Source organism: Sceloporus occidentalis, unplaced genomic scaffold (genome assembly GCF_023333645.1).
Source record: "Sceloporus occidentalis isolate IW3139 unplaced genomic scaffold, rSceOcc1.0.p SCAF_126, whole genome shotgun sequence".
Taxonomy (NCBI): Eukaryota; Metazoa; Chordata; class Lepidosauria; order Squamata; family Phrynosomatidae; genus Sceloporus; species Sceloporus occidentalis.
The window spans coordinates 542,086-606,884 of NW_028317106.1; the positions used below are offsets into that span (position 1 = coordinate 542,086).

The 64,799-nt window shown below is 53.5% G+C and overlaps 4 protein-coding genes and 2 pseudogenes across 4 annotated transcripts; 2 read left to right on the forward strand and 4 right to left on the reverse strand.

The window, feature by feature from the left end:
* Window positions 1-3,477: 3,477 nt before the first annotated feature.
* LOC149281895 (monocarboxylate transporter 7-like) lies at window positions 3,478-6,889 on the reverse strand. The gene is made up of 5 exons (XM_089498811.1): window positions 6,664-6,889; window positions 6,286-6,429; window positions 5,718-5,846; window positions 4,500-5,312; window positions 3,478-3,752 (listed from the first exon to the last, which is right to left on the reverse strand). Exons 1-5 carry the CDS (start codon window positions 6,887-6,889, stop codon window positions 3,478-3,480), a joined length of 1,587 nt encoding a protein of 528 aa, XP_089354937.1.
* A 7,655-nt stretch (window positions 6,890-14,544) lies between these two features.
* LOC149281896 (arylsulfatase G-like) lies at window positions 14,545-23,030 on the forward strand. Its single transcript, XM_089498812.1, has 12 exons — window positions 14,545-14,671; window positions 15,911-16,199; window positions 16,983-17,170; window positions 17,288-17,335; window positions 17,501-17,615; window positions 17,989-18,123; window positions 18,861-19,042; window positions 19,865-19,945; window positions 20,455-20,563; window positions 22,217-22,337; window positions 22,568-22,658; window positions 22,738-23,030. The coding sequence occupies exons 1-12, from the start codon at window positions 14,545-14,547 to the stop codon at window positions 23,028-23,030; spliced, it is 1,779 nt and encodes a 592-aa protein (XP_089354938.1).
* Window positions 23,031-25,405: 2,375 nt separating this feature from the next.
* Window positions 25,406-30,247, reverse strand: LOC149281897 (WD repeat domain phosphoinositide-interacting protein 1-like). Its single transcript, XM_089498873.1, has 12 exons — window positions 30,207-30,247; window positions 28,782-28,864; window positions 28,487-28,656; window positions 28,224-28,320; window positions 27,999-28,096; window positions 27,537-27,629; window positions 27,340-27,410; window positions 27,064-27,171; window positions 26,203-26,364; window positions 26,020-26,127; window positions 25,634-25,755; window positions 25,406-25,527 (listed from the first exon to the last, which is right to left on the reverse strand). The coding sequence occupies exons 2-12, from the start codon at window positions 28,846-28,848 to the stop codon at window positions 25,406-25,408; spliced, it is 1,218 nt and encodes a 405-aa protein (XP_089354999.1). The 5' UTR covers window positions 28,849-28,864; window positions 30,207-30,247.
* Window positions 30,248-32,025: 1,778 nt separating this feature from the next.
* On the reverse strand, window positions 32,026-35,738 carry LOC149281898 (actin-related protein 2/3 complex subunit 1A-B-like; annotated as a pseudogene).
* A 5,657-nt stretch (window positions 35,739-41,395) lies between these two features.
* LOC149281899 (cAMP-dependent protein kinase type I-alpha regulatory subunit-like) lies at window positions 41,396-44,507 on the forward strand. Its single transcript, XM_089498780.1, has 10 exons — window positions 41,396-41,563; window positions 41,673-41,846; window positions 42,178-42,269; window positions 42,578-42,639; window positions 42,936-42,982; window positions 43,096-43,254; window positions 43,360-43,420; window positions 43,632-43,753; window positions 43,909-43,990; window positions 44,335-44,507. The coding sequence occupies exons 1-10, from the start codon at window positions 41,396-41,398 to the stop codon at window positions 44,505-44,507; spliced, it is 1,140 nt and encodes a 379-aa protein (XP_089354906.1).
* Window positions 44,508-47,303: 2,796 nt separating this feature from the next.
* On the reverse strand, window positions 47,304-56,423 carry LOC149281900 (pseudokinase FAM20A-like; annotated as a pseudogene).
* Between the last annotated feature and the right edge of the window lie 8,376 nt (window positions 56,424-64,799).

Below are 64,799 nucleotides of genomic sequence, written 5' to 3' on the forward strand. Positions count from 1 at the left end.
CTGCACCTATCGGAGCAGGAGGCGCTCGGCCGTCGGCGTGGCGCATTGGTCCGGATGGTGGAAGGACTGGAAAGTTACAGCGAGCGGCTTGTTTACCCGTCTCCCGGCCGGATCACGGTTTAATTACCGTTGCTAGGAATAGCCCCCCCCCCGATTTGGTTTTAATGCCGGGGAGAATGTTAATCTGCTAAACGCTCCTGTCCGGTGAATGTCTAATATACAGAGATTTGGCTTTCTTGCTGGGTGTATATTTCACTTTGATCCAGGTCTGTCCCTCGGCGCAGGGGGATTTAACCCACGGGCCACGTTCTGTGGGCTCCATTTCATCCATCTCGCCGGAGTTTAATCTATAAGAAGATTTGCGGTGCTTACTGAAGTTTAGGTAAATGATCCGTCCATGTTCTGGGGCGGCTGCCCGTTTCTAGAGCCATAAGCCACATGAATTAAGAGATACTCGGTTGTTTGGTGCCAGATGTGGTCTATTGCCCGTGGTGGCTGCCCCTGTAACCCGCTGGGTGCTGCGCATGGATAATTTGGGATTTTGGGACCTCTAATGAAGGGATCAAATGGGTCCCGTGGGCACCTTTTGAAATGATCCTGGCTTTGCCTGACTTTGCTCGGTCCGAGCCGTTAAACCAGCAGAGCTCGTTCTGCTAAACAGCGCGTGGATGCAGGATGGCCGTGTCGCATTAAATGCATATTAAATATTCATGCAGCAGAGCTGCCCTACTTTCCATTCATCTCATCCAATTAATATTTCAGGAGTGTCCTCCTTTTCACCCTCGCCGTAGTAGCCCAGGTTTATGAGCCGCAGAGCTCAGGCCCCCAGGGGCCAGAAGGCTAGCTGAGCATCTAACGGGGTCTCCGGCTCTTACGGGGAGATCAATTCCCCATCAGAAGGTTGACTGTTTTGCGAGGCCTTTGACTTGCGGATCTAGATGTCGACGAGCCCCGGGCCGGCAGGTACAGCTCAGGGTCGTTGTTTGATGTTAGGTCCTGCAGGGTCCGACCCGTCACCCTCCTCAAAGGACTCGGAACTCTCTGACCAAGAAACCCTGTAGCGAACGGCAACCAGCCTGAACCCCGCCGGTCTCCGCAGGCTGGACCGTGACACAGGCTTTGAAGCATTCGGCCCGTCTAGCCCCCTCAGTCCCTGGTCTGGTCCCAGAACATGCGCGGGTTTCAGGGGCTGCTTTTGATCCAGACTTCTCAACGCAGCCGGCGCCTGCCTTTACCGACTGAACGCACCGCCCGGAAGGACGTATGTTCTCCGTTACTCCGGCAGCTGGTTATGCTCCAGGCTGGGACCGGGCATTGGTGGTAAATCCCAGTCCTGCCCTGCATTAGCATCACTCCCATCATCCTCAGCTAGTTACAGACTAGGGATGTAGACCATAACAGCAGTATTGCCCAAGGGGGTTTATTATGAGGGATTGGTTTCCAGGAACAAAAATGGCGTCTGAAGCAGCAAGCAGAGCCCGGATGGAGGCTACTGCCTGAAGCAAAGATGGCTGCCTCCGCAGGGACTCTCCGGCTGTCACCATAGTAACGGCCTGTCTGGGTGGGCGTGCCCCTGTAGCTAGGCCGTAGAGCCAGTTCCCGGGACGAGAGGGTTGTGTGCCGGGGAGAGCGCTGGGAAAGGCCGAGGCCTCGCCACACGGCGGCCCCCGGGGCAGAGCCAGGTAAGAGGCAGCGCTCCTACCTCCCCTGGGTGGGGCAGTAAATTCACTGAGAATGCCTCGGAGCAAAATCACAAACAAAATATACAACTCCCAGTCTGAGGAGAATTTAGGGGGCAAACTGTGGACTTTTAACCAAAAAGTGGGGGGTCTTCCCCAAAGCTGCAGCCATATGGGGGGGGGGCTTTTATTTGTTGATTTTGTTATTTGTATGTATTTTTTTGCTGCTCTTTAATAACTCTGCCCCCACCTTGTTTGCCCCTGCACCCCCCCTTTATGTGCCCCTGCTCCCCTCCTTTATGTGGCCCTATGCCACTTTGCGCCCCCCTTTGTGTGCCTCTGCCCCCCTTTACCTGCCCCTGCTCCCTTTGCATGCCCCTGCTCCCCCCCTCTATGTGGCCCTGTGCCACTTTGCGCCCCCTTTAATGAGCCCCGGCACCCCCCCTTTATGTGTCTCTGTACCCCTTTTGTGCCACCCCTTCCCATTAATTTCCCCCTGCGCTTTTTTTACCTGCCCCAATCCCAGGGCTGAGTTTTAGTCGGGTTTGATCTATGCTTTGTGCTGGGCTGTGTCAATGCTGTTGACAATGTGATTAGCCAATCAGAGCCCATGGCATCCAGTGGCATGTGCAGAAGGTTTACCGCTTGGGGGGCATTTAAAAATAAGGCCGGTGGAAGGGATGTGTATTCCTGGCCGCCACGCTGGCATTAGAACGTGGTTAGTATTATTATTAATGGTTTCCTATAGCGCCATCATATTCCGCAGCGCTGTACATCTGAAGCGTGGGGGGCAGCAGCAACGCGCCACTTATTTTCTGGCGTTGCCCGCGGGCGCGACGTGCCATTCGTTTTTTTCCAGGGGGGGGGGGGGGAATTGGCGTGTACCCCATGCAGAGGGTGCAGGATGCGGGGGGCAGCATGCAGCCGGGTGGTGTTGGTCGCATAAACGCGTGTTTAGAGGGTTTCAGACCAAATGCGGAATAAGAAATATACCCCCGCCCCCCCACGTGTGCCACCTTAGAGCCCAGATACCCCTGCTGTGTTTTAAGCCTGCCAGCGCTGGGGCAGACCCCGCCAAGCCCTTGTTAATCCGGGCCAGCCTCGACACGTACAGTCAGTGGTTTTACACGCGCTCCGTGCGGCCCCTGAACACGGACACGCAGGGCCACGTTTAGATGTCTCAGGAAGTTTATTTCAAGGCATATGTTCCAGAACGGTATCGTTACAGTCATTGCGTTAAAATACTACGTGTATAAAAGAGAAAGACCTGAGGCACTATAGGAATATTGCAACGTTCCTACAGAATGTAAAATAAAAGAGGAGCGGGGCGAGCGTCGCCCGTCCGCTCAGCAGCGTGTCCTAAAATCTCACGTCATAAATATTTGGTCTGCGTTAAAAACAAGGAGCAGGTAATGACTTCAGTGTCTCTGGTTACAGATGCAGCAGCACGTCTCATACTAATAAAATACATGGTAAATAGCAAATTAACCCCGTCGTCTTGCCAACGAGTCCGGCAGGGCTAGCATTGGCCCGGCGTCACGCGTGGTCCTCGTTTGTTACACGGAAGGCATTGCATGCAGACCCCGTCGGGTGGTGGCGGGGCGAGTACTAGACAGACTCTGCACGCAGTGTGAATTAAAAGCCATCATGGTCGGTGAAGTTATTCTCTTTGGAAAGTAAATACCCCGCCGGCATCGGCGTACGTGAGCTGGATGTAGAAACCCGCCACGTTTATAGTCTTCCTTCCCTTTTTTTGAGTGTTCGATTAAATCTTGCGTTTTCGGAGAGAAATTACATTCTAATTTGGCCCGTTTAAGGGCTTAATACTCGAAGGGCTCTCGTTGAGACTCTGGCAGCTTTTGCCGAGCCCCAAGTCCACCTCCAGGAAGTCTTCCGGCGTGTCGAGCGGCTCGTGGCATTTCACGGACTCCATCGGCACGGCCTCGGGCTTCCTCCGGCATAGTCCTTTTTTGCACGGCCTTACCAAAGCCAGGCACGCGGCGGCAAGGACCATCCCGACGGCACAGGAGTAAAATGCCGAGGCGTAGTCTTGTGTCCAGTCGACCAGCATACCTGACGGGAGGGAGAAAGGGGGGGGGGGGGGAATGGTTAATACGCTTAAGGAACCAATGAAACGCATCAGATGCATGACATCCGCGTCCCACCTTTACAAAACGATTCAAGTATTTCACCCCGATCCACCGACCCCAGAAAGATACCCGACGCTCTCTAGCCGGGGCAGCTTCCAGAATGTCTAATAGCACAATGCATCTATCTGGGCATTTATATGGCATGCCTAGGACAGGGCAGCACAGAGAAATTCCTAATTTAACCCCTGGACTGAGGGACATGGCTCTGCTGGGCCCATGTGGCTAACGAGAGGACAATCTGTAAGCAGGAACCCCCGCTAAGGACACACAGCGCGCTTTAAAACCGTATCGACCGGCTCGGCGCTGTGACCGGGGTCGATGACCGATGCGGAAAGACAGTTAATTATTGCATTATCCGAGATTAAAGTCCAGAGCAGGAGGTAACTAACCTCATGCACCAAACGAGCGCCCTCAAAAACTTTATGGGATGCACCCGCTTTATCAGTTACAGAGGTGACCCTTATTGGAGGAAGTATTTTGTACCCCTAAATTTGTAAGGGGGGGTGGGCGCTAACCCTCGCTTCTGATTGAAGGCAGAGACCCCGCTGTCAAGAATAGATGCAGCGAGTGAGAGCAGGTGAAGGGGAGACGCTGAGAAGCTGCAGCAGGAGAGATGCACAGCACTTAAGAGGAATCAGGAAAGCGGTGGCTACGACTTAACGTTTCTTACCTCCCAGCGGTGGTCCTGCCAGTCCAGAAAGGCTCTGAATGAACACATAGACGCCAACCCCAGATGACATCTTCTCAATGCCAACGATGTCCTCTTCAGCAATCAAAGGGATGTGGCTGCCGGCCACGCTGCCCAACATGCAGCCAAAGAACACGCTACATGTCATCAGTCCCCAAAAGTCATAGGCAAACGCGAAGGCAATGAGGGCCAGGCACAGGAGGACGACGAAGATCAGCTCAATGTAAATCTTGTTGATCGGTTTCTTAGTTAGGATCAACCCGGCGCCGATCCTCCCGAAGACCTCGGCGATCGCCATGCCCGACAGCATGTAGGCCGACAGGTCCTTGTCGATGCCCAGACTCAGGCTGAGGGGAATGATGTACAGAGAAGGTGCAAAGAAGCCAAGAGTGGCGAAGAGTCCGAAAAGTGCATAGCATATAAAACTGGGATTTCTCAACACGGAGAAGTCCAGGAGAGGGGCGGCTTTCTCTTTAGGTTCCCGTTTCTCCAGCGTCTCCTTTTTGTTCACTTCTTCTACTGGCTTTTCAGGCTTCGTGTCGGTCGCTTCATTCTTGGGTGAGGTAGATACTTCGACTCCAGAGTCTATGGAATCTAGAGATGTGAGCGTTTGCTCGTTTTCAAGCATGTAGGTAGTCTCTTGGTTGTCGGTGTTTACAGACCCTTTGCGTTCCTCCTGGGGTTTGATGACTATGGGCCGCAGCAGGGCTCCGCAGACCACGATGTTCAGCTGCAGAGCGCCGACGGTCAGCAGGCAGTACCTCCAGCCGATGTGCTCGTTTAGTGCGGTGATGGCTGAGAGGAGCAAACAGGAGGCATTCGAAGATTAAGAATCACATTAATAAGCGAAACTCACAGCTCGACATCCCGATTCCCGACACCAGTTACACATGATCTTTAATAAAAGCCCCCAGCTTTACCCCAACCGCTCCCCACCCAGTGTACCAATGCAGCCCCTCGTAGCGTTTGTAGCGGTGTTAGTGGTTTGGACGGTTTTGTGAATATTACGGTATAAGAACACGGATAATATCTGAACGGCCGGACCACGTCCGAGGACAACGAGGGGTACAAGTATTTCGGAGAGGCCGGCTGCGAATGGCTTCGATCCAACCCGGGGAGGGAAGGTTAGAGGATAAGAGCTACAGGAGGCAGAAAGACCAGTTTCTCAACTGTCGTCACAAACAGAAGCTGGAAAGTTACCTGGCGCAAACGCGAAGACGGCAAAACATTCCCCGGTGGAAGCGATCGCCATGACCAGGGAGCGCCGCTTGTCGAAGTACAGAGACAAGATGGTGACGGTCGGCAGGAAGCTGAGACAGAAACCGAGTCCTGCAGAAGAAAGAGTAATGGCGCATCGTTAGAAGGGAGTCTTTACCAAAGGAGCCTCATTCATCACGTCCTCGCCGGCAGCAGCCCCGAGCTCAGGGACCCGGCGGATTTCAGGCATACCGGTCTGCACTCACACGAGGGGAACCAGCAGACGGACATTCTCAGTGTTTACTCGTTACAGTCGGACGAGGGTCACATCAGGTTAAACACCCAACGCACGGAAGGTCATCAGGTAACAGGCAGCTTCATGGTGGGAGTACCCCCCCCCGGCAATTAAAGGGCCACGATCACTGCCGGATATTACGGTGCTCTACAAACCAAGGAATTATTATCCGGGGCAATTAAATTTTCCTACTTCATGTTTGATCTCCGCAGGAAACAAGGTCATTATTTTTGAGATTAGCAGCCGTGGAATTAGTGAAGGAGGAGGAGAACTCACCAGACACGATCCCGATGGTGATGTACATTTCGACCACGTTGCGTGCAAATGAGCCGAGGATCATTCCCAGGCTGATGAGGAATCCGCCGACCATCACCACTGGCCGGTGCCCGAATCTGTTGCTCAGCACGGTGGAGAGGGGAGCTGCAGCAAAGAGACAACACTCGTCATTCCAGCTCTCCAAACACGGACTGTCGAGTGGGGCAACCGCAAAAGGAATTAGGCTCTTGGGGGCAGATTTTTGGTGGTACTAATAATGGTCACCGTCAGATGGAAGCCCTCACAGAATAGGGGCCAGAGAACATAGCACCCCAAACGAGTCCGGCTCCCCCCCTACGAGGAGAATGAAGACGGCCATAGAGAGGCCGCGGCTCTTACCGGTGAACGTGAGGACGAAGACACAGATGGAGACGATCCACGATATGCGGCTGTTGCTCTCGTCGAAGTAGACCATGAGCTCGTTGAAGAAGACCCCAAACGATTTGATCACTCCGTACGTAAACATTTCCACGAAGAAAAAGGCCGCGGCGACTGCCCACCCCCAGCCGCCGTCAGGCACTTTGGTGTAGACGTTGGCGCCGGCGCACTTCTCCATGGCTCGCATCTTCAGCCTGAGGAGAGGACACAGAAGGACAGTCAGAGCCGGGGGTTCCACCGGGTGACCCGCGTCGCCCGCTAAACTTACACCGCCAACCAGGCGAGCGCCAGGATCTCGCCAACCCAGGACCGCCGGCTAAACGTTAGGAGCCCGAGGCGCGCGCAGGGTTAACACGGAGCGTCTGCTTTTCTTCCACTTAGCGGTGGAACGCGGCGGGATCCTCCGCAGCCGGATTATGTTACTGCGGCAGACTTTCCGAGTTTATACGAGAGGTGCAGCGGGAGTGTGGGGTCCCCGCACCCTTCCCCCAATAATGCAGGGGGGGCACTTTATAGAGTGCGCCAGTACATCACCCCCACCAGCGCAGCGGGGGCAGTGATTGGTGCGCTGCGTCAGGGGCTCATGTACGCGCGGGGAGCGGGGCACGCGGATGATGCGAGCGCTCCGTACAACGGGGGATCAGGACGGCCACCGCGGAGCATCATTTAGGTCACCGTGACTAGGCAGGCAGTTTAACCCTTTCACGGTAAGGACTCGCTATACTCATTCATTAGTAATTAAACTTTACATAAAGCAGCATAAGGGCGACACGGCACGCGCTCAGACAGGCTAACAAGTGCAGGCGCTCTCGCACGAGACCGTCCAGTGACATCATCACTCTGCAGATCTCTCCTGCGCTCCGCTCCTTGCGGGCACAGAGTGCTGCGGGGCACTAGCGGAGCCAGGGCAGCAAAGCACTGTATAAACTACACCGGATGCCAACACTTTCATCCCCAAAAACAACAGTTCATTGACAAGAACAAATGTTTCTTAGATGAGTAGACACTCAGACAGCAAGTACACGAGCAGGCGAGTTACACGCGTGTGCAGCACACAAACATACATTAACTCTCAACACTCCTTCACCAAACCCCCAAAAGTGAACCCCAGATAATGGGTCTGGGGGACCCCGGCCACTCACAGGGCAAGGGGTGTACTCACTCTACTCACACTCTGAGTCACAGGCAGGCAGCCACCAGTGGTCTACTCACACTCCCGGGGCAGGCAGGCACCAGTGGTCTACTCACTCACACTCCCAGGGCAGGCAGGCACCAGTGGTCTACTCACTCACACTCCCAGGGCAGGCAGGCACCAGTGGTCTACTCACTCACACTCCCGGGGCAGGCAGCTGCCGGTGGTGTACTCACTCACACTCCCAGGACAGGTAGGCAGGCAGGCAGCCAGCCACCGGTGGTGTACCCACTCACACTCCCAGGGCAGGCAGCTGCCAGTGGCATACTCACTCGCACTCCCAGGACAGGCAGGCAGGCAGGCACTGGTGGTGTACTCACTAACTCTCACTCCCAGGGCAGGCAGGCACCGGTGGTGTACTCACTTGCACTCCCAGAGCAGGTGTTGTCCTCACTCAGATGGTATCCTCGGGCTGAGTGCTGCTGTCCCCCACCGTGCCCTCTATCTCATGCCAGTGTGCTCCGTCTCGTACTCAGCCTCGGTTTATATACCGGCTGTAGCCGGTCTGTTTCATGAGGACGCGCACCGGGAGCGCGCAATCACTCTACACCCCCCCCCTCACGGGGGCGCGCGGCGGTAAGGGAAGGGTTAACCCGCGGGAACGTGGCAGCCCGGTGCCTCTCGTCGCCGACTGCTATTAGATTGCGAGCTCAGAGGGCATGTGAGGTCAACAAGGGTCACTGCAGGGCCTGGCACAGTGCCACCACGGTGCTGCCCTTACCGGCACCCAGCAGGTGCCGGGGGGGAATAATAACCATGTACGCAACCAGTGCCAGGGTAGTGGGAATAATACCCCGGAGCAGCGCGGCCCGTGTGGCGCAGTCGCCATGGAGACCGGTGATGCTGCTGCCCGGCAGGTACCGCTTCCTCATAATGTTTTCCTCTCCTCGTTTCACTGCGGTCTGCGCGCGCCGCCTGCCATTAACCCCTCCCCTGCCGCGGCGGGGCTAAGGCGCGTCCCGGATAGTTGGTAGCGCGCGAGGCGGGTGCGCGGGGAGATGTTCGTTCAGTCCGGGTAGAACAGGTTCCCGCCGGTCAGGAGAAGGAGGAGGAAGCTGCAGATAACACCGGCTTCCGACACCCGGGGGAGGGGCGGGAACACCAATGCCCAGCGGGTATTATTGGCAGGACATTGTGTAAAGGGTTAATTAGGCTGTGAGGGGTATACAGATGATTGAAGGGGTTAAACGTTTGGGGTGACCCCGGTGTCAGTGGGCCTGAGAATCCCACGAACCCATATTAATTTGTCTTTTATGACATCGTAATCCTGTGTGTTTGCGGCGCGGTGAAGCGTGATGGGCGAGCGAATGGGGGTACAAACACCTCCTGTGGAAGCTATTTGATTGGCCAGAGCAGGAGGTGCGGCCGGCGTCTCACGGTCCGGCGCTCGGTGGTCGCATGTAATTTTGCCAAAAGGAGACTTTTATTCCCCAATGAACTCGCAGCCGGACGCGGGGACCACGAGCTCTGATTCGTGCACCTGGGTGTGCGCCCCCCCCGCTGAAAGTACATGCGAGTGCGCGACACACCAAAGGGTTAATCTGGAATAAAGAGGGGAATACATAGGTGAAACGCGTGGCGGCCGCCGTCTAGACAGTATTTATAAGGAATATATAGGTGAAACACGTGGCGGGGGCCGTATAGACAGTATTTATATGGAATATATAGGTGAAACGCGTGGCGGGGGCCGTATAGACAGTATTTATATGGAATATATAGGTGAAACGCGTGGCGGGGGCCGTATAGACAGTATTTATAAGGAATATATAGGTGAAACGCGTGGCGGTGGCCGTATAGACAGTATTTATAAGGAATATATAGGTGAAACGCATGGCGGCCGCCGTCTAGACAGTATTTATAAGGAATATATAGGTGAAACACGTGGCGGGGGCCGTATAGACAGTATTTATATGGAATATATAGGTGAAACACGTGGCGGGGGCCGTATAGACAGTATTTATAAGGAATATATAGGTGAAACGCGTGGCGGTGGCCGTATAGACAGTATTTATATGGAATATATAGGTGAAACGCGTGGCGGGGGCCGTATAGACAGTATTTATATGGAATATATAGGTGAAACGCGTGGCGGGGGCCGTATAGACAGTATTTATATGGAATATATAGGTGAAACGTGTGGCGACCGCCGTATAGACAGTATTTATAAGGAATATATAGGTGAAACGCGTGGCGGTGGCCGTATAGACAGTATTTATAAGGAATATATAGGTGAAACGCGTGGCGGTGGCCGTATAGACAGTATTTATAAGGAATATATAGGTGAAACGCGTGGCGGTGGCCGTATAGACAGTATTTATATGGAATATATAGGTGAAACGCGTGGCGGCGGCCGTATAGACAGTATTTATATGGAATATATAGGTGAAACGCGTGGCAGCTGCCGTATAGACAGTATTTATATGGAATATATAGGTGAAACGCGTGGCGGGGGCCGTATAGACAGTATTTATATGGAATATATAGGTGAAACGCGTGGCGGCGGCCGTATAGACAGTATTTATATGGGATATATAGGTGAAACGCGTGGCGGCGGCTGTATAGACAGTATTTATATGGGATATATAGGTGAAACGCGTGGCGGGGGCCGTATAGACAGTATTTATAAGGGATATATAGGTGAAGCGCGTGGTGGCGGCCGTATAGACAGTATTTATTTGGAATATATAGGTGAAACGTGTGGCAGCGGCCGTATAGACAGTATTTATATATATATAGGTGAAACGCGTGGCGGCGGCCGTATAGACAGTATTTATATATATGGGTGAAACGCGTGGCGGCGGCCATATAGACAGTATTTATATAGATATATAGGTGAAACGCGTGGCGGCGGCCATATAGACAGTATTTATATAGATATATAGGTGAAACGTGTGGCGCCGTCCGTATAGACAGTATTTATATGGAATATATAGGTGAAACGCGTGGTGGCGGCCGTATAGACAGCATTTATAAAGGATATATAGGTGAAACGCGTGGTGGCGGCCGTATAGACAGCATTTATAAAGGATATATAGGTGAAGCGCGTGGCGGCGGCCGTATAGACAGCTTTTATAAGGAATATATAGGTGAAACGCGTGGCAGCGGCCGTATAGACAGTATTTATAAGGGATATATAGGTGAAACGCGTGGTGGCGGCCGTATAGACGCCGGTAATGAGGAATATATAGGTTTCCTGGTGATGCCGGGGTTTTAGCGCTGGCTCTTGGGCCGCGGGGGCCGGATGGGTCGCCGTCTCGCGTGTTTCCTTGTAAAGGATTTAACGCGTGTGGATCAGTCCAAGGCCGCCCGGCTCCCTGATTCAGGACGGGGCGCATCGGCTCTTTCTAAGAAAGAAACAACCCCCCCCCAGGACTGAGAGGAGAGCTCGGCAGGTGAGGAGGAGACCCACGGGGGTCACCGGGAGACCACGGGGGTCACCAGGGCCGCTCCGGCTACCAAAGGGTTACGATGGATTTCAAAAGAATGGGGAATGAAATCGATTCTAATCAGCTCTGTAGAAACACTTTAAGGAAAGGCCTCCCCACTGAGGTGGTGCAGAGCTGGGGGCAGCTTGGCCGGAGTTACCTCCCCCTCCAAAACTGGCCCGCTTGGGCCGTGTTTTATTTGTAGGCGCGTTTGTGTCACGTTACGTGGCATGTCTCGGGGTTTATAGTGCCCCGCTTGGCTGGCCGCTTGTGCCGTGACCTGCCAGCTGCCGCCGGTGCGTGTTCTCGTGTGTTCTTTATGGCTTCTTGGTTTGGATGAGGTAATCAAGGCTTTTGGCAAAGGGTTAATCTCTTCTCGGGGTATAAACTGGTGCAGGAATCATGCCGCGCCGGCCCTTTAACCGCCGCTGTGTTGTGAGAATAGGTTTCATTACACGGTGGGTCAAAGGTTTAAAAGCAGATAACTCTGGCTGGGTGTGTTGGGATTGTGCACCCGGCCCGGTGTAACGACCGCGCCATCCCACCGCACCCGGCGTAATCCTCCACCTCCTTAATGAATGAATTAGTGTTCCTTGGCTTCGCTGCGTAACACGTTACCCTGCTGGCTACGGCTTCATCCCACCCGGCATATTCCCGAGATAATGACCCAGATGCTGCGCAGAGCCGGTATGGGATCGGTGCTGTTACTGTAGCTGCGACGCACAACCGCGTGTTTGTTGCGTGGATGTGTGAAGCCGTTGATGTGTTGACCCCCCCACACACCAGTGTTGTGGTCTGGCTCTGCGGGTTCTTTGTATTGGAAGGGAGCTTTGGTGCCGCTGGCAGACCCCAGACGCTTGTGTTGGCAGCAATGGCTGCCCATAGAGATCCAAGGCTAGCAGCGACGGCACGTGGCATTCCAGCTCCTTCACATATAAGTCATGTGACGGCAGAAATAATTGGCCGCCTCGAGGCCGTGGCACTCCATTGACTCTTGTGAGCTGTGCCCCCCAGTTTAATCACCCTACTGGTTCCAAAACATGGTACCCTGCCACTTTCATGGACCACGTGGCTGTTGCTCATTTAACATGTAGCTACGTGTGATAATGTATACTTTTTTATATAAACCCGTTCAGATGGATTCAATTATATGGGGAGGGGGGGTTACGTGTTCTGGGCCAGCAAGCTTTGGGTTAAGACCTTTATTGTTAACGGGCCTCCCGGCTGCTGTATATAGCAGTAACGTTGTGCGGCTGATGCGTTTTGTGGAAGGCGTCGGGCAGCGCGTGGGATTCGGAATCAGGAGCTGCGGACGTGGGGCTCGTGGATCCCGTCACATGAGCCCCGTTTAGGAGAAGCGACCCGCTTGCAGGGCTGCAGACCGATATGTGATACCGGGATAGACGCCGTGTTTACCGTGATACAGATCTGTCTGCGCTCTTCTGTAATATCACACGTTAAAGTCCCGGCTGCGTTGGCACGCGCTGTAAAAACGTTAATCCTCCCCGAGATCGTTTTTATTAAAGAAAATCACTAAGTAGGATGTTTACTGCAAAAAAGAAACGTCTTCTAATCCCTTTTAGCAACTTTTTATTAAGTGAAATAAAGTCCAAAGTTTGCGACGTGGCTCGGAGCGTCTGAATATGGCCCATTTCGGTTAAATTGGGATTATTGGTATTTATATGATGGGCCCAAAGAGTCATGTGACATTGTGTGGCCCTCGCAGGTCACCTGTATATTTTGGGATTTAAATCTATAAGGGATCCAATTAGCAATTGGGAGGTCTGGATTAGTTACATGTCGGGAATCGGGGAGGCTTGGTTAGGTACATGTCAGGAATCGGGGAGGCTCGGTTAGGTACATGTTGGGAATCGGGGGACTGGGTTAGGTACATGTCGGGAATCGGGGAGGCTGGGTTAGGTACATGTCGGGAATCGGGGAGGCTGGGTTAGGTACATGTCGGGAATCGGGAGGCTGGGTTAGGTACATGTCGGGAATCGGGAGGCTCGGTTAGGTACATGTCGGGAATCGGGGAGGCTGGGATAGGTACATGTCGGGAATCGGGAGGCTCGGTTAGGTACATGTTGGGAATCGGGGAGGCTGGGTTAGGTACATGTAGGGAATCAGGAGGCTCGGTTAGGTACATGTTGGGAATCGGGGAGGCTGGGTTAGGTACATGTTGGGAATCGGGGAGGCTCGGTTAGGTACATGTCGGGAATCGGGGAGGCTGGGTTAGGTACATGTTGGGAATCGGGGAGGCTGGGTTAGTTGAGACTTTGTAAGGCTGTCCACCCCTTGGACCTCTGGCCGGACCTCTCTTAGAAATCTTGATTTTAGAATTGAACAGAGAATTTGGGATTCGTTTACCCTGAAGTGCCTGAAATTACCATAACTAAAAATAAATCCCTTCCTGGCGGCTGCCATTCCCATCACGGGGGGGGGGTTGTTGGGGGGCAGATGTGAGCTGGAGGGGCAGCCATGGTGATGGATATCGGTTTGGACACATCTGGAAGCTGCAGTTGAGTTATTTATCCAGATGTTTCCTATTCTTATCGCTGCCAGAGACTGATTACCACCCCCGCTGGCCGGCTGGCCCGGTCACACGCATTAGCAGGTTTGGGATCAGGCGTCCAAGAAGCCTCCGGATCCCACATCTGGATTCCCACATCTTGCTCGTGGAGGGATGGTGGCACAGACTAGGCCAGCCATCCAGGTGCTGAGGACTACAACTCCTATCACCATATACCAAATCTGTTTGAATTCCGGACATCCGTCGCCTCCCTGCTGCCATTTGCCTGCGAGGCGTTCCTGGCTGCCAATGAGTTAAATGTTCCTGATATGGAGAAGGGCCCTTGAACATCAACAGCCGTGTGCGTGTAAACACGGTCCCTCCTGGAGCTGCAGACACAGGCGTGACGTGTGGAATTCCTTTCAGGGAAGCGTCCTCTGGATTCGGAGAAGCCGAGTTCTGTACCTGAGGTTAATCCGTCTCTATTAGCAGGAACCGGTTAGTTGTTGTCATGGGGGGGGGGGTCATCGTCTCTTCCGTCACTCTGACAAAGCAACACCAGAAACCAGACAATGGCGCTCCAGCTCCGGCCACCTCACGTCTCAGGACTGTCACAAACCACGGTGTCTCGTGTTCTTCCTCCCCTTATTGTGCTGTAGCCAGCGTGGGGCGCGTTATACGCAGTGTTAATGTATTTCAGGGGATGCTCGCTAAGCATGCGCAGGAGCGCAGCTGTCTCTTATCTCATCTCGCAGGAGCGTTTGGAAAGACAGATGTCTATCTGCCAGCCGCTCTCCACGTTATTCCGGGACGTAAAACACTGCTGGGGGTTTTCTGCCACCGGTAAACCTCACCCTACGTGCCGGCGCGGGCAGGAAAACCTGCGCGGGTCGCCTCCTCCGGGTCGGCTCCCAGGGAACACCGAAGGTTACTTGAAAGCGGTAGCCGCGGCCATTTATTTTAAGGGGATTTTGTTGCTCTGTGGATATGATGTCATACCCCGACTCATTCCATCATCAAGCCCCAAAATGATGGGGAGGGGGGAGTTATGGAGACGTGAACTCGGGCAACTCAACCAGACTTTCTCCAGCCAAACAGCCCCAGTGACCACTTTATTTCTGTCACCAGAGTTACTTTGTAGAAGAAAAGTAAAATGTGATTTCCTCTTCTAGGAGGAGGGAAGAGGATCGACGCGGATCTTCAGGTGTCGGCCGGCTCGGTAAACAGATGCCGCTTATTATTTGGCCAGCCCGCTCCTGTGTTGCTTTTGGCGATTGTGAGACGGTCCTGTAAGTTACCAACAACATCTACAAAAGAAATAAAACAACGCTTTGATGGGGCAGGTATCACCTGCCGTGTATAAACGGCCCGTAATATTTACACAGCTCGGCCAGCTGCCCGTCGGAAATCTTGCACAAGCTCCGGATCAGGTTGGTCTTTGATGTTGGCCGTGGTTACTCAAGCATCGGGTGCTCTTTGCCTTCTTGTTAGTCCCAACTGGGACAGCGGACCTTCTAAGTGCGGACGCAGCAAAATAATCTGGAAAACATCGTTGGTCGTAACCCCGAGTGCCAGAACTCCGTGTTACTTCGGGACGACTCGTCTCGGAACATTAACTTTTATCACCAGCGCTGTCCCGCTTAACGAATCGGCTGCGTCACAGCAATCCCCTCGTTCCATGTATAAGGCCGGTTCCATAATGCGCTGTATATGATAACCGATCGTGAGCGGCCCTCGTTACAGGAAGACGCTGGCTGCCGTACCGAACACCAAAGTAAAGAAGGATATTTATCGGGAGCAGACAGGCTGCCGGGAGCTTCTTCTCGACGATCAGCTCACGGACGGTTCTCTGTCTGTAAGGAGAGTGTAAGCTCCGTGGACTCAATGCCTTTAATCGCTCTCGGCGTTACGTGGCATATATCGCTCGTTTCCGCATATACCGGATCACGCTGGGTTTTTGGCCAAAAATGATTGCTTGCGTCCTTAATGGGTGTAAAGCAAGAAAACCCTTTCCCATCATCTTAGAGTTTAGTGAAATGCCCCGAACATTGAACGCATTGACCCCGGTTCTTTTTCTTTTAGGATCCTGCTTTATTCCCGTCGCTGCGGATTCTCTCGCTTCCGCCAGATCCGAGGCCGCTCGCCCGTCCCCGAACATGCCGCTTGTGCCCGTCCTCGGGAAGCCTTTGCTGGGGATGATCCTTTTCTGCTGCTTTCTCCGCGTTTGGGTTCCAAATTCCAGGCGCGCAGAAAAGCCGAACTTCGTGGTGATTCTAGCAGACGACGTCGGCTGGGGAGATCTCGGTGCAAACGTGGCGGGATCTACGTCGGATACTCCGAACCTGGACAGAATGGCTTCCCAGGGAATGCGGTAATTATGGCTGCTCTTTCATTTCTTCTGTTCTAATCGACGTATATGGAGCTCGGTACGGAGGCAGAGCCCGCTGTCTGGTGCCCCAGGAGAGTTTATGTGAAAACCGAATCTTGTACCAAATCCACTCCGGTTCAGATCTCCGGTCTATAATTCATAAATCTAGCACGTGGCCGACCCTGGTCTTTCTTCTCCCCGGGGTGCCTCCTTTATTCTGTCCTCTCGATCCAGCGAAATGAACGTTTTCACTTCACCGCGTGGTCCTCGGTGGTCGGAAGAGTCCTGATCTAGGAGAAGATATCGTGAGACTTCCTTCTCAAGCCGCCTTGGGTTTGCCTGACTTGTTTCTTGTGTTCGATGTGAACGTCTGAGCCCCGGGGTCTGGGATAACACAGGGACCCCCTGTTAGCGCATATGTGTGGCCCCTTTGTGTGCGGTTCCACTCACTGCGACCAACGTGAAATCGGCGTGTGGGGGAAATGAAGCGCGGTCGCCCCCCCCCCCCCCCGGCGCAGATGCCAAAGACGGCCTGATGCCTCGTTCTCGGCGGTGATACAGAAATCTAAACCAAATGTTATGAAAATGTGTTTAAAAAACATTATTTATTAAGAGGGAATGAGAGAAAGCGAGGATGTAGCAGATAACCAGCAGATAAGAGCTACGGCCCAGGCGGGCCGGATCAGGACAGGTTTAAATTATCCAGGAGTTCTTTGGGTATGAGGTCTTGTCGCCGTCGTGTTTTTACGTAAAGCTGCATTTTTACCAATAATGTTGTATTTTCAGTTTCGTGGATTTCCACGCGGCTGCCTCCACCTGCTCCCCGTCACGCGCCTCCCTGCTTACCGGGAGACTGGGAATTCGGAACGGGGTCACCCACAACTTTGCCGTGACCTCGGTCGGCGGGCTGCCCCTCAATGAGACCACCCTGGCCGACGTTTTAAAGCAAGCTGGCTACAGGACGGGACTTATAGGTAGAGTTTGGGCCGGTACCGAGAGCCGTCTTGGACCCCCTGCGTGATTCCTGCGATGTTTCTTGCGCATGCACGCAGCCCGGGTTATGCGTAGAACCGTGTGCTTTTTATTTTCAGGTAAATGGCACTTGGGGCATCACGGCAGATACCACCCCAACTTCCGCGGTAAGCCTGGAATGAGGTGGGCTCCATACTGAGGGTTTCTATAGGGGAGTCACATGACCCTGTGTACAGTCTTTAGTACTCTGTGCCGGGGTGCTACGTACCCCACCCCCTGGGGCAGGTCTGGGGCTTTTACCTCATTTTTCTGACGTTGTTTCCTTGTTCCAGGTTTTGATTATTTCTACGGGATCCCGTATAGCAATGATATGGGCTGCACGGACCACCCAGGATATGACCTCCCTCCGTGCCCCCCGTGCCCTATGCTCCCAGAGACACGGGGAAGGTATAAAGTGACGTGTTATATATTGTGGGTGCAGGAACTCATAGAAAAACACCAAGATACTTGTTTAACTGGGGTCTTATCACCATAGCAACTGAATGAAATTGGACCACTACACTGGTTGCTACGGAGATAAGACCACCAGCTCTTTGGAACACTTTGTGTTTCCTCTACCCTTGGAGACATCCGTTGACTCCCTTGAGGTTAGTGCGCCATTTAGTAGACCTGTGCCGGTCACTGGTGGCCCTGAGTACCCTGTAGGGGGCTGGAAGGACGTTCTGTGGCCATTAAGCCGCCGCCGGTGGTGTAAGTAACGACCCGTGGGGTTTACCGTCTCACTTTTCATGTAACCTGTAACCCGGCGTTTGTCCTGCAGCCGGCGAGGAGGGTGCTTTACCGACCTGGCGCTCCCTCTCATGGAGAACTCGGCGATCGTGGAGCAGCCGGTCACCCTGAGCAGTCTGCCGGCCACGTACGTGCGCAAAGCCACGGACTTCATGAACGAGGCGACGTGAGTGATTTCTCAAAATCCCAAAACAGGACTTTTCAGACCCGAGGAGATGAGATCCCGTGTCTGGCGGCGCTCTTGGCACGTGCCCAGGGGCGAGTCCCCAAACCCAGGCATTGCTAAACCTTTCCTGCTGGTTTTCTCCGGCCGTGGCCTGTTCCCGTGGGCTGGATGAAGCTGCGTCGTTTGCTGCGCTCAGCAGAAGTTCAGGTGGCGACTCGTGCCAAAGAGCTTCGTCAAACATCTCCCCGTCTCTGACAGATCGGCATCGCGGGATGTCGTGTGAGGACATGATTACAGCCGGAGCCACGAGGGAGCTCGTGGCAGTGAGAGTGTTAATGTGTGCATTGTGTGGATACATCGGCCCCTTCATATTGCAGATTAACCCTTCTTGCTCCCCCTGCTATGGCCCCAGGTCTAGACACCTCTGCTGTACTAATGAGCACCGCTGGCTCGTGGCCACATCCGGTGCAGTATGAGGGTTTTGCGTGTTTGCCGCGCAGGTTCCCATGTGCTGCGTTGTGTCCCCGGGACCTCCACCTGTGGTCTGACCCTGGGACAAGGCACCTAGCCCAGCGTCTGTGGATCCTGCTGGGGGCAGGATGGGCTGAAACCCCCCCCGGGCTGCCGGATTGTGAAATCGATGCCTCTCTGTGGGCTCGTAACCCTTTGGTCGCTGGAGGGCTGTTCTAACGAATGCTTCCCTGCTCGTCATAGCGGTTTTTGTGTTTCACATGCAGTGGCCTCGGTCAGCCGTTCTTCCTGTACGTGGCTCTGGCTCACATGCACGTGCCGCTCTCCGCGGGGCCGGGACCCCCTACGCCGTATTCTGCCGGCCTGCGACAGATGGATCTAATGGTGGAGCAGATAAGAGCGGAGGCGTTCAGCGCCGGGCGCACTAACACCCTGCTCTGGTTCACAGGTAACCGCGGCCGCAGGTGTGTTATCATTTATCGTTTATGTAATTTATCAATAATATCATTACTATCATTATCATTAATATCATTATCATTTATTATCATTAATATCATTATCATTTATTATCATTAATATCATTTATCATTTATAATCATTAATATCATTTATCATTAATATCATTATCATTTATCATTATTATCATTAATATCATTTATCATTTATAATCATTAATATCATTTATCATTATTATCATTAATATCATTATCATTTATTATCATTAATATCATTATCATTTATTATCATTAATATCATTATCATTTATCATTATTATCATTATTATTATCATTATCATTACTATCATTATCATTTATTATCATTAATATCATTTATCATTATTATCATTATTATTATTATCATTATCATTAATATCATTATCATTTATTATCATTAATATCATTTATCATTATCATTAATATCATTATCATTTATCATTATTATCATTATTATTATCATTAATATCTTATCATTTATAATCATTAATATCATTTATCATTATTATCATTAATATAATTTCATTATTATCATTAATATCATTATCATTTATCATTATTATCATTAATATCATTTATCATTATTATCATTATTATTATCATTAATATCATTATCATTAATATCATTATCATTTATCATTATTATCATTATTATTAATATCATTATTATCATTATCATTATTATTAATATCATTATTATCATAATAATCATGGATATTTATAAGAAAATGAAAGCCGTCTGATCAGTGGATATTCAATATTCCCAAATATTGCAGGTGACAACGGACCGTGGGCTCAGAAATGTGACTTTGCGGGAAGCGTGGGGCCGTTTGTGGGCGCGTGGCAGACCAGGCAAGGTGCAAACCCTCTTACTTTATGACTAAAGCCGGGGCTGGGATTCTGTTTCTGTAAACGATGTAAGAAATGCACTGTGCCCGGTTCCTGCCCCCGGTTCCTGCCCCCGGTTCCTGCCCCGGTTCCTACCTCCGGTTCCTGCGCCCGGTTAACACTTGACATGGAATCAGAAAAACGCCACGGTAGCCGCGTGGCATATTTGGTCCCTACATATATCCCAGGGCTGTGGGTCCCTCGGAATGATGTCTCGCGAGGAGGTCTCGGGGCTTGTAGTGAGTTCTAGATGTTCCGTGTCAGAGAACGTTCGCCGGGTTCTGATGATTCCGTCTCTAGAATCTGGAAGATTCTATATGAATAGAGCTGCAGGGATCGGTGTTACGTGGCAGGGCCGTGCACTCCGTCACTAAGCAGTGACCTAGCTTGGGGGGGCACTCTGTGCCGGGGCGCGCATGGCTGCGTGGTTTGGGGGCGATCATACGTGTAACATTTTATCCGCGTCCTGCGTTTCTAGGCGGGAGCTCCGCAAAGCAGACCACGTGGGAGGGCGGCCATCGCGTTCCAGCCGTGGTCTACTGGCCGGAGAGGACTCCGCGGAACGTCACCAGCGCAGCCCTGCTGAGGTACGGGGAGCAGCGCTAACCAGACGAGTACAACCGGGGGCGTCTCTGGGAGCACGAGGGTTAATGCTTTATGCGCCCCGCTCAGGGCGCCGGGTTCTGGCCGTGTCCACGGATTCCCGCGATCTCCGCTTGTTCAGCTGGAACGTGTTACAAGCTCATGTTTGTCTGGCCACATCAGATCACATGTAAGGCATGACCTGTAACACGGACTTACACGTGTCACCGTAACGGGCCCTTCGATGGATTTCTGGGGCCACAGAACCCTGGAAGCCAATAATTGCCTCTTTCCAACCTGGCAAAAAATCCTCCAGCCCCTTATTTGCCCCGGCTTTGTAGACCCCGTGTTCAGAGCACTCTCGGTGCGGGGATGTCTCGCTGCTGTCTCCCGGCAGGGATGTCTGCACTCTCACCCGCTCGGTGCGGGGATATCTCGCTGCCGTCTCTTGGGAGTGATGTCTGCGCTCTCGTTCGGTGCGGGGATGTCTCGCTGCCGTCTCTTGGCAGTGATTTCTGCGCTCTCTTGCTCGGTGCGGGGATGTCTCGCTGCCGTCTCTTGGCAGTGATTTCTGCGCTCTCTTGCTCGGTGCGGGGATGTCTCGCAGTGATTTCTGCGCTCTCGCTCGGTGCAGGGATGCCTCGCTGCCGTCTCCCGGCAGTGATTTCTGCGCTCTCGGTCGGTGCAGGGATGCCTCGCTGCCGTCTCCCGGCAGTGATTTCTGCGCTCTCGCTCGGTGCAGGGATGCCTCGCTGCCGTCTCCCGGCAGTGATTTCTGCGCTCTCGCTCGGTGCAGGGATGCCTCGCTGCCGTCTCCCGGCAGTGATTTCTGCGCTCTCGGTCGGTGCAGGGATGCCTCGCTGCCGTCTCCCGGCAGTGATTTCTGCGCTCTCGCTCGGTGCAGGGATGCCTCGCTGCCGTCTCCCGGCAGTGATTTCTGCGCTCTCGGTCGGTGCAGGGATGCCTCGCTGCCGTCTCCCGGCAGTGATTTCTGCGCTCTCGGTCGGTGCAGGGATGCCTCGCTGCCGTCTCCCGGCAGTGATTTCTGCGCTCTCGCTCGGTGCAGGGATGCCTCGCTGCCGTCTCCCGGCAGTGATTTCTGCGCTCTCGCTCGGTGCAGGGATGCCTCGCTGCCGTCTCCCGGCAGTGATTTCTGCGCTCTCGGTCGGTGCAGGGATGCCTCGCTGCCGTCTCTCGGCAGTGATGTCTGCGCTGAACGCCTCGGCGTGCCGGTTCAGGCGATGTTTGTTTAGCGGGGTCTCTGCGAACACAAAGGCCGAGACTGTTCCCGCGCCCAGACGCTGCCCGTGGCCGCTCACGCCATTGTTTATTGTGCTGGCCTCAGAATAGAGAGATTTAAAGCCACTTACTGCCGTCTGGTTTAGTAGCAGTCCGTCCAGTGCCAAGCCAGTAATAACAACACGGCCCCCAGTAAACCACAGCAGCCACAAATGGGGTTCGGCCATCTTTACGAACATTAACGGCTCCATCACTGCTTACCCGGGGTATAAATCCATGTGTCGGGCCACCTGTTTGCAAGCAGGGATTGTGTTTCTGCATTGCCGGTCCCAGTCCTCGAGGATTCTCACGGGTCACTCGCGTTATATCTGCACTTATAACATCTCTGACGCCCCGGCTAACAGCTGCTTCTCCTTCAGCCTTTTAGACGTATTCCCCACCTTGGCGTCTCTGGCAGACGCGGCTTTACCGACCGGCAGACGCTTTGACGGCAAAGACGTGTCGGACGTTTTGTGTGGCCATTCCCAGGCCGGTCACAGGGTAAGCGAGAGACTCGCGTGACGGCGTGAGACAGCCTCCGCTTTCCAGGAACCGAGGACACGGCCTTCCCCGGACGCGTCAGGGAACTCGCAGGGAGCGGACCTGGCGATTTATTCCTCCCCTTGTTTGTGTGGTCCCCCCGTGTCTCTGTGTGTGGTCCCCCGTGTCTCTCTGTGTTGCCGCTGCATGATACATAACTGCCGCTCTCTCTCCCCCCCCTCTCTCTCCAGATACTTTATCACCCAAACAGCGGGGCGGCCGGCAGATTTGGGCAGATAGCCGCGGTGCGCGTGGACCGGCACAAGGGATTTTATACCACGGGTAACGCCGCGCTACTTGTCTCCGTTTTGAAGTCGTCACGGGCTTTACTGTGACTGAACGCTTTCTTATTTAAATCCAGGGGGAGCATTGTCCTGTGGGGGCCGCCTGGGGCCGGAGCGCCGCCACGACCCGCCACTGGTGTTTAACCTGCAGCGAGACCCGAGGGAAGCCGGCGCGCTCGACCCGAGGAGCGAGGAGTATCTGGCGGTGCTGCCCGAGCTGACGAAAGCCATTGAGAGTCTCTCCGCGGACGTCCTGGCAGACAACGTGTCCGTGGCGGATTACTCTCAGCAAAGCTCCGCCGCTCTGTGCTGCGACCCGGCGCGCGTCGTCTGCCGCTGCAGCCATCACAACGCCTTTTCACCGAACTGAAGCAGAACGCAATGCCTGGTAAGCGACCCTCGCCGCGGGGGGCCGACTCGCTGCCGGCTTTAGACGCTTTCTAGGAAAACGCTTATCTACCGGCAGATAAGGATAGTGTTCTGTACCCAGTGCCTTCACCCCGCCGCACCCACGCCTGCGTTATTATACAGCATCGGTTACGCAACACCTTATAGATCCCTGGGAGATCTCCCCTAGAGTATTGTGGTCAGGTCTATAGAGCAGATCCCAATTTATAGATCCCTGGGAGATCTCCTGTACAGTATTGTGATCCATTCGATAGAGCAGATCCCAGGAGGACCTAGAGAGCGGCCGTCGTCTGCCGGTGCGCTGGCGGCGCTCATTGTGTGCCGAGGACACGGCTTCTAAGCGACGCTTTTCCCAGGCCGGCTCCTTCCACGTTTTCAGCCTTTCCACGGAGAACGGACGCTTTCACCGGGTGAGTAAGAGATTCCTGCCCAGAACGGGCGCTAAATACGGGGAGTTTTGGTAAAAAAAAAGGACAAAAACATTCTTACGACAAAACCGCAGACATCGGCAATAACTACGTGTGACGGTGCACGGCGTTTGATGCAAACCTTTTATTTATCCGCAATGTATTTCTTTTTTTTTGAATTCCATGTAAAATGCATTTTGTGGGGATAAAATACTAGTATTTATATTATAACTAAAATTCATACATTTAGATATATTCTGGGTCTCCTAGATGTACATTTATACAAAGAAAAATAGCATAAATTAAAGAAAACCATTTCTAGAAAAGGATAAATATCAGAATGCGGTTTCTTTGACGCCATAATATAGCCCCCCCCCCGCCCTAAATTGATTGCTCTAGCGGCTGCCTGCGCGACGATCCTCCGCATGTCCCCAATCTTGCAGCGTCGGCCCCCGGCTCCACGTCACGGCCCGTCGTCTCGGACCTTCTGACTTCCGCGGCACAAACTTATCTACCAAAATCAAAACAGAACTGCCTTATTGTCCCCGGCCGCGTTCTACACGGCTCCGTGCGCATGTTAGTACCGGCGAGTACGCGGTGGGTGTAACGGAAGCCCCGGCGGCTCACGGACAGCGGCCCCGGCCCCCTCCTCTACCCCTTTCTGGGAGCCACAAATTTTAAAACACTAGTGGGAACTTAAAAGATGTGCGGCCAGCGCTGTCCTCGCCGGGTCTCCGCTCCGCATGGAATCGCGGGGAGTAAAGCGATTGGGTGATAATGGATCGGGCAGCTTCATACTGGATTCCAGTACCCCCCAGATCCCTCGCCCCCTCTATAATGGCCAAGACCCTCATACAGTGGGCAGACCCTCCCGGACACACCGCTATCTCCTGTCTCTACTCCAGTCACGTGTTTTCCCCACAACACCCCCCCCTGCTGTCGAGCCGGACCCCCTGGGGAATCTGGCTCCTACCCCGGACCAAGGGACAACATGTCAGCCGGACCCCCTGGGGAATCTGGCTCCTACCCCGGACCAAGGGACAATATGTCAACCGGACCCCCGGGGAATCTGGCTCCTACCCCGGACCAAGGGACAATATGTCACCAACATCATCATCTGACCGGGTTCCCTGCCAGCAGCCAGCATTACGTGACCCTCCGCGAGCGCCTGCAGGAGGCCAGCCGATGCGGAGATGAAACGCGCCGGGTTTGTTATTCTCAAAGACACCTTAGTTGCGGGATGTTTGTCCAAAAACATCGCCCCCCCCCACAGTACCTTGTTTTCTCGTCAGCTCACAAAAATAACCCCCGGGGCAGCTTTAATTACCCACAAAGCGCTCTTTGAGATGCTCCGTGCGAAGTAGCTTATTCTTTCCTAAAATAACACAAACAGCCCAATTATCTTCCCCATTTCCCGGTTAACTAATAACACTGAGAGCGGCCCCCGACGGACAGGTGGCGCGCGCATCCTCTGTACATTACAGTACGGTTAACTCTTCCCTCCCCGGTCCGGCCCCCATATCCCAAGGCACATGCAATAAATCCAGGGGCCGTATATTCCGCATTTAAGGCGTTGAACACATCAGCGAAGTGTTAATTCTATTAATAGAAAGGAGTAAAAATTAGTCTTAAAACCGCTTTTCTAACGCGCAGCCGTCCTAACGGTCCGTAAACGTTCACACCGCAGCCGCAGCCACAGCCGCAGCCACAACCGCAACCGCAGCCACAACCGCAACCGCAGCCACAACCGCAGCCACAACCGCAACCGCAGCCACAACCGCAGCCTGCACCAACTTCCTCGCCGTGAAGCCCATCACAATGTCTTTACCGCACCGAAGCGCGGCGGCCGGCACACTGTCACGGAGCCACCGTTCCGGGGTAAATGACTCCCGTGTGTGGGGGGGCATGTGGCCCTTCCGCCGGCTACTGTTTAGGGGCTCTGGATGCTCACAGGGGGGAATTCTCTCTCGTCGTCCAGGCGCACGGGGCCGTCCGCGAACTCGTGTTCCGGAATAAGTTCCCCGCGCAGCGTGCCGCCGTCCTCCGAGTAACCTGCGCAGCGACAGGAAGAGAAGGGTGAGGAGCGAGATACGTTATCTGCGGATACAGCCGGCCGGGGCAAGAGGAAAGGGAATACTGCGCATGTGCGCACATCTACCGGCAACCGTAGATGGGGAGGAAGCGGTGCTCGGCCGGGCCAGGGAGGCAGCGTAGGACACGGGTGCAGGAACCTCCGCTTCACGCCCTCTGTCCGTCTCCGACTTCCCGGAGTCAATTAAACTGGGGAGGAAAAAAGCAGGTTCATTAATTTGGACGATGATCAGACCTTCAGTTAAAGCAACGCTCCGCAGAGTCTTGTCATAAGGCCAGAGAGATCCCCCACCACGATGGATCCACCGGATCTCAAACACGAGAAGCCCGTTCTACTGACGCGGATCTGACCCCCCCCCCCGATGCCGATCCTACTTTGAATCTCATCCCGAAGCGCGCAGGGAAGTTCGGACGGATGCGTCTTCCAGCGGCCGCCGTACATAAAGCACTCACCTACGATCCTTGATTAAAACGCACTCTCCTCCGTCCTGCGGATCCAAGTTGTAGATGTAGAGATGGCCGCTGGCGGACGCCACAAGGAGCCGTGGCAGCTTTTGTATCCTGCAACACAGAAATGGCGATCAGCGGCGGCGCCCGGCAGCAACGCCGACAGACCGAGGCCGTCCCGATACCTACGTGACCAGAGCACACGCGTTCCTCTGTCCGCAGAACGGCAGGCGCACCGTAGCGAAGGCCCGGTCCTGGTTCATCATGTCCGATACTTGGGCCGGGAGGTAGTTGGAAGCCGCCATGAACATTTTCCCGACGTACCCCGTCCAGGACGAGTTATCTTCCGACCTGTGAAGGCGACACGGAGGAGCCGCTGAGATCTCTGCACTTCCTGCTGATTTACTGCCCTTTTCCTTCGGAGCAGGAATTACCCCGTTCTCTGGATAGAAGGTGCCGGCGGCCGGTTAGCTGATGCGTTGGCGCCGCCTAGTGGCAAACGGCACGCCTGTCCCCTTTACTGCGCATGCAGGGCCATCAACACATTCTTCTCATAAAGGAGCCGCCGCCGGGCAGATTTATTTGACTTCAGAGACCAGAAAGATAGGCAGACAACGACAAAAAACTAAAGCCGCGCGGCGAGTGACGATGCCGCCGGGTCCAGACGAGGAGGATCCATCTGCCTCCTCCAAAAAGGACAAACAAATGTTCTGGGTCCCTCGGCGGCACCGCAGCCCATTTATCGACGGAGAGACCGCCGTGCAAACTGCTCCTTTTTTCCCCGTTTGCATTAAGTTAAAGGCTACATTAACCATTTACAAGCCAGGACAGCCCTGCGGCGCCTACGGAAAAAGTTGAATTTCTATGGATTAGGGAGCAGGCGCCAGAGATCGAGGATACGACGTGACGTCCTATGCTGGCGCTTTATGTTACAAGCGGCTCTTTTACGGTAATCGTGGGCTATAATCAGCGGCAACCAAGCCGCTGGTGGGGGTCTGTGAATTACCCCCTCCAGGTGCACCAAGTCTCCGCAGCGGGGCTTTTACCCACCTTTCCGGAAACTGTTCCAGTTTGAAGATGTGGACGGTCTCGGTGTTACTGGAGGCGCAGAGGAACTGGGAGTCCGTGCTGAACAGCAACGAGCCGATGCTCACGTACCTAAAAGGAGACGACGAAAACCGAACGGCTGAGACCCCACAGAACAGCAAGGGAGAGAGACCACCAAGCAGGGGGGAAGAGACCACCAAGCAGGGGGGAAGAGACCACCAAGCAGGGGGGAAGAGACCACCAAGCAGGGGGGAGAGAGGCCGGACCCCTCTCACTCACCTCTTCATTCCTCTTCTGAACTCATACAGTTTCTGCCCCTCTGGAATGGAAAAGACCCGGATCACGGTGCCCTGGAACGGAGAAGCTGTGATCTGTATGACACGTGACAGATGGTGGCACTGGGCGCATGGCTCACCCCTCTCGCATCGGCGGCCCCCGCCTCGCCCCGCGCGCACCGCTCACCCACGAGCCGTTACCTTCTCGGAAGCGCTGGCCAGTTTTGTTCCCGTAGAGTTAAACGCGATGGCAGCCAGCGGACTGTCGTGGGCCGGGATCGTGCATTCGGTTTTCTGTGACAGAAAAAGATTAAAAAAAAAGAGGGAATCGGTCACCCGCCGGGGACCCGCTTTCCACGCGGAGACCCCAATCCGAGGCGCCGGTGACCCATTACGGCTTTTATTAAACGCCGCGACCCCACTTTGCCCGCCGGTGCTCTGCCAGCGGGCGCCCCACGGTGCCCCTGCTTTGCCCGCCGGTGCTCTGCTGGTGAGCGCCCCACGGTGCCCCTGCTTTGCCCGCCGGTGCTCTGCTGGTGAGCGCCCCACGGTGCCCCTGCTTTGCCCGCCGGTGCTCTGCTGGCGAGCGCCCCACGGTGCCCCTGCTTTGCCCGCCGGTGCTCTGCTGGTGAGCGCCCGCGGCGACAGGCTGGTTAGACTTACCAAGCTGTTGGCATCGTACAGCAAGACCTCACCCGCCGAGGAGCTGCCGGGAAACGCAAGGTAGGAGTTGGAATGGTTAATAGAGAGGGCACATAGACCTGAGAGGGGCAGAGAGAGAGGCATTAACGCTGCAGAAGACACCAACCCTCCAGCAGGGCTGAAAAGACAGGCAGGTGCAGACAGGGAACTCCATCCCAGGAGAGGAGATAACGGCTGAGCGCTTACCCGACGAATTCCGCGGGGTGTCCAGCAACGTCTTCAGGAGTTTCATGTCTTTGATGTTATGGATGTAAATGGACTCTTCCAGACAGACCACCAGCCTCTGGGGGCAAACAGAGAAACAGTGAGAAGATCTGCAGCCGAGCGGGGGCGGTAATCAACCAGATATACCCCAGAATGCCTACACCACGGATTCTGTGTTTAGGTGAAGGGGGAGAGCGTTGTATAAGCGGCGGGACCTCCGGCTGCGCGGCGGTGGGCAGCGTTACCTGTCGGTTGAGCCGGATGGAGAGGATGTTCGCCGAGTAGTTGTAGTTGCAGATTTCGGTGCCTTTCTTGAAGTGGAAGACGTTCATCTGGCGCGGTTTGCTGCGACTCACGACCACGACCAGGCTGCTGGAGAACAAACGCTCCACGATGTACACGTCCGAGATCTCATCTACAGACCACAGGAGAGCCGTTACCCCGGGGGTATTATACCGTCACAGATCACTTACCCCGGGGGGCACCGCGCAGCCCCCGGCAGGACACGCACTCTCACTCATACACCGAGACATCACTTACAGCTCTCGTGGACCATGTCCAGCTTGTCCACGGAGCACAGAGAGAAGAGCTTGTATCCCGACTTCATGCCGACAGCCAGGGACCTGCGGTACAAACGGGAATACGGATTAGTCACCATGGCAACTGTTACACCGTCCCCCAAACCGGCCAACGGACGGCTGCCCATCGCACCGGCAAAGCCATGGCCGCTACCGGTCAACCCTGCACTTATCTGCAATGTCCCAGAAGCCCATTCGTATTCCTCCCCGACCTGCATGATACGGGATCGGGCGAAGACGTTACAGCGAGGTGCGTGCTGCTTATTGGGCACATCCGGGGGTCAGTTGGTGGCCACGACTGCTTTAATGGTGCGGTCACGCAGCGAAGGGGACACGCCAGGGGCGCGTGGATTATTCATGGCAGGATCTCAATGAGGTGGCGCTCAACCCGACGTCTTCTAAGCCCGAGCCGTTAAGTTAATTGCACCCCAATCCAAAGAAAACCCCAGCTACGCTACCGGGAATGAGAGCGCTCACTCCGACGTCACGCTCCCCGGGGAGGGCCGAGCTGCGGGTCCGGAAGGTTTGTTTTTAATTTTAACGTCCCGGCACCGTTACCGCGGCGACCTGCCTCACGCTGACGCGGTCTATACATCGTCATGAAGGGTCAGTCACCCGGGTGAAGGGAGGGGGCGAGTGCCGCCACGGATACCCCGGGTGTGAGTCTTCATTGAGTGAGCGCACTCGTCCTCGCACTTTTACCCTGACTCAGCTCGGGGCCACTAATTAGAAACACCCAGTAGTAATTTATCCGCCGTCCCGCAGGGCCGGGAGATGAGTAATCGCCGCCACCCGGCCGGGGAGGACATTCCAGCTCTCTTACTTCACTGAGCGCCGGCCGGACGAGCGGGTCCAACGCGCTCTCGCCACAGAGCGTCAGCTCTTGGCATCCCGAGGCAGCAGACACCATTAACCACGCTGAGCGCTCGGGCTCTTGCCAACGCCGCTCACTTACACTTTTATATCACTTTGGTGGCTGTTTGGCACCTGAGGATGCGGCCCCAACACGCTGATCTGCTGCTGTGGTGACATAAACCCGGGGGCCTAACGTGGCACACGCATCCCGCCCTGCCAGCTGCCCCATACCCAGGGTAAATTCTCTGCCGGCTCAAACTACCCTCATCCAGCCCGGGTGAGAACTGCGCCCCCACTCCAAAAAAAAGCCTGAGACATCCAAGATTGCATACAAAACCCCCGCCCGCCTGCCTGACACAGTCCCCTCCTTCTCTCCCCCTCCTAGCCTGGCACAGTCCCCCAGCCTGGCACAGTCCCCTCTTTCTCCCCCCCCAGCCTGGCACAGTCCCCTCCCTTTCTCCCCCAGCCTGGCACAGTCCCCCCCGTCCCTCCCTTTGTCCCTCCGGCACGGTCCCCTCTCTCTCTCTCTCACGTGCAGTCCTGGTTGTAGCTCAGGCAGCAGATGTTCCCGGCGGCTCCGTCCGCTCCCTCTCCCGCACTGAGTCCGGCCTCCATTCCTGGTTTTGCTCCTCGGGCCGTACTCCAGCCCTCGGCTCCCGGTCACTCAGCATCCGCCACAGCGGACGTAAACAGAAAGCAGCTGAGCGCCCAGCACCGCCCACATCTCTGCTGATTGGCCAGTTCATCAACGGTGCATCTTTCCCGGTACCTATTGGCTGACGGATTCTACTGAGAGCCAATCAGCGCCGCGCTATGGCAATCTGCCCTCTAATACCTGTCACGGGACTGTCAGAGAGAGCACACTATGACCTGCCCCTTTTCCAACAGGGCCACTTCTGATTGGACGAGCCGGCATGAGGTAAGCAAATGATTGGCTGTTTTGGCAAGTCCCTGAAAATAAGTCGGCCCCTGGCATGAAGCCAAGGACTTCCATCTTGGTGCAGGAGAGTAGGATACCTGGCTGTATTGGCCAGAGCAGGATAGCGGCAGCCCCGGGGGCACCGTCTGGGAACATGGGGGGGGGGGGGACTGCAGGATTTCCCTTTATATTTCTGGATGGAAACAAACCCCAGGACTTCCCATAACCCCTTTATTCATAAAACGTGACAAAAAAAGGTAAAGAGCAGGAAAAATGTGTGTTTTGGGGAAACCCCATATGGCGGTTTTAATATGAGAGATGAGGCGCTCTGGGCACTCACCTGTAACTCCTCCTACTTCCTGTTTTCTTCACACGTTATAAAACATTGAAAGCAGGCAATGAGGAGAACTAAGAGAGGTGCATGCTGGGATACCCCATGGCCGCAGCACGGGGCAGACTGCTGTGAGCGTCACAGCGCTTTGCCCCCCAATCCCCCCACCTCTCACTGAAACTCATTCAAGATTTTGGAATAATAACCCCATTTAGGGTGAGCGAGCTGGATTAATACTGTACCCCAGAATATACCCAAGGGTTTGTGTCATTTAGCTGGACCACAAGCTTTACCCCCCCTGGGGTATCTGATGCAGAATCCCCATGGCTGTACATAGAGTAACCCACCCCAGAATCTCTCTTTACGAATACGCCCCAATGAGCTTTGCAGTATGGCGTCTGGGATTGTGTCATGCTTAGCAATCAGTGACATCATCAAGCGGGGACACAGCAGCCTCTGATTGGATGGGCCGGCATATGGGGTAATACACAATACGGGGAATGCCCCCTCTTTGGGTTTCTATCTATGCATCAGACGCTGGATGAACCAAAGCGTCGAGGGACTCTGACACCGTAAGAACCCCAAACGTAAGAAATGTACCCGGTTTTGGCAGCGGTTTGACGTTTAATGTAATGTATGACGCCCTCTGGCGTGCAAAGGGTTACCCAGTTTGTGTCGCGATCACAGAAGCGGGCGATTCTGGCTGTTTATGTACTTTTATATCCATTTACAGCAAAAACAACATCAGAAAACCACGAGACGCGGCTGCGCATGCCGCCGATACCATATTTGAGGAGGAATCCGGCATCAGAGAGCCGCTGGATTTGGGCCCCGTTTAGGATCTTGCGGTTGCTGGACTCTGGCCCCTGTCTGTAAAGCTCCGGAAGTTGGCTGCGGTGAGGAATTCTTATCTCATGTGCGCTTCTGTGTGGCATGCCCCGTCTCCTCTTACTGTCACACGTCCGTCCGGAGGGCCGGAGAGAGAGCCGCTGTTCTGCTGCACATTAGAGCTGTAACACGAGGAGGTCGCGGTTAGGCTCTGAGTATTAACCGTTTCACTGACCGGATACCAGGATGAGGCCGCGCTCCCTCTGCGTGCGTTTAAATCACCTTTGTGTTCCAGATGACCAGAGCGCCGTCCATCCCGGTGCTGCTAACGGTCGTCACGTCGGAGGGCTCTCCGTCCAAGGCCAGTAAGTGGCTGCGAGAAGGCGAGAAAGATCATGGTTAGAAGCTGTAAAGTCATAAAGCGTGTGATCGCTGACTTTAAGCGCCCGGAAGGATTAATCTGGAGCTGCAACTTTTCACCAAAATAAGTATTTTTTGTTCTTATTCCAGGTAAAGGAATTACAGCGTTCGTTAGCCGGGCCCTGACCGGCCCCTTTAATACGCATTCATCGCTGGCGGGGCCCTGACCTGCCCCTTTAATACGCATTCATCGCTGGCGGGGCCCTGACCGGTCCCTTTAATACGCATTCATCGCTGGCGGGGCCCTGACCGGTCCCTTTAATTATTATATGAAAGGATATGGATCCCGATATCAGTATCCTGACTCAATACTGTATTAGCCAGCGTGATATCCAGTCTGTAATGAATATGAAGACAGAGATACGCGGTTCCTAAACGTCCACGCCGGTTACAGAAAATAAATGCCCTGTTTATTATTTCACCCAGAGGCTGGGGCAGTTTTTGCAGTGAGTTTGCTGCATGTCTCCTGACCTGATGCTGTTCTGGTGCAGAGAGTCCACCTCGCTCGCGTCGCTCTCCTGGGCCGCTTTCTTGTCCAGGTTTCGGAAATGCTGCATGGCGGACAGCGAAGATTTTGAACTCTGCTTCTGGGCATCAAATTTACCGCTAAATTCCAGGACTCCGGGGCCGGAGTACGAGAAGAGGAAGGGGGAGCAGTTGTGGCCCTTAAGGGAACAGAAGTTTTTTCTTTTTAGGTACGTGACACACAAGCTTTGTTCTACTGCTATAAGGACGCGGTAACAGCGGTAAAGAGATGATGCCCAACAGATGTCTCCACGTGGCCAAGCATTAGCGGCTCTCGTTCCATTCTGAATGGCTGCCTACAGAGAGCTTCGGGGTCCCGCGTATGACCTGCGGGGAGCTGGGGGTCTCAGGGAGACCCCTATGGAGATCTGCGGGGGTTTAGCGGAACTCTGTAGGAATTCCGAGTTCCTTCGCAATCAGGTTAAATGCTTCGTGCTTGGGACCTTCTGGCACTCGGCATCTCCTCAGGTTTCATCTGAATAAATTGGACATGGTGAACCCCAGAAAAAAAAGTGAAGCCCAAGTCAAAAAAGGGGGGGGGAACATGACAGCTGGGAAAACTACCGGCAAACCCTAATCGTTCCCACCCATCTTACAGCCGGGGATTATTTGAGCTACAGATGGATGCGTGCCATCAAAACAGGTTCCACGCCAGCGGGATCACAGGAAGATAAACTTACAGCGGCGACAAGCTGGGCTTCATTCACAAATAGAACGGTCAGGAAGGGCAGGAACTCGGTCCTCGTTTGAGTCACTCTGAAACAGAGAAGGCAGGAAATGTCCGTGAACAGGTGGACGGAGCACGCACATCGCATCCAGTCCGGGGGGGCCGGAAGCCTCTCCACTCAAAGCACGGCGCAAGGGGGCCGCCGCTCACTTTGCACCTCATTTACCTTCAGGTCACGGCCGTCTATTGAGAGGGGGCAGCTTTTTACCCCCGTCACTCGCCCACAACTACCCTGTGCTTCGGGGGGGGGGGGGGCACTTCCAACCTTAAATTGGCTTAATTTGGAATATAATCACTTTTATATTTTCTTCCCAAAAATGCAACATCTAGCATATTGTGCGGAAAGCTAAATTTTATTTATCTAATATCTATTATATAAAACATAAAGCATTCACCAAACGCTCGCATCGATGTGCGCGGGATCAAGCAGAAGACAACCCCTCACCCAGAACAAAAAATTACAGTATATCTTTCATCCTAAAGGTTTTGACAGCACCCCCCCTCCCCATGCACCAGATTTATTCCTCCTCACTGTCCGAAAAGTGATCTCTTTGTGCTTTACGGTATAATGTGCCCGGGAAAGGGGGCAGCTACGAGGCTGAACCCCCAACCCCAAGTGCCTAGATGCCAAGAGAATGATTTTCTCTTATTATAAAACTTTCGCCGGTGGCCCCAACGGCCCCAACTTCCAGCCCCCTTCTGAGTTACTTACATTTTATCTTGTGTTGAATCTGCGATGCTCACCGAGCTGTTGTGGTCGACCCAGGCGAGGTATTGACCGCTTGGCGAGAAGCAGACGCTGTGCACCCACCCGCCGCTCTCTGCCCGCTCGTACAGGAGCTCTCCAAACGGCATCTTCGCCCCCCACAGGTTGGGACTTCGGCTTGTCTTCGATTTCTTTCACGTACGCCGAGAAAATTCTGTGGGAGAAGCCGATGAACATGCGCGGGGTTAAAAGATCCAAACACAGACTATTCGTAAAAAAAAAAAAAAAAAGCCAAAATATGTTTGAGAATCTCCCCTCATTTGGGCTTTATTTTTATTTACTCAGTCTGTGCTATACGTCGCTCTCCCGGTTTGACTCTCCGTCGATCCCCTTGTGTTACCTGCAGTGGAAATCGCTGCTTCCGGCCGCCAGCAGGACGTTGTTGGGGTGCCACGCCAGGCCGAGGATGGTGGATTTGATTGACTTTTTGATGTGTTTGCTCAGCCACCTGCCAGGAGTGGATAGAACGGTTTGGTGACGCCTTTAGGGACTCTGGGTAACGGCGGTAACGATCTGAAAACATGGCCGGGACTCCCCCCGTTACGCTTTTATTGATGAGGCTATTAGCCTCCGGACTCACCAATCGTTTTCCTTCTCGAAGTAGCAGATGGAGATGGTCTGGGAGCCGCTGCCCACCGCGATCTTGTTCTCCTGCGGCGACCACTTGACGCAGGTGGCGGCCCGGTTAATGCGCAGCAGAACCAAAGTTGGTTTCCAGACGCCATCTTTTAGAGACCACACGTAGGCGTTCCTATCCGCGGCGCACGTCACAATGCGGTTGGAGTTGGCGGCCCAATCAATGCCTGCGAACATTCACAGAAGACAAACTCATGCTTCTCGGCACGTACTCCAGATAACAAGACTTCTTCTGGGTCAACGGCCAAGGACCTGAAGGACTTGTGTTACTATGTAACACAGAACAACAGAGCCAAGGAGGGTTTGTACGCTAATGATGATTCTGCGCAGGTCCGAACAATGCCCAATGAAAGCCGCCGTTACTGGCTCCCCGACGTTTCATTAGCGAGCCCGGGGGAGATCGCTTCCCCTTCTGCCTTACCGCTGCCCCCCCGGCTCTGGGACCCCCATCGGCGTGCGTTCGGTGCCCACCTGTGACCCTCCCGTTGTGCTCGGAGAGTTCGTGGATCTTCCTCCACTCGTTGTCCGCTTTCTGGTAAATTTGCACAAGTTCGTTATTCGGACTGATGGCGATTTCTGTTCAAGAGAAAAAAAAAACGCGGCTTCGGACGTGAAAGTAACAAGAAAACATATTATCTGATTGCCACAGAAACCATCAGAAGGGTCCAGCTGACTGGAACGTTCCATCAGTTGCTATGGTTACTGCACCACTTTTCAATCTGTTCACAGAATCACTTTTTACCTGTAGCCTTCAGTTTCTTGAATGCATTATTTTTTTTAGAATTATTGATTATTTATACGCCTCTCTGTTGGAATTATTGACGATTGTTAGAGCCGTGTTCACTTACGCGAACGGTCTTTGTTCCACGCGTGGCAGGATATGGGGTCCGTCCCAAAACTGTAAAGAGACATCTTGTTCTCTGATAACCATAAAGAAATAATAAAGCCAGTAATTAGTGAATTAATAATACAAATGAACGCGAGACCTGTGTGTCCTTAACACAAAGCAGAGCTGTGATTGGGCGTTAGACGGCCAATCGCAGTTCCTGGAGAGTTAGAACTCGTTATTATTGTTTCCCGACTCTCGTTACATTCAGACAGCTGCATACTGAATGTGTTTATGAAGCCAACGCGGAGACACATCGTTGAGGGGGCCGGGGTCGGACGGGCTCCTTTAACGCGTGTTGAGACATTAAGCGGATCCGGGATCTGTTTGAACGCGACGATGCAGGAATCTTAACAATGTGTGAACGCTGCAGATTACAGCGCAGGACGCTTCCCTGCGATCCTTTCAATTCTAATTGGGAATATATGTATGAATGCAGCGGACGGGGCCCCCGGACCTGCGCCACGGACCCACGCGCCTTCCGGAGCCCGATCGCCACGCGCCAAGAACTCCTCATTCACGTTATTACATATCAGCGGCATGTTATATCATATTTATATAAATCCCCCAAAAGTCAACAAACTGTTCCTTGTAAATACTTTCATCCCCGCAGCCGCAGCGTTCATCCCCGCAGCCGCAGCGTTTATCCCCGCAGCTGCAGCGTCTATCCCCGTAACGTTCATCCCCGCAGCCGCAGCGTTTATCCCCGCAGCTGCAGCGTCTATCCCCGTAACGTTCATCCCCGCAGCCGCAGCGTTTATCCCCGCAGTTGCAGCGTCTATCCCCGTAACGTTCATCGCCGCAGCGTTTATCCCCGCAGCTGCAGCGTCTATCCCCGTAACGTTCATCCCCGCAGCCACAGCGTTTATCCCCGCAGTTGCAGCGTCTATCCCCGTAACGTTCATCCCCGCAGCCGCAGCGTTTATCCCCGCAGCTGCAGCGTCTATCCCCGTAACGTTCATCCCCGCAGCCGCAGCGTTTATCCCCGCAGCTGCAGCGTCTATCCCCGTAACGTTCATCCCCGCAGCCGCAGCGTCTATCCCCGTAACGTTCATCCCCGCAGCCGCAGCGTCTATCCCCGTAACGTTCATCCCCGCAGCTGCAGCGTCTATCCCCGTAACGTTCATCCCCGCAGCTGCAGCGTCTATCCCCGTAACGTTCATCCCCGCAGCCGCAGCGTTTATCCCCGCAGCTGCAGCGTCTATCCCCGTAACGTTCATCCCCGCAGCCGCAGCGTCTATCCCCGTAACGTTCATCCCCGCAGCCGCAGCGTTTATCCCCGCAGCTGCAGCGTCTATCCCCGTAACGTTCATCGCCGCAGCGTTTATCCCCGCAGCTGCAGCGTCTATCCCCGTAACGTTCATCCCCGCAGCCGCAGCGTTTATCCCCGCAGCTGCAGCGTCTATCCCCGTAACGTTTATCCCCGCAGCCGCAGCGTTTATCCCCGCAGCCGCAGCGTCTATCCCCGTAACGTTCATCCCCGCAGCCGCAGCGTCTATCCCCGTAACGTTCATCCCCGCAGCTGCAGCGTCTATCCCCGTAACGTTCATCCCCGCAGCCGCAGCGTTTATCCCCGCAGCTGCAGCGTCTATCCCCGTAACGTTCATCCCCGCAGCCGCAGCGTTTATCCCCGCAGCTGCAGCGTCTATCCCCGTAACGTTCATCCCCGCAGCCGCAGCGTCTATCCCCGTAACGTTCATCCCCGCAGCCGCAGCGTTCATCCCCGCAGCGTTCATCCCCGCAGCGTTCATCCCCGCAGCCGCAGCGTTCATCCCTGCAGCCGCAGCGGTTGGGGTGAGGTTACCCCGTTTGGGATATTTATTGGGTTTATATCTTGCGCCATCACGTGCTGCTGATCCGTATCTCGCGGGCCGTGAACCTGCCTGTTACCCCGGGACCCCTCACCTTGCCTCCGGTGCTTGCTTCTGATAAAGCCTCTGACGTGCCTCTTCTGTGCAGCTGGAACGTCTAATGCCGGGTGAGGCTGATGGGAGTGTGAAGAAACATTCCTGCCGGCTTTTACCTGAGCAAACTATGTGGGGAGGAGGGGTTACCGGGGAGTTATGGCCCCGGGCCCCGCGGACGGGTTACATGTCACACCACTGGGAGTTATGGCCCCGCGGACAGGTTACATGTCACGCCGCTGGGAGTTATGGCCCCGGGCCCCGCGGACGGGTTACATGTCACACCACTGGGAGTTATGGCCCCGCGGACAGGTTACATGTCACGCCGCTGGGAGTTATGGCCCCGGGCCCCGCGGGCGGGTTACATGTCACACCACTGGGAGTTATGGCCCCGGGCCCCGCGGGCGGGTTACATGTCACACCACTGGGAGTTATGGCCCCGGGCCCCGCGGGCGGGTTACATGTCACACCGCTGGGAGTTATGGCCCTGGGCCCCGCGGGTTACATGTCACACTGCTGGGAGTTATGGCCCTGGGCCCCGCGGGTTACATGTCACGCCACTGGGAGTTATGGCCCTGGGCCCCGCGGGTTACATGTCACACTGCTGGGAGTTATGGCCCTGGGCCCCTTGGGCGGGTTACATGTCACGCCACTGGGAGTTATGGCCCTGGGCCCCGCGGGTTACATGTCACACCGCTGGGAGTTATGGCCCTGGGCCCCGCGGGTTACATGTCACGCCGCTGGGAGTTATGGCCCCGCGGGTTACATGTCACACTGCTGGGAGTTATGGCCCTGGGCCCCTTGGGCGGGTTACATGTCACACCACTGGGAGCTATGGCCCTGGGCCCCGCGGGTTACATGTCACACTGCTGGGAGTTATGGCCCTGGGCCCCTTGGGCGGGTTACATGTCACACCGCTGGCTCTCTGTGCTCCTAGCCGCACAGGCTCAGGGGAATCCCAGGGACTCCGTGGGTTATTATATACCCCCAGCCGGGGCTTTTATTACACACTGACAGATTGCACTATTGTAACAGAGCGCCACAGCATTGCCCAGGCAGGGGCTGTTATTATTGTTATTGCCCAGACAGGGGCTGCTATTATTGTTATTGCCCAGACAGGGGCTGCTATTATTGTTATTGCCCAGACAGGGGCTGCTATTATTGTTATTGCCCAGGCAGGGGCTGTTATTATTGTTATTGCCCAGGCAGAGGATCTTGCTATTATTTTTCCTCAGGCAGGGGCTGCTGCTATTATTATTATTGCCCAGGCTGGGGCTGTTATAATTATTATTGCTCCAGGGGCAGTCACTGGCTGCTCTTGTTGTTTTGTCTTACTGAGGCCCGGCAGGGCAAGAGTTACTGTTGTCCGGGCAACCGTTTCCTGCCAGAGCGAGGGCCATTGACGTCACTGGTGGCCGCCGATTGGCTGACGCGGCAGTTTCCGGTGAGAACGAGGAGCAGACACCCGAAGTGGGCGGCCCAAAGTTGCGGGGACTACCGGGGACACACCGAGAGCACGCACCGGGGACACCGAGAGCACATCGCCCGCGGAGAGCCAGGCGGTGAGAGCCGGGGCAGGCTGGGCCCGAGTGGGTGTAATTGAGAGAAAGGAGGCAGAGTGGGCCCGAGGGGGGTCACCGTAGAGCGAGAGAGACCGGGGGGGGGTCACCGTAGACAGAGAGACAGCGAGGGGGTCACCGTAGAGAGAGAGCGAGAGACAGCGAGGGGGTCACCGTAGACAGACAGACAGAGACCGAGGGGGTCACCGTAGACAGACAGAGAAAGAGACCGAGGGAGGTCACCGCAGACAGAGAGAGAGAGACCGAGGGGGGTCAACGTAGACAGAGAGGGAGAGACCGGGGGGGGGGGGACCGTAGACAGAGACCTAGGGGGTCACCGCAGACAGACAGAGAGAGAGACCGAGGGGGTCTCTGTACATAGAGAGACAATGGGGGTGTACACGGAGAGAGACAGACCGAGGGGGTCACCGTACAGCGAGAGAGCACGGAGGGAGAGGGGTTTGAGTGGTCGGAGGCAGTGTTATAGATTGCAGACTCCATCTGAAGAGGAGACCTCTGAGGTCCTGCAGGCTCTGGATTGGCTCCTGTATTGAATGTTTTTCTGTTGGGGCGTTGGGATGCGGCTCGGAGCGCGCTCTGCTTTACACGTCAGGGGCCCCGCGGCTCCTAGGGTTTCCAGTTTGGCTCCTTATTTTTTTATGCTACTTCCTGTCTGGCCCCCGACTTCCGTTTATTTTAGCTCTTGGTATATCTTCCCTGTATTACAGTGCCGCTGACCGCGGGCCCCGCCACCCCCCCATGGAAAGCACTTAATGCCCCCCTTTGCATTGTACTGTTGGGGGGCCCCTGCTTTGCATTGTACTGTTGGGGGGGCCCCCGCTTTGCATTGTACTGTTGGGGGGGCCCCCGCTTTGCATTGTACTGTTGGGGGGGGCCCCGCTTTGCATTGTACTGTTGGGGGGGCCCCCGCTTTGCATTGTACTGTTGGGGGGCCCCCGCTTTGCATTGTACTGTTGGGGGGGGCCCCGCTTTGCATTGTACTGTTGGGGGGGCCCCCGCTTTGCATTGTACTGTTGGGGGCCCCCGCTTTGCATTGTACTGTTGGGGGGGCCCCTGCTTTGCGTTATGTTAACCACGCTTTTTTGATCACCTCCTTTAAATTTTTTGACATTTTGCGCATTTCTCTTGCGCGCGGCGGTAGCGTTATTATTATTTATATATCGCCGTCATACTCCGCAGCGCTGTACAATGTGTTATTATTATTATTTATATATCGCCATCATACTCCCCAGCGCTGTACAATGTGTGTTATTATTATTTATATATCGCCATCATATCCCACAGCGCTGTACAATGTGTGTTATTATTATTTATATATCGCCGTCATACTCCGCAGCGCTGTACAATGTGTGTTATTATTATTTATATATCGCCGTCATACTCCGCAGCGCTGTACAATGTGTGTTATTATTTATTGTACAGCGCTGCGGAATATGATGGTGCTATATAATGTCATTATTATTGATTTATATATCGTCATCATACTCCGCAGCGCTGTACAATGTGTGTTATTATTTATTGTACAGCGCTGCGGAATATGATGGTGCTATATAATGTCATTATTATTGATTTATATATCGTCATCATACTCCGCAGCGCTGTACAATGTGTTATTATTTATATATCGCCGTCATACTCCGCAGCGCTGTACAACGTGTTATTGCTTTTTATAGCGACATCATTCTCCGCAGCGCTGTACAATGTGTTATCACTATATAGCGCCATCATACTCCGCAGCGCTGTACAGTGGGAGCTTTTGGTGCCGGGAACTGAAACGTTTTCTATGTTTTTGTTTTTTTTTGGTGGGGGGCATTGACCGAATTATCTGGAATTCTCTGATGAGGCGGAGCTGGGGAGAAGTGGGTGTGGCTTTTAGCCCCGCCCAGTTAGCACAGCGCCGCAGATAGATCAGCGGAGTTTCCTTCCGTTCTTTTTTATCCGGCTCCAGTCTTTTAATATTTCCTCCCCGATCTGTCTGCGAGGCCGTCGGCAGCCCCCAGATCAGTCGCATTACATCCTCGGCAGGGAATCGATGCATTTTACCCGGCGGGGCCCTCGGAGCGCTCGCTGGTTTCAGGGTTAGGGGGACCTCTGTGTTTGGTCAGTGGGAGCTGTTCGGCGCGGAATGGGTTAAGCGGTTATCAGGTGTTCTGGCCTATAAATAGGCGTCCGTCTGTCTTGTGTCTCAGAGAAGCAGTCATGGCGTCCTGCAGCAGCGAGGAGGACCGCAGCCTCCGGGAGTGCGAGCACTACGTCCAGAAACACAACATCCAGCAGCTCCTCAAAGACTGCATCGTCCAGCTGTGCACGGCCCGGCCGGACAGACCCATGGCCTTCCTCCGGGAGTACTTTGAGCGGCTGGAGAAGGTATGGGGGGGGGGGGTTTGCTGCGCGGGGGTTATGTATACTGTCAGTGCAGGTCAGCTGACCTCCGCCGGCCGGATCTTTCATCTTTTTTGTGTTTTTCTCCCGTTAGGAAGAAGCCAAACAGACCCTGAACCAGCAGAAATCCGGCTCGCGATCGGACTCCCGCGAGGATGAGATCTCCCCTCCCCCTCCCATGAACCCCGTGGTGAAGGGCCGCAGGCGCCGGGGGGCCATCAGCGCGGAGGTGTACACGGAGGAGGATGCTGCGTCGTATGTGCGCAAGGTGACTGCGTGCCTCGGGTCCGTGTGCCAAACCCGGAACCTTATCGGTGTTGCTGGTGCCCCCTGCTGCGCGGTTATTTTACCCCGAATAGTTTATACCCCCTGCTGTGTGCCCCCGCGCTCCCGGAGACGCCCTCGGTTGGGCCACGTGTGCGCCCCCCGCCCAGCGCTCCCGGAGACGCCCTTGGATGGGCCGCTTGTGCCCCCCCCGCGCTCCCGGAGACGCCCTTGGATGGGCCGCTTGTGCCCCCCGCTCCTGTAGATGCCCTCGGTCAGGTGGTTTGTGCCTCCTGGTGCTGTAAACAGTTTTGTGACAATTCTGACTCTTTTAGGTCATCCCTAAAGATTACAAGACGATGGCGGCTCTGGCCAAGGCCATCGAGAAGAACGTCCTGTTCGCTCACCTGGACGACAACGAGAGAAGGTAAATCCCGCGGCGCGTTCCGTGTATTATTCCCTCCCGGTTCTAACACGTGTGGCCCCGGCGGCCCCTGGTTCAAGGTACCCCGGACATGGCAGCGGAGATATTTTTATTATTATTTATTTTGCTTTTATTATTATTATAGTTTATTATTTCTTTTATTTGGCGCCCGCAGTGTACGCAGCGCTTCTATTTAAGGGGTCTGACAGACCGGTACGTTACGCAGAGAGGCTCGGCTCGCAGGCTTACAGTCTAGAGCGTTTGAGCGGCTCCTCACGGCGTCTCGTTAACGTGTTTCCCGTTGGTTTCAGTGACATCTTCGACGCCATGTTTTCCGTCACTTACATAGCGGGAGAGACCGTCATCCAGCAGGGTGAGTTCTAAGGTTTATGACGTGTCCTCATCACCCGCTGTCACGCACCAGCCCGTGTTTATGACGTGTCCTCATCACCCGCTGTCACGCACCAGCCTCGTACTCTGTAACTTCTGCTTTGTGGCGATCGCGACAAACAGCGTTAGCGTCTTCCGTGTTCTGTGTGTTTTCTGCACCGTCTCCTGCGATGGCAATGACCCGCATGCCAGCGAAGGTGTGCGTGTCTCCCACGAGGACGCCGCGTCTTCATATGTGAGCGTGATGCGTGTGTCTGATCTCGAAACCTTTCGTTGCAGGCGATGAAGGCGACAACTTCTACGTGGTGGATCAGGGAGAAATGGACGTAAGTGTCCCGGGGCTTTGGTGTCCGCGTTGTGTTTCCCGTGTAAGCGCTAGACCCGGCTGTCCGGGTGGGCCGGCCCCCGCAGGCCTTGCTGACACGTCTTCTGCTTCCAGGTCTACGTGAGCAATGAATGGATGACCAGTATCGGCGAGGGTGGCAGCTTCGGGGAGCTGGCCCTGATTTATGGGACTCCGCGAGCCGCCACGGTGAAAGCCAAAACCAACGTGAAGCTTTGGGGCATCGACAGAGACAGTTACCGGAGGATCCTCATGGTACGTGCGGCCCGTGTGCCGGTCGGCGAGATGCTCTGCGTGTTCGGGGAGCGAGGAGCTGTGCCCCCCCCCCACGCGATTCCATGACCCTTCTCTCTCTTTCAGGGCAGCACGTTGAGAAAGAGGAAGATGTACGAGGAGTTCTTGAGCAAGGTGTCCATTTTGGGTGCGTTTCTCCTGTCTTTTGACATCATCCCGCTGTGTGAATTTAGCGCTTTGTGCCGGGGGGGGGCTCACTCCAGCAGAGGGCAGACCTTTACAAATGCGCAAGAGCGTCCCGGAACTGCATGAGTGCCACGTACCCCGGCTTAGTCCGGCGCGTGTCCCCTGCCGCGCCCCCGGCGCGTTTTACCTGCCGCTGTGTTTTTCTCCCCCAGAGTCTCTGGATAAGTGGGAGCGCCTGACCGTGGCCGACGCTCTGGAACCCGTGCAGTTTGAGGACGGGCAGAAGATCGTGGTGCAGGGCGAGCCCGGGGACGAGTTCTTCATTATCCTGGAGGTCAGTGCAGCAGATGGACGGCCTCTGTAACAAAGTGCGCTCCGGCTTTTGGGCAACAAGACACACGTGTTTGCGTGGATTAACGTGGCGCTGTGACACGGGTTGCATGTTCTGCGGGCGGACAGTGTCTTATCTGATGTTTTTGTTGTCGGCAGGGTACGGCCGCCGTGCTGCAGCGCCGCTCCGAGAACGAGGAGTTTGTGGAAGTGGGCCGGCTGGGGCCCTCCGACTACTTTGGTGAGTCTTGTGGCAGTTTTCTCCCGCGGCCCGCAGGCGGCCCTCACGCCGATCCCCGAGGGTGTAGCTGGACTGGGACAGACGGGTTCCGATCCGAATCTAGAACTCTAGTCGCTGAGACGTCGCAGTGAATTCTCGGGGCGTCTCTGGAATGCATTTCTTGCGCTCTCGCGTTTATCCGTGAAGCCCTCCTGCCATAAGCGGGTTCATCCTCCTCGCTGTACGGACACCTCGATCGTGGCAGGCGTTTGTATAGCCAGGCAGCGCGTTTATGTCACCGCTGTGACATCACTTCTATTGACTGCTCTTTGGAATTCTGACACGTTTTCTTTCCGCTCTCCCAGGTGAAATAGCCCTTCTAATGAACCGGCCTCGAGCAGCCACTGTGGTGGCCCGTGGCCCTCTGAAGTGCGTCAAGCTCGACCGTCCACGCTTTGAACGGGTCCTGGGGCCCTGCTCCGACATCCTGAAGAGAAACATCCAGCAGTATAACAGCTTCGTGTCGCTGTCCGTCTGAACCTCCGCCACCCTCCTGCTCTCCCCGGCCAGCACACCGCTTCACCCTCGCACATCGCTTCTCCTCCACGCCGTCACGGCCGCGCCACACCACGCCGGCCTTTTTAAAGAGCTCTCTTTTCTACTTCCTCTTAACCCATTCGCTGCTGGAATGGGGGTAATAGGGTGCAGTCCACCAGGAAGCCAACTGAACTATTGGCGGTGGTAGGTGTAACATCAGAGTTTGGTGGTTGGTGTGCGTGGTGCCTGGGGTGACCTCTCTTATTTTAAGTAACGAGCGAGGAAGAGGTTTTATTTGCCAATAGAATTTAGACGTTTTTCCTTCTTCATGGGGTAATTCTCATGAGCCACGAACCCTTTATCTGCTGGTGGCTTCTAACTGTGAATGGCGCAGGTCGGAAGGTGCGTGTTCCCTCTGAATATTAACCCGTCGGGGAATAGATTGGGCGACGAACGCGTTTCTAGAACTTTATTTGCTGATCAGGCGTAAGAGGCAGACATGTTACGTGCATGCGCAATGTGAGCTGGCACGTGGCACCGTGCTTTATGGCAGACGCCGCACAGCAGGCCCTGCCGGTAACCGCTGCAGGCTCCCAGCAAACCGTTTATAAAGGTACGGCGTCTGCGGCCCCTGAGCGCGATGGTCGCAGTGCGTCAGGGGTGCCACGGACTCTCGTGTAAAGTTTTTAAAGTCTTGTGTTTTGCCCCCCCCCCCTTAAACATTAATCACCATTGTTTAACCCTTTGATCACCCCGCCATAGTTCATTTGTATTCCTAAGTGAAACTGCATCTCATTATTGAACGAAGTCTCTGTGGCTGCTTCGCTCCGTGAAACGTAAGTGCTGTGCTCAATAGATTTTCCGTACCCGGGGGGGCGTTGCTTGGTTTGTGGTGCACGGGTGGGGGGGGCCGGGGGCAGCTTTGTGATGGTGAAGCCGTTCCGTGTGTGTTTTCCATGCATTAGTCACTCTCTGCTGGCCACGCGTTTCGCACCTCCCTCTTGAGTGTATATAACATCACGGGAACCTGCCGGCCACAGCCCCCCGCGGACCGGAAGGGGAAATTCCCCCTCCTGCCAGGACTGCCCTGTCTCTGGGAGGCTTAGATCATATTACCCCCCCCCCCCCCCCGTGATGGCCGCACCGAGCCATGGCTTCCTGCCCCCGTCAGGTTTTAAATGAAGTAATAAAGGATTTGTTTGTATCGAAGCGTTAGGAGCGTTCGGTCGGGTACAGATCGAGCTGGCGGGGCTGTTAACGCCGGGGGGCTTTAAATCTGCCCCGTGTCTTTGTGTGTTTTTAAACTCCGTCGTTTCCCCCCGCATCACTTCCCCGTTTTTATCAGCCACGCGTTGTTGGGTTTTGTATGCAATCCAACTCTGGCCCGTTGTATAGATTGTCGCCCCCGCTAGCAGGTTTGACCCTTTCCCCGGCCGCCATTGCTGGAGTGTAGTGGCCTAGAGCGTCGCGGTGTAGTCACAAAGAGGACCATTTTTGTATCGTTATCTGACTATATGTCTCATTTACTGTACGTGCTCAAATATATAAATATATATATTCCTTTTGTTATAGATTTCTCCTAAAAAGCAGGTTGAGCAATAAAATGATTTTAATTCTTTGTCGGCGTCCTGGTGCTTTTTTTTTGTATGACGGGAGTTTCCTGGCCCAGAATCACTCAAATCATCGGCGATTGTGTTGAGTAATTGCGTTGGTTGCCGTGGTGATTGCTGCACTTTTAGCACACTGCCCAAGTCTGTACGTCTATTTGTGTAATATAAAGTAACGCCACTAGGTGGTGCTAAAGACACGTGCTTCTGATGGGGGCCGAGTGCTGCTCACAGCATTAGAATGATTGATTATTGATTATCACCCCCGCTAATCGCTTCCGCTTAGTCTTGTTTGGTGGGCCGCCTTCCCGTTTCTGGTGCCGTCACGTATGTAGAACGTGTGTAAGGATTAGGGTTACCGTGAATGCCGCCTCGTCAATCCGTGATCCCTCCCAGGGGGTAGATTAACATTTTTTGCCGAGATCCTGAAGGCATAATGTGGGCTGTTGTAAAATATTGAACTACCATTCCCATCATCCTCTACAGATCCACCTGATGGAAGACCATGGTGATTGGTCGTCATCCTCCTCCTCCACTGGTGGAGCTGCACACAAGACCCCCCCTCCGCTCCCTAACCCTCCGAGTCGGCGCAGCTCGCTCTCAGAGTATAAAGACACCGTTTATATGTTAATCATCGCAGAATTTTATTAAAGTCCGCGAGGTTGATGATACCGAGTTCCCCGACTCCCAGCTTAAGGCATCCGGCAGAAACAAACGCACTTTATGGTGGAACGACCTCTTATGTGTCTGAGGTCTCCAGGCAGTAGCACAGCCTTTGGCACGCGACGGGTTAATATGGACGTAAATTGAATTTTTCATAAGAAAGCGATAATAAAGTATGGTGGGTGAGAAAAAGGCCCCCGGTGTTTGGGGTAACTAACAGTTCTTCCCGGCTGTGAGGGGCCGCAGCGCGTGGAAATCCCACTTGTTGAGAGGTTTCGTGGTCCCGTTAGCCGCAGGCTGCCCAGGGTAACTAGAAGCGATTTCAGTAGCCGTCGGCACCGTAAACTCCCGTCGTCTCGGCCGACCGCAGCATTTGGTTACTTCGGTAATAATAATAATAAAAAACCCAGCAGGGGGTCCCTCCACCGGTGAGTTTATAGACGGGGCGACCGTCCGCTCCTCGGTAAACACGGCCACGCGTTTCGCGTTTGTGCGCACGGCGTAAAGTCTCTCCCGTTCCTGCAGCTCTAGGTCCGTGCCGTTTCCGGTTGTGCGGCAGCCGGGGGCCGCGGTGCGCTCTCCTTTATTAACACCGCATTCTCTCCGTGGATCCGCACGCATTCATCCACCGCCCGTATCACTTTCTGCAGCCGTCGGTCCAGCGCAAGCAAGTGCGGTTCCGTGAGGATCGGCAGCAGGCGGTCGCGGCTCAGAGCCTCTCTCATGACATCGCTGAGCCGGTACTCGGGCAAAGCGAGGAGCTTCAGCCGTAACCAGGTCTCCTCTTTTATCCTTTGAAAAACAGGCAGGAAAACGGTGAGTAGATACGAACCGACCCCGAACCCCCCCCCCCCCATAAGCGCCCCAGGGCCACAAGCCTGGGCTCTTTATCGGGTACTAAATCACTGATTGGCCGGAGCGCTATTCCAGAAATCACTTCACTTCCCATCATCCTGGCACCGCCTGCCGTTAACCCCTTACTGCTCCATAGCACAGGACACTTTTGCAGCTGTAATTAATAGGTGCCAATGGCTCACGCTGTCTCAAACAGTCCCCACGTTGGCAAAAAACGCACCGTCGGCTTCACGTCTGTTTACTCACCGGCAGCACTGGTACAGCGGGGCAAGTATGGTCAGTTCATCGTGGAATGGCGGCCAAACCTAGAACACAGAATGACAGCACGGACACGGTAAGACGCGCTTGTGAGCACTTTCTGCGCTGCAGGAGACCAACCATCAGATTTCTAGCGCTGCGTTTAGGGGCCGCTCTGGAGAACGGTAGACGGTTTGCTTTTTATTTATTGTTACCCAGGTTGGGGTATTACAGTTGGGGGATATTGTTGCGCAAGTCTAATTACCCTCGTGCGTTATCAATGTGGAGGAGGAATCCGTCATCTCCAAACTTGGTGAATATTTCGTAATGGTGCCGATCCATATTCCCTGAGATGGAAAAATACGTGATTTAAGGCTTGGGATAAAAGAAAATGTATTATGATAATGGGTTTGGTAACCAGTAATTCCTCCCCGGAATTCTGTAACATGGGGCTTAAGTGTGAGCACACGGGGCAGCCATTTTTTTGATGATCTGATGACCCCCGCGATAGTCTAAGAAATGGGTTAACTTTCTATAATAGCGGACACCCTGCGTGTCAGGCAGGAACTCGATCCCAGAGGCCCCAACCGCATAACGAAAGCCAAGAGCGGCTTCCGTTACACCCAGGACTGCCTTCAAACGGAAACACGCGGTATTTTTAGTAGGAAATTACTACGTATCAACGCGGCGTCCCACTTACATCCGACGTGAGACGGAACCGCGTGTGGCAAATAATGACAGAGATCGGCCAAAACGCTGCTTCGGACGTGAATATACACACATACACTATATACACGCCGACCAATATAATATACATACAATACATACATACAATATATACATACATATGTACAATATATACCCGTCTACTACTATAATATGCACACACATACAATACACACAAATACATACGCGCCTACTAATATACAGATACATGCCGACCAATATAATATACATACAATATATACACACCTACTAATATACATACATATGTACAATATATACCCGTCTACTACTATAATATGCACACACATACATACAATACACACAAATACATACGCGCCTACTAATATACAGATACATGCCGACCAATATAATATACATACAATATATACACACCTACTAATATACATACATATGTACAATATATACCTGCCTACTACTATAATATGCACACAGATACAAACATATGCATACCTACATACAATATATACACGACTACTAATACAATATATACATACAATATATACAGGGCTACTAATATAATATATGCATACATACAATATATACATGCCTACTAATATATACATACATACATACAATATATACACGCCTACTAATATCATACATACAATATATACATACCTACTAATATCATACATACATACATACATACATACAATATATACACACCCACTAATATAATATATACATACATACAACATATACACACCTACTAATATAATATATACATACATACATACATGCCTACTAATATCATACATACATACAATATATACACGCCTATAAATATCGTACATACAATATATGCACGCCTACTAATATTATACATACATACAATATATACACACCTACTGATATAATATATACATACAATATATACACGCCTACTAATATAATATATATTATATACATACAATATATACATGCCTACTGATAATATATACATACAATATATAAATGCCTATAAATATATCCATATATACACGGCTACTAAGATAATATGCACATACATACAATATATACACGGCTACTAATATATACATACATACAATATATACATGCCTACTAATATACATACATACATACAATATATACACCCCTACTAATATAATATATACATGCCTATAAATATATCCATACATACAATATATACATGCCTACTAGTATGATATGCTCATACATACAACATATACACTCCTACTAATATAATATATACATACAATATATATATACACGCCTACTAATAAAATATATATTATATACGTACATACTAATATAATATATACATACATACAATATATACACACCTAGCTAATATTATACATACATACAATATATACACGCCTCCTAATATAATATATACATACATACAATATATACACGCCTACTAATATATAGATACATACATACAATATATACACGCCTACTAATATAATATATATACATACACACAATATATACACGCCTACTAATATAATATAATGTATACACACCTATTACTATAAATATATACACACCTATTAATATATACATACATACAATATATACAGGCCTACTAATATAATATAATATATACACACCTATTAATATACATACATACAAAATATACACGCCTACTAATATAATATATACATACAATATATATATACACGCCTACTAATAAAATAATATATATTATATACGTACATACTAATATAATATATACATACAATATATACACACCTACTAATATTATACATACATACAATATATACACGCCTCCTAATATAATATATACATACATACAATATATACACGCCTACTAATATATAGATACATACACACAATATATACACGCCTACTAATATAATATAATGTATACACACCTATTACTATAAATATATACACGCCTATTAATATATACATACATACAATATATACAGGCCTACTAATATAATATAATATATACACACCTATTAATATACATACATACAAAATATACACGCCTACTAATATAATATATACATACAATATATATATACACGCCTACTAATAAAATAATATATATTATATACGTACATACTAATATAATATATACATACAATATATACACACCTACTAATATTATACATACATACAATATATACACGCCTCCTAATATAATATATACATACATACAATATATACACGCCTACTAATATAATATAATGTATACACACCTATTACTATAAATATATACACGCCTATTAATATATACATACATACAATATATACAGGCCTACTAATATAATATAATATATACACACCTATTAATATACATACATACAAAATATACACACCTACTAATATAATATATACATACATACAAAATATACACGCCTACTAATATAATATATACATATAATATATACACGCCTACTAATATATATACACGCCTACTAATATAATATATACATGCATACAAAATATACACGCCTACTAATATAATATATACATACATATAATATATACACGCCTACTAATATAATATATACACACCGCTTAATATATACACGCATACAATATATACACGCCTACTAATATAATATATACATGCATACAATATATACACGCCTACTAATATATACACGCCTGCTAATATATTATATACATACATACAATATATACACACCTACTAATATGATATATACATACATACAATATATACACGCCTACTAATATGATATATACACACCTATTAATATATACATGCATACAATATATACACGCCTACTAATATAATATATACATGCATACAATATATACACGCCTACTAATATATACATACATACAATATATACACGCCTGCTAATATATTATATACATACATACATACATACAATATATACACGCCTACTAATATAATATATACATACATACAATATATACACGCCTACTAATATATAGATACATACATACAATATATACACGCCTACTAATATAATATATACACGCCTACTAATATAATATATACACACCTATTAATATATATATATACACACCTACTAATATAATATATACATACATAAAATATATACACGCCTATTAATATATACATACATACAAAATATAATATAACATACACGCCTACTAATATAATATATACATACATACAATATATGCACGCCTACTAATATAATATAATATATACACACATTAATATATACATACATACAATATATACACGCCTACTAATATAATATATACACACCTATTACTATAAATATATACACGCCTACTAATATAATATAGTATATACACACCTATTAATATATTCATACATACAATATATACAGGCCTACTAATATAATATATACACACCTATTAATATACATACATACAATATATACACCCCTACTAATATAATATATACATACATACAACATATACACGCCTACTAATATAATATATACATACATACAACATATACACGCCTACTAATATAATATATTTATACATACATGCAATATATACATGCGTACCAATATAATACATAGTCCAAATCTATGTATATAATACATAGATACATACATACATACATGCATTAATCTATTTATTATACACACACACACACATTATTTATATATATATATATATATGTGTGTGTATGTATATATATATATATATATATATATATATGCATGTAATACAGACACAAGTATTTATATAATATACACGCACAATAATATATGCATACACACATGTGTAATACATACACACACACACATAATATATGTGTATAACGTGTATAAACTACCAGCGCAGACAGCGATCCTGAGACCCGATTGACGCCTGCTTTGTAACTTAATGATTGGCTGCTGGTTTCTATGGTGATCAAATCTTTTAAAATGAACACTTGATCTGCCCCTCTCCATGATACACATTTACTGCGTCACCGCTCTGATTGGTCAAAAGTGAGCCAATCAGACTTTCTGATAAGCGGATCATGTCCTACCGATCAGGAAGTCGAAAATGGCCAGATCCACGATGTTCAGGAGCCGCGTTCCGTTGCTGTAGGGAGGAACTCGCTTCACCAACTCGCAGTACGAAGGGTTAATTTCCCATCTTAGGAACAAAGGGGTTAATTTAGTACATAACAAGGGCAAAGGGGGCAGATCGCAGCTGGGGAATCGTGGGAACAAAATAATTCACGTTTAGCACATGAGATCTGACAGAGCTCTCCTATGGTGCAAATCGCGGGAGCATGCGCCCCGGAGCGGGGTATACGGCCACGGCCAGGTAAACGTGGGCTGTTTCACCACAACAACAAGTCAAACCGCGTGCCATTCATCAGTATGCTGCCAATCAGTGAGCGGAACAGCAGATCCGGCCCGCCCCCTCCTCTGTTACAGCTTACGGGCCACGCCGCAACCTTTCCCACCACCAACCGCCAGGTAACTGGCCACGCCGCAGCGTAACCTCTCCTCACCAACCGCCAGGTAACCGGCCACGCCGCCACCTAACCCACCGCCAACCTGCAGGTACCCGGCCACGGCACAGCCTAAACTCTCCCCCCCAACCGCCAGGTAACCGGCCACGCCGCAACCTATCCCACCACCAACCGCCAGGTAACTGGCCACGCCGCAGCGTAACCTCTCCTCACCAACCGCCAGGTAACCGGCCACGCCGCCACCTAACCCACCGCCAACCTGCAGGTACCCTGCCACGGCACAGCCTAAACTCTCCCCAACAACTGCCACGTAACCGGCCACGCCGCAACCTATCCCACCACCAACCGCCAGGTAACCGGCCACGCCGCAACCTATCCCACCACCAACTGCCAGGTAACCGGCCACGCCGCAGCTTAACCTCTCCTCACCAACCGCCAGGTAACCGGCCACGCCGCCACCTAACCCACCGCCAACCTGCAGGTACCCGGCCACGGCACAGCCTAAACTCTCCCCACCAACCGCCAGGTAACCGGCCACGCCGCAACCTATCCCACCACCAACTGCCAGGTAACCGGCCACGCCGCAGCCTAACCTCTCCCCACCAACCACCAGGTAACCGGCCACGCCGCCACCTAACCCACCGCCAACCTGCAGGTACCCTGCCACGGCACAGCCTAAACTCTCCCCAACAACTGCCACGTAACCGGCCACGCCGCAACCTATCCCACCACCAACCGCCAGGTAACCGGCCACGCCGCAACCTATCCCACCACCAACTGCCAGGTAACCGGCCACGCCGCAGCTTAACCTCTCCTCACCAACCGCCAGGTAACCGGCCACGCCGCCACCTAACCCACCGCCAACCTGCAGGTACCCGGCCACGGCACAGCCTAAACTCTCCCCACCAACCACCAGGTAACCGGCCACGCCGCCACCTAACCCACCGCCAACTGCCAGGTAACCGGCCACGCCGCCTAACCTCTCCCCACCAAGCATTCCACTACAACCCACCAGCAGGTAACCGGCCACACATTGTGTTCAGGTGGTTCTTTAACAGATAAAGGGTTAACTATCTGAGCATCGCATTAACCGTAAGTTCCGTACAGCGAAGGGTTAAAGTTCAGACTCCAGCTGCAGCATCTGGCGAGCGCGGAGTCGACGTGGACTCGATCCTCTCTGCATCTGGCTGGCGCCACGTAACGGTCTCCCCGAGCTCCCTGCGCAGCCACGTTCCCCTCCCGCCCGACTTACTCCTCTTTCCCGGTGAAAGTGTAGGACCTGATCCAGGGGTTGGGGACGGAGAGACGGGGGGCCACGTTTAGAGAGGGCAGGAAGGCGGAGAGCGAGCCCTCCAGCAGGTGCGGGTTCCCGCAGGCGGCGTATTCCGTCTTACACGTGTACAGGCACTTGGCGAAGAAACACACGTTGTTTGCTGGGGGGACAAACGTTCGAGAAATTCAGTGGGACAGCAGAGCCGGGGCCCCCAGGGCCCGAACCCCCCACCCCAGAGCCTGAAACCCCCCCACCCCAGAGCCTGAAACCCCCCACCCCAGAGCCCGACCCCTATGCAGCCGGACCACCGCAGAGCCCCCCAGACCCAAACGTTTAAAAAAAAAAAGTACAAAAACCACTAAATATGGCATTCATAACACTTTGCAACTGGAGCTGTCACCATAGCAACCAGCAGCCACGCTCCTATTTTGCCGTTATAACTATTTTTATGACATTGTTTACATCTGCCCACCGCCCAGCTGCATCCCGTCCGAGGGGCCGCTCACCGGAATCACGGAGGGCAAATTACACTGGTTCTACTACCCCACCAGCGACACCACGGGCTCTCGCTTACAGGGCCACGGGAGCCATGAGCAGCACGTTACCTGGTGACACGAAGAAAACTCCTTCCAGCTCGTCGTCGGTGGTCACCTGTAAGACGTCCCTCGTCAGGTTAACGAAGCGCCCGGCCACCGGAGGCACGCGCCGAAAATCAAGGACCCTGCGTTCCCAAAGGGGGGGGGTAATTATATGCAAGAAAAAGACAGGACACGGCGACCCACCGGCCACCGACATCTCAGACACCTCCCCCGACGCGTTTCACCGGAAAACAGCCCATCGCTCCGTATCCTAAAATGCGGAGAGCCCCCTGAATCCCCCCCCCCAAAAGGACCCCAGAAACCGGGTAAAGATATTGAATGACGTCATCAAACGCATCAGAATCCATTCACTTCGGGGGGGGGGAGCACTGGGAACCCGGCGGCCGCCTTACCTGTCCAGGTGAAAAGCCGCGATCTCCGCGTTGTGCCGCTGATAATCCACAAAGTAAAAGAAGTCCTCGGGGGTCTCGTCCTCGCGGCGCTGCCTTAGAGAGGGGGTTACAAATGGTTAACAGGGTCTGCGCACCCAACGCACTTTAAGTCATTTTGCTTGCATGAGCTCTGCTGGGCGGTCTTTCCCCGTATCCACTCTCCTTTCTAGGTACCTCATCGGCTTGAACATGGCTTTCCCAAAGTCTTGGAACCGCAGCACCAGCTTCAGGTGAGTTCCGCTCGGCTTCACGACTGCAAGCAAAGCAAGCGATTCAAAACGCGTCGGACTCCCGGCAGCCAATGGGAGGCGAGAAGAACAAAGCGCAGGCTACGGGAGGCCAAAGGGGCCAATTCTAACAGAAAATACAAGCTCTGCAGGGCCACACCCACGAAGGGCCACACCCACACAGGGCCCCAGGAGCCCGTACCTTACATACAGCAGTGTCCACTCGTTATATAGCGAGGAGCGAGAGCGCCCACTCACTGGGTGAGGTCACTTACCTTGGCTGCAGTCACATTCTCCATTCAGAGCCTTCTCATCGGGAGAGTAATCTACGGATACAGAAAGAAGCTGTCGGATTCCCACGCGTGGCGCTTACACGCATTTTAGTGGATCGGGCCTTAAACAACGAATCAGAATACGGAGAGGAGACGCCACGCGCCCCACGGGCAGCCGGTTATTTACCCCAACAGAGTAAGGGCAGCGGGTTCCACCCCAGACCTACCCCCGGACCCAGAATCTTTAACCATTTCCCCGCCGTGGCGTGAACCTCTGGGGCAAAGCCACGATCTGGCAGCTGCTCTCACCGGCGCGGATTATGGGCGCGTCTCTCATGCGCTCCAGGAGTCCGTCCAGCGCGGGGCCGGATCGCGGGTAAAGAGCGTCCTTCCTGATCCCCAAATGGAACCGCAGCCACGGAGCGCGCGGGTTCGAACGTGGCCGGCGGGAGAGAGACGGTCTGATTACCGGCAACGCGGCGTCCCCTCCGCCTCCTGCAAGACACAAAACCACACAGCGTGACCGCCGAGAGACAGACCACGCCGAGAGACAGACCACGCCGAGAGACAGACCGCGCCGAGAGACAGACCGGGCTCCCATCACACGATTAGGACAGCAGCGGAGGGGGGTTAACAAGCATCACCCTGGGGTAGGGCAGTTAGCCATATTTGCCCCGATGACCGTGACACGGGGCAGGTTAACCCCCGAAGGTCGCAGCCTTATCAGTGTTTGTTTAAACTCAGTCAACAGCGACTGTCCCTGCCGTCCACAAACCGCTAGGACAGCCAGCACCACGCGAGAGCGGCGCCCCCCCCCCCCGGGAACAGCAGCAGTTAAAGGGTGAATGGAGTCACCTGAGGAGGAATAATGGATTGAGCAGATGCTGGCGACTGGGCGGAGGTGGACGGTCCCCACCGCCACAGCTCCGGATTCCCACATTTTTGTTCCATGACTAAGCGTTCCTCCCGCTTCCTGCGAGTCAGAGAGCCGAGTGGACGGACACGAGACCCCGCGGCGGCCACGCGTGGGACGCAGACCTCCGGGGAGGAAAAACTCATTCTGAACCGAACTCGTCCGGGAGACACGGAAAACGAGATTTCAGAGAAAAGTTTCCGAAAATCATATTATATAAAAAAACAAACAGCGGGAACCCTGCACCGAGTATAAAGCATGTGGCCCCGACACACGGACAGACACGGGGGCCCCGACACACGGACAGACACGGGGGGAGTGCTGGGGAGACGCCGGCTGGCACATTGCCCCGGGGCAAACATCGGCCCCCCTGGGTAATACCCCAGCGCGATGCCCCAGTCTGGGTAATACCCCAGCGCGATGCCCCAGTCTGGGTAATACCCCAGCGCGATGCCCCAGTCTGGGTAATACCCCAGCGCGATGCCCCCAGTCTGGGTAATACCCCAGCGCGATGCCCCAGTCTGGGTAATACCCCAGCGCGATGCCCCAGTCTGGGTAATACCCCAGCGCGATGCCCCAGTCTGGGTAATACCCCAGCGCGATTTTACAACACGTTTTAAGTCATTGCGGGCGACTTTTACCTTTTTCTGGACAAATCTCTGACGCGAAATACCCAGCGGGAGAAAACTCACAGAGAGACAGACAGACAGCACCCCGCGTGCCCGGCACAGACAGACAGCACCCCGCGTGCCCGGCACAGACAGACAGCACCCCGCGTGCCCGGCACAGACAGACAGCACCCCGCGTGCCCGGCACAGACAGACAGCACCCCGCGTGCCCGGCACAGACAGACAGCACCCCGCGTGCCCGGCACAGACAGACAGCACCCCGCGTGCCCGGCACAGACAGACAGACAGACAGACAGCACCCCCGCGTGCCCGGCACAGAGAGACAGACAGACAGACAGCACCCCGCGTGCCCGGCACAGACAGACAGACAGACAGCACCCCGCATGCCCGGCACAGAGAGACAGACAGACAGCACCCCGCGTGCCCGGCACAGAGAGACAGACAGACAGCACCCTGCGTGCCCGGCACAGAGAGACAGACAGACAGCACCCCGCGTGCCCGGCACAGAGAGACAGACAGACAGCACCCCGCGTGCCCGGCACAGAGAGACAGACAGACAGCACCCCCGCGTGCCCGGCACAGAGAGACAGACAGACAGCACCCCGCATGCCCGGCACAGAGAGACAGACAGACAGCACCCCGCGTGCCCGGCACAGAGAGACAGACAGACAGCACCCTGCGTGCCCGGCACAGAGAGACAGACAGACAGCACCCTGCGTGCCCGGCACAGAGAGACAGACAGACAGCACCCTGCGTGCCCGGCACAGAGAGACAGACAGACAGCACCCCGCGTGCCCGGCACAGAGAGACAGACAGACAGCACCCCGCGTGCCCGCCCCCCACGTACCTGTTCAGGTTGGCCACCTTCCTCCTGTAGCTCTTTAGGGCTTCCTGGGGGTCCAGAAGCGGCTCCGGGGCTTCAGTGCCCTTTGCCCGGTACAGAGGGTGAGACAGAAGCTGCTGGAGTTTGGAGCCCGCGGCCCCCTGCAGTGCCCTCCTGGAGCTGTCCGGCCGGAGAGGTGCTGTCTGTACTGGGAGTCGGATCACTGCATCCACAACTTCTTTTGAGTCTCAGCTGCAGCTCTGGCCACAGGTGGAAATAAACGTCGGCGGCCAGGAGGGCAGAGAGAGCGCAGACGAGGAGCAGCCGGTCCCGGCGGAGGAGCCCCATGGTAAAGAGGTAGGGGCCACACTCAGTGCGCGGTGTCCTCGGTCCTGGCGCTCGATGTGCCCCGAGAAGCTGTGTTGGGGCAGTTCAAGCGACTGCTGCGTCGGCGTCTCTCTGTGTCTCCGCCTGTCTCTTTCTGTGTCTCCGTCTGTCTCTCTGAGTCGCTGTCTGTCTCTTTCTGTGTCTCCGTCCTGTCTCTCTGAGTCGATGTCTGTCTCTTTCTGTGTCTCCGTCTGTCTCTCTGTGTCTCCGTCTGTCTCTTTCTGTGTCTCCGTCTGTCTCTTTCTGTGTCTCCGTCTGTCTCTCTGTGTCTCCGTCTGTCTCTCTGTGTCTCCGTCTGTCTCTCTGAGTCTCCGTCTGTCTCTCTGTCTGTCTCTTTCGGTGTCTCTCTGAGTCGCTGTCTGTCTCTCTGTGTCTCCGTCTGTCTCTCTGAGTCGCTGTCACTCTGTCACTGGGGGCTGTTTGCTCTGATGCTGGAGGTTAATGCCCCTCCCAACCAGGTTAATGGGTGACACATAGTGGGTGCTCTGCCCTTGACGATGACACAGAGAAGCTGGCACCGGGTGGGTGCTGCAGGTCGACACTGAGTGGGTGCTGGAGGTCGGCACTGAGTGGGGTGCTGCAGGTCGACACGGAGTGGGTGCTGCAGGTCGGCACCGAGTGGGTGCTGGAGGTAGGTCGGCACCGAGTGGGTGCTGCAGGTCGGCACGGAGTGGGTGCTGCAGGTCGGCACCGGGTGTGTGCTGCAGGTCGGCACCGAGTGGGTGCTGCAGGTCGGCACCGAGTGGGTGCTGCAGGTCGGCACCGAGTGGGTGCTGCAGGTCGGTACTGAGTGGGTGCTGCAGGTCGCCACGGAGTGGGTGCTGCAGGTCGGGACACTTGGCGTGGGTCTCCTAAAGGTGATGAAGGGGATCTGTGGCAGGTGGCAGCCAGAGCGACCCTAGTGACTTCATCATGATGTGTGATGTCACGGGTTGGGGGGGGAGGGTCGCTGCGTGGGGTCGGGTTTCGGCTCCGTGTGCCGGTCCCTGGGTGTTCTGCCGACCCCACGGGCTCCACGCCGGCAGCTACCAACACGCAGCATGCACGGCTGCCTCCAACCCACTGCCCTGCCCCCTCCCGACTCTTTCATCACCCGTACCGGACATTATCTGCCCTCCCCCGCCGGCGTTGCCCCCCCTTCTCTGGGCTCTGCGATAAGTTGTGCAATTGCAGTGACCGCAGGACACCCTTTCGCTGCCAGGGATCTATTCGGCTGAAGATATTTAACCCACGAGTATCCGGAATCACCTGACTCCCAGGATGGTGTTTTAGAGACAGCTCCTGCCCCCTCCTGCACCCTGACTCTATACAGAGGAGGAGAGAGAGAGGGTGAGACATACAGGGACTGGAGACAGACAGACAGACAGACAGACACTTCCCGTGTGCCCCGTCACACTCACCTGTGGAGGAGTCCCATGGTAAAGGGGTAGGGGCCACACACAGGGTGAGATGCTGGGACTGGTGACGTGCGGGTGCTCGATCCTGGCGCCGTGCATGGGTCCCGGGCATCGTTCTTCTGGATGGGTCCCGGGCATCGGTCGCCGTCAAGTCCCTTCTGGGGTAGATCAGCTGATGGCCATTTAATTGCCCCCAGAGTACAAACCATCAGGGCAGACAGACGGCTGGGTTTACGGCAGGGGACAGGAGGACATTCCTGGTTCATTCATTGTGAAACGTGGCGGCAGGTTGGGGGTCACCGGCTCTAATCGTCAATTATTCATTCCCCCTTTTTGACACTGTGTGGGGCAAGTTACGGGGCAGCTCATCTCCCGCCCCACAATCATCATCCAGGGCAGAGGAGAATCCCAGCAGAGCTGTATAGAGAGGGGGGTCCCAGCAGCGCTGTATAGAGAGGGGAGAATCCCAGCAGAGCTGTATAGAGAGGGGGGTCCCAGCAGCGCTGTATAGAGAGGGGAGAATCCCAGCAGAGCTGTATAGAGGGGGGGATCCCAGCAGCGCTGTATAGAGAGGGGAGAATCCCAGCAGAGCTGTATAGAGGGGGGGATCCCAGCAGCGCTGTATAGAGAGGGGAGAATCCCAGCAGAGCTGTATAGAGAGGGGGGTCCCAGCAGCGCTGTATAGAGAGGGGAGAATCCCAGCAGAGCTGTATAGAGGGGGGGATCCCAGCAGCGCTGTATAGAGAGGGGAGAATCCCAGCAGAGCTGTATAGAGGGGGGGATCCCAGCAGCGCTGTATAGAGAGGGGAGAATCCCAGCAGAGCTGTATAGAGGGGGGGATCCCAGCAGAGCTGTATAGAGAGGGGAGAATCCCAGCAGAGCTGTATAGAGGGGGGGATCCCAGCAGAGCTGTATAGAGGGGGGGATCCCAGCAGAGCTGTATAGAGAGGGGAGAATCCCAGCAGAGCTGTATAGAGGGGGGGATCCCAGCAGCGCTGTATAGAGAGGGGAGAATCCCAGCAGAGCTGTATAGAGGGGGGGATCCCAGCAGCGCTGTATAGAGAGGGGAGAATCCCAGCAGAGCTGTATAGAGAGGGGGGTCCCAGCAGCGCTGTATAGAGAGGGGAGAATCCCAGCAGAGCTGTATAGAGGGGGGGATCCCAGCAGCGCTGTATAGAGAGGGGAGAATCCCAGCAGAGCTGTATAGAGGGGGGGATCCCAGCAGCGCTGTATAGAGAGGGGAGAATCCCAGCAGAGCTGTATAGAGGGGGGGATCCCAGCAGAGCTGTATAGAGAGGGGAGAATCCCAGCAGAGCTGTATAGAGGGGGGGATCCCAGCAGAGCTGTATAGAGGGGGGGATCCCAGCAGAGCTGTATAGAGGGGGGGATCCCAGCAGAGCTGTATAGAGAGGGGAGGAATCCCAGAAGAGCTGTATAGAGAGGGGGGTCCCAGCAGCGCTGTATAGAGAGGGGAGAATCCCAGCAGAGCTGTATAGAGGGGGGGATCCCAGCAGAGCTGTATAGAGAGGGGAGGAATCCCAGAAGAGCTGTATAGAGAGGGGGGTCCCAGCAGCGCTGTATAGAGAGGGGAGAATCCCAGCAGAGCTGTATAGAGGGGGGGGATCCCAGCAGAGCTGTATAGAGAGGGGAGGAATCCCAGAAGAGCTGTATAGAGGGGGGGATCAAGCAGAGCTGTATAGAGGGGGGGATCCCAGCAGAGCTGTATAGAGAGGAGAGAATCCCAGCAGAGCTGTATAGAGGGGGGGGGTCCCAGCAGAGCTGTATAGAGGGGGGGATCCCAGCAGAGCTGTGTAGAGGGGGGGGGATACCAGCAGAGCTCTATAGGGGCCACGCTGGCCTTATTGGAGGGGCTCTCGGTCGTTCATTTATTTGCATGAATCTCATCTGCTAGTTCTCTTCCCGGCAGCGTTTAATCTACGCGTTCATTAAAATAACAAAGAAAGAGAAACGTTTATAAAACAGGAATTTAAGAAAATTTTGGATACAAAGTGCCGGAAATGCATAAAATGAAGGTGCGGAAATTTCTCAGCCAAGGACTTCGTCCAACTCTGCCGCCAATTAAATATTCAAGGTAAGACCTCGTATGACACAGAGCCGGGTGGGGGCTTCGGTGGCGGCGGGGGCTTTGTCGGGGGCAGGGGCGGTGGCGGGCCGCGGCTCGGTTTTGGGACGCGGCTACTATGAGGGTTTCCTCTCCTGCGTCTCCGAGTTGGTGCCCTCCACGCCAGAGCCAACACCTCTCCTCCACACAGGCAGGTTCCCGGGAAGGGCAAATTCCTCCATATCCTACAAAACATGAAATGCATGGGTAGAAAAGGCCAGAGACCCCGGATGCCGCGGGGCGGAAAAACTGCCCAAGTGTTTCATGCTTTTCTTCAGGTGACGGGTCCGCTTGGTGAATGAATCTCGATAGACCGTTAAGCTGTTTGTGGGAAAGCAGAAGAGGCCCGTATCTGGTGGGCGGCGCGGGGTCTTAGCTTGGGCGGCGCAGGGTCTTACCGGCTTAGCCAAGGCCTGGAACGTATGCGGCGGGCGGCACGGGGTCTTACCGGCGTAGCCAAGGCCTGGAACGGGGAACAGAGCTGGCCGAAGCGGTGACATTTGTTGACGTCAATGTCGGGGGCCAGACGCCTGCGATCCTTTTTAGTTGTTGATATCTTGGTCAGTTGCTCTTGTACGCTCCTCCCTAAAATGCCCTGTACGGGGGCAGAAGGGGTATCGATCGGGTCAATAAGCCCGGCCTCGGAGTCCCCTGCACTAGCAGCCGAGTTCGACTCCCGTCACTTTATTTTTGCGTAATAAATATTATAAATAATATTGTGTTCTCAGGTACTCACCGGTCCGCGAGGACCAGCGCCCGATTCCTGACTGATAACAGCCGTCACATCGCTGCCGAGCTCAGCCCGTCCCTCGCCCTCCCGAGACGGCGCCGCGGGCGTCTCTGCCAGATAATAATTTGGGGTTTAGCCGTGGTGAGGGAACGAGGGCTGTTAATTACACGTCTGGGGCACGATTATTAAATGGCGGCGCAGGAAACGCAGAGCTCTGAATTCTGCCGATAAGGTGTTTTCTTTTAAAAAGCTGACGATGGGCGATTTCCACCCGAGGGGCAATTACTGCACCCGAGGGGCAATTACTGAACGAGAGGTTTCAATCTTAAACATGAACAAAACGGGAAATTAAGCTGCAATATAAGCAGAAAATGCCCTTCTTGCAAAAGAAAATAATAAATATAATAACAATAATAAATATTATAATAATAATAATAAACAAACAGAAGAACCCTCTGGGCGATCACTCGCTGCCGGTCACATTTGTGGCACCCCCCCCCTGTTAAAGAGGCAGGAGAGCGTCGGGTGCTCCTGGCAGAACCTCGCTCCACTAACCGGCGCGTTTCACGTACGAGGTGTGGGCACCAAACTACCGGTTTCTGTGACCAGCCCGATACTGGGCCCAGGGCCACATCAGCTAAATAGTGTCCTGGCATAGCTAACAAGAGCAGACCGGTGGTTACAGAGGGAAAAGTGGCGACGGGTCTGATCTGCCGGCGGGGTCTGGGTGTCTCTGACCCTCTCTTGCCATCGGGGACGTGGGTGGGGTGGGGGGGAGTGACCCCGTACCGAGGTGCATCTCATGTCCCACGAGCACCAACCAAAAAGTAACTTGTGGCGTGAGCTCTCACCCTCCTCTCCCCCGCGGCTCTCCATGCCCTCCTCTCCCGCGCGGCTCTCCATGCCCTCCTCTCCCGCGCGGCTCTCCATGCCATCCTCTCCCCCGCGGCTCTCCATGCCCTCCTCTCCCCCGTGGCTCTCCATGCCCTCCTCTCCCTTGCGGCTCTCCATGCCCTCCTCTCCTTCGCAGCTCTCCATCCCCTCCACTCCATGTCGGGCCGTCTCTGTTGGATTCCAACTCTCAGAGTCTGGTGTCCTGCGGAAACATAAAACATACAGATTAAGGGGTTCCCTGTGCCCGAGATGCCCGCATTTATCAGCAGGTGGGGAATGTTTTGGGGTTACAGGGGATTTGCTGCCCCCCCCGTGTGAATTCAGTGAAGACGCTGGAAGTTTGATGGTGAATTTGTGACCCCGAAGCTCTCCGGTCATTTAACCCGGCGGCTGGGTACGGAGCCCATCACGGATCCAGTACTGGAGAACCAGCGCATGAAGCTGGTCTCCCCCTACACGGGACTGTAAGGGAGGATAACGGAGACCCCAAAATTCCACAGCTGGCGCTTCAACCGTTACTTCAATAAAGCCCACCCTCCAGTATTAACCCCGTCCCTGCCTGATGCCCCGCCAGCAGCGTCACATGTTTTAATGAGTGAGGATGCGACTCGGAGACAGCAAAACAAACACCACCAACCTGGAGCATCTGACAACTGCCCCCCCCCCACGTTCCCGGAGCGGGGCCACAGCCGGCTCCCAGCCTGAAAACACAATGACAGACGGGAGACGTGGCGAAAACCCCAGAAAGAGGCAGAACCCGCTCGGGGCTAAAAAAGCTGCCGGTGCGGGGGTAAAAGGGCCGCCGGGGAGGCAGCATGTGGCAGATAAGGATCTGATCCCCTGGATTCACCCTGCGGCCCCCAGGGGTCCGCACTAACACAACCCATGTAACTGTACGGCACTCAGGCTGATGTAAAGAGGGGACAGGTCTCTCGCCCACCTTGGCGGAGAGACCCAGACAGGTATCTACCTCGCCAATTACACCAACGCGACATAAACCCCGATCCCTATAAACGCCGGGAGAGGTGTTACGCCAACTCGCTATTTGGTGCAAAACGGCCAAAAGTGCCATTAACCCTTTG

Excerpts from the sequence above, each read along its gene's own strand:
- LOC149281899 (XM_089498780.1), top strand. The coding sequence starts at position 41,396 with ATGGCGTCCTGCAGCAGCGAGGAGGACCGCAGCCTCCGGGAGTGCGAG. Across the intron at positions 42,270-42,577 it reads CTGGACGACAACGAGAGAAG|TGACATCTTCGACGCCATGT; the intron begins GTAAATCCCGCG and ends CGTTGGTTTCAG. Across the intron at positions 43,754-43,908 it reads AGTTCTTCATTATCCTGGAG|GGTACGGCCGCCGTGCTGCA; the intron begins GTCAGTGCAGCA and ends TGTTGTCGGCAG.
- LOC149281897 (XM_089498873.1), bottom strand. The coding sequence starts at position 28,848 with ATGAAGTCGGGATACAAGCTCTTCTCTCTGTGCTCCGTGGACAAGCTG. Across the intron at positions 27,630-27,998 it reads TGTACGATGCCAACAGCTTG|AAAACCGAATGCACGATCCC; the intron begins GTAAGTCTAACC and ends TTTCTGTCACAG. Across the intron at positions 26,128-26,202 it reads AACGCGTGTGCTCTGGTCAC|GATACAAAAGCTGCCACGGC; the intron begins GTAGGTATCGGG and ends TCTGTGTTGCAG.
- LOC149281896 (XM_089498812.1), top strand. The coding sequence starts at position 14,545 with ATGCGCAGGAGCGCAGCTGTCTCTTATCTCATCTCGCAGGAGCGTTTG. Across the intron at positions 19,043-19,864 it reads CACCCTGCTCTGGTTCACAG|GTGACAACGGACCGTGGGCT; the intron begins GTAACCGCGGCC and ends CAAATATTGCAG. Across the intron at positions 22,338-22,567 it reads ATTCCCAGGCCGGTCACAGG|ATACTTTATCACCCAAACAG; the intron begins GTAAGCGAGAGA and ends CTCTCTCTCCAG.
- LOC149281895 (XM_089498811.1), bottom strand. The coding sequence starts at position 6,889 with ATGCGAGCCATGGAGAAGTGCGCCGGCGCCAACGTCTACACCAAAGTG. Across the intron at positions 6,430-6,663 it reads CTTCGTCCTCACGTTCACCG|CTCCCCTCTCCACCGTGCTG; the intron begins GTAAGAGCCGCG and ends TCTTTGCTGCAG. Across the intron at positions 5,847-6,285 it reads CACCATCGGGATCGTGTCTG|GACTCGGTTTCTGTCTCAGC; the intron begins GTGAGTTCTCCT and ends TTTCTTCTGCAG.